Here is a 70563-nt window from a genome sequence, read left to right as displayed (position 1 = left end):
GTGCCCAAATTGAAAAATCCCTCAGGGGACTTGACTTGGTGTGGAATTTCATGCTTAAAAATGGTATTTCTTGCTATTTCTAAAAATCAAGCTTTTTGCTCCCAGAAGAGGAAAACTCCTGACCCAGCGGTCAGAAAAAAGTGTGCTTGGGAGGCCAAATTTTTTTTGTGCCCAAATTGAAAAATCCTTCAGGGGACTTGACTCGGGGAGGAATTTCATGGTTAAGTATGGTATTTCTTGCTGTTTCTAAAAATCAAGCTTTTTGAACCCAGAGGAGGAAAACTCCTGACCCCGCGGTCAGAAAAAAGTGTGCTTGGGAGGCCAAATTTTTTTTGTGCCCAAATTGAAAAATCCTTCAGGGGACTTGACTCGGGGTGGAATTTCATGGTTAAGTATGGTATTTCTTGCTATTTCTAAAAATCAAGCTTTTTGAACCCAGAGGAGGAAAACTCCTGACCCCGCGGTCAGAAAAAAGTGTGCTTGGGAGGCCAAATTTTTTTTGTGCCCAAATTGAAAAATCCTTCAGGGGACTTGACTCGGGGTGGAATTTCATGCTTAAATATGGTATTACTTGCTGTTTCTAAAAATCAAGCTTTTTGCTCCCAGAAGAGGAAAACTCCTGACCCAGCGGTCAGAAAAAAGTGTGCTTGGGAGGCCAAATTTTTTTTGTGCCCAAATTGAAAAATCCTTCAGGGGACTTGACTCGGGGAGGAATTTCATGGTTAAGTATGGTATTTCTTGCTGTTTCTAAAAATCAAGCTTTTTGAACCCAGAGGAGGAAAACTCCTGACCCCGCGGTCAGAAAAAAGTGTGCTTGGGAGGCCAAATTTTTTTTGTGCCCAAATTGAAAAATCCTTCAGGGGACTTGACTCGGGGTGGAATTTCATGGTTAAGTATGGTATTTCTTGCTATTTCTAAAAATCAAGCTTTTTGAACCCAGAGGAGGAAAACTCCTGACCCCGCGGTCAAAAAAAGTGTGCTTGGGAGGCCAAATTTTTTTTGTGCCCAAATTGAAAAATCCTTCAGGGGACTTGACTCGGGGTGGAATTTCATGCTTAAAAATGGTATTTCTTGCTATTTCTAAAAATCAAGCTTTTTGCTCCCAGAGGAGGAAAACTCCTGACCCGGCGGTCAGAAAAAAGTGTGCTTGGGAGGCCAAATTTTTTTTGTGCCCAAATTGAAAAATCCTTCTGGGGACTTGACTCGGGGTGGAATTTCATGCTTAAAAATGGTATTTCTTGCTGTTTCTAAAAATCAAGCTTTTTGCTCCCAGAAGAGGAAAACTCCTGACCCCGGGGTCAGAAAAAAGTGTGCTTAGGAGGCCAAATTTTTTTTGTGCCCAAATTGAAAAATCCTTCAGGGGACTTGACTCGGGGAGGAATTTCATGGTTAAGTATGGTATTTCTTGCTGTTTCTAAAAATCAAGCTTTTTGAACCCAGAGGAGGAAAACTCCTGACCCCGCGGTCAGAAAAAAGTGTGCTTGGGAGGCCAAATTTTTTTTGTGCCCAAATTGAAAAATCCTTCAGGGGACTTGACTCGGGGTGGAATTTCATGCTTAAAAGTGGTATTTCTTGCTATTTCTAAAAATCAAGCTTTTTGCTCCTAGAAGAGGAAAACTCCTGACCCCACGGTCAGAAAAAAGTGTGCTTGGGAGGCCAAATTTTTTTTGTGCCCAAATTGAAAAATCCTTCAGGGGACTTGACTCGGGGTGGAATTTCATGCTTAAAAATGGTATTTCTTGCTATTTCTAAAAATCAAGCTTTTTGCTCCCAGAAGAGGAAAACTCCTGACCCAGCGGTCAGAAAAAAGTGTGCTTGGGAGGCCAAATTTTTTTTGTGCCCAAATTGAAAAATCCTTCAGGGGACTTGACTCGGGGTGGAATTTCATGCTTAAAAATGGTATTTCTTGCTATTTCTAAAAATCAAGCTTTTTGCTCCCAGAAGAGGAAAACTCCTGACCCAGCGGTCAGAAAAAAGTGTGCTTGGGAGGCCAAATTTTTTTTGTGCCCAAATTGAAAAATCCTTCAGGGGACTTGACTCGGGGTGGAATTTCATGCTTAAATATGGTATTTCTTGCTATTTCTAAAAATCAAGCTTTTTGCTCCCGGAGGAGGAAAACTCCTGACCCCGCGGTCAGAAAAAAGTGTGCTTGGGAGGCCAGATTTTTTTTGTGTCCAAATTGAAAAATCCCTCAGGGGACTTGACTCGGGGTGGAATTTCATGCTTAAATATGGTATTTCTTGCTGTTTCTAAAAATCAAGCTTTTTGCTCCCAGAGGAGGAAAACTCCTCACCCCGCGGTCAGAAAAAAGTGTGCTTAGGAGGCCAAATTTTTTTTGTGCCCAAATTGAAAAATCCTTTAGGGGACTTGACTCGGGGTGGAATTTCATGCTTAAAAATGGTATTTCTTGCTGTTTCTAAAAATCAAGCTTTTTGAACCCAGAGGAGGAAAACTCCTGACCCCGCGGTCAGAAAAAAGTGTGCTTGGGAGGCCAAATTTTTTTTGTGCCCAAATTGAAAAATCCTTCAGGGGACTTGACTCGGGGTGGAATTTCATGGTTAGATATGGTATTTCTTGCTATTTCTAAAAATCAAGCTTTTTGCTCCCAGAGGAGGAAAACTCCTGACCCCGCGGTCAGAAAAAAGTGTGCTTGGGAGGCCAAATTTTTTTTGTGTCCAAATTGAAAAATCCTTCATGTGACTTGACTCGGGGTGGAATTTCATGCTTAAAAATGGTATTTCTTGCTATTTCTAAAAATCAAGCTTTTTGCTCCCAGAACAGGAAAACTCCTGACCCAGCGGTCAGAAAAAAGTGTGCTTGGGAGGCCAAATTTTTTTTGTGCCCAAATTGAAAAATCCCTCAGGGGACTTGACTCGGGGTGGAATTTCATGCTTAAATATGGTATTTCTTGCTATTACTAAAAATCAAGCTTTTTGAACCCAGAGGAGGAAAACTCCTGACCCCGGGGTCAGAAAAAAGTGTGCTTCGGAGGCCAAATTTTTTTTGTGCCCAAATTGAAAAATCCTTCAGGGGACTTGACTCGGGGTGGAATTTCAAGCTTAAAAATGGTATTTCTTGCTGTTTCTAAAAATCAAGCTTTTTGCACCCAGAGGAGGAAAACTCCTGACCCCACGGTCAGAAAAAAGTGTGCTTGGGAGGCCAAATTTTTTTTGTGCCCAAATTGAAAAATCCTTCAGGGGACTTGACTCGGGGTGGAATTTCATGCTTAAAAATGGTATTTCTTGCTATTTCTAAAAATCAAGCTTTTTGCTCCCAGAAGAGGAAAACTCCTGACCCAGCGGTCAGAAAAAAGTGTGCTTGGGAGGCCAATTTTTTTTTGTGCCCAAATTGAAAAATCCTTCAGGGGACTTGACTCGGGGTGGAATTTCATGCTTAAAAATTGTATTACTTGCTGTTTCTAAAAATCAAACTTTTTGCACCCAGAGGAGGAAAACTCCTGACCCCGGGGTCAGAAAAAAGTGTGCTTGGGAGGCCAAATTTTTTTTGGTGCCCAAATTGAAAAATCCTTCAGGGGACTTGACTCGGGGTGGAATTTCATGCTTAAAAATGGTATTTCTTGCTATTTCTAAAAATCAAGCTTTTTGCTCCCAGAAGAGGAAAACTCCTGACCCAGCGGTCAGAAAAAAGTGTGCTTGGGAGGCCAAATTTTTTTTGTGCCCAAATTGAAAAATCCTTCAGGGGACTTGACTCGGGGTAGAATTTCATGCTTAAATATGGTATTTCTTGCTATTTCTAAAAATCAAGCTTTTTGCTCCCGGAGGAGGAAAACTCCTGACCCCGCGGTCAGAAAAAAGTGTGCTTGGGAGGCCAATTTTTTTTGGTGCCCAAATTGAAAAATCCTTCAGGGGACTTGACTCGGGGTGGAATTTCATGCTTAAAAATGGTATTTCTTGCTGTTTCTAAAAATCAAGCTTTTTGCTCCCAGAGGAGGAAAACTCCTCACCCCGCGGTCAGAAAAAAGTGTGCTTAGGAGGCCAAATTTTTTTTGTGCCCAAATTGAAAAATCCTTTAGGGGACTTGACTCGGGGTGGAATTTCATGCTTAAAAATGGTATTTCTTGCTGTTTCTAAAAATCAAGCTTTTTGAACCCAGAGGAGGAAAACTCCTGACCCCGCGGTCAGAAAAAAGTGTGCTTGGGAGGCCAAATTTTTTTTGTGCCCAAATTGAAAAATCCTTCAGGGGACTTGACTCGGGGTGGAATTTCATGGTTAGATATGGTATTTCTTGCTATTTCTAAAAATCAAGCTTTTTGCTTCCAGAGGAGGAAAACTCCTGACCCCGCGGTCAGAAAAAAGTGTGCTTGGGAGGCCAAATTTTTTTTGTGTCCAAATTGAAAAATCCTTCATGTGACTTGACTCGGGGTGGAATTTCATGCTTAAAAATGGTATTTCTTGCTATTTCTAAAAATCAAGCTTTTTGCTCCCAGAACAGGAAAACTCCTGACCCAGCGGTCAGAAAAAAGTGTGCTTGGGAGGCCAAATTTTTTTTGTGCCCAAATTGAAAAATCCCTCAGGGGACTTGACTCGGGGTGGAATTTCATGCTTAAATATGGTATTTCTTGCTATTTCTAAAAATCAAGCTTTTTGAACCCAGAGGAGGAAAACTCCTGACCCCGGGGTCAGAAAAAAGTGTGCTTCGGAGGCCAAATTTTTTTTGTGCCCAAATTGAAAAATCCTTCAGGGGACTTGACTCGGGGTGGAATTTCATGGTTAAGTATGGTATTTCTTGCTATTTCTAAAAATCAAGCTTTTTGAACCCAGAGGAGGAAAACTCCTGACCCCGCGGTCAAAAAAAGTGTGCTTGGGAGGCCAAATTTTTTTTGTGCCCAAATTGAAAAATCCTTCAGGGGACTTGACTCGGGGTGGAATTTCATGCTTAAAAATGGTATTTCTTGCTATTTCTAAAAATCAAGCTTTTTGCTCCCAGAGGAGGAAAACTCCTGACCCGGCGGTCAGAAAAAAGTGTGCTTGGGAGGCCAAATTTTTTTTGTGCCCAAATTGAAAAATCCTTCAGGGGACTTGACTCGGGGTGGAATTTCATGCTTAAAAATGGTATTTCTTGCTGTTTCTAAAAATCAAGCTTTTTGCTCCCAGAAGAGGAAAACTCCTGACCCCGGGGTCAGAAAAAAGTGTGCTTAGGAGGCCAAATTTTTTTTGTGCCCAAATTGAAAAATCCTTCAGGGGACTTGACTCGGGGAGGAATTTCATGGTTAAGTATGGTATTTCTTGCTGTTTCTAAAAATCAAGCTTTTTGAACCCAGAGGAGGAAAACTCCTGACCCCGCGGTCAGAAAAAAGTGTGCTTGGGAGGCCAAATTTTTTTTGTGCCCAAATTGAAAAATCCTTCAGGGGACTTGACTCGGGGTGGAATTTCATGCTTAAAAGTGGTATTTCTTGCTATTTCTAAAAATCAAGCTTTTTGCTCCTAGAAGAGGAAAACTCCTGACCCCACGGTCAGAAAAAAGTGTGCTTGGGAGGCCAAATTTTTTTTGTGCCCAAATTGAAAAATCCTTCAGGGGACTTGACTCGGGGTGGAATTTCATGCTTAAAAATGGTATTTCTTGCTATTTCTAAAAATCAAGCTTTTTGCTCCCAGAAGAGGAAAACTCCTGACCCAGCGGTCAGAAAAAAGTGTGCTTGGGAGGCCAAATTTTTTTTGTGCCCAAATTGAAAAATCCTTCAGGGGACTTGACTCGGGGTGGAATTTCATGCTTAAATATGGTATTTCTTGCTATTTCTAAAAATCAAGCTTTTTGCTCCCGGAGGAGGAAAACTCCTGACCCCGCGGTCAGAAAAAAGTGTGCTTGGGAGGCCAGATTTTTTTTGTGTCCAAATTGAAAAATCCCTCAGGGGACTTGACTCGGGGTGGAATTTCATGCTTAAATATGGTATTTCTTGCTGTTTCTAAAAATCAAGCTTTTTGCTCCCAGAGGAGGAAAACTCCTCACCCCGCGGTCAGAAAAAAGTGTGCTTAGGAGGCCAAATTTTTTTTGTGCCCAAATTGAAAAATCCTTTAGGGGACTTGACTCGGGGTGGAATTTCATGCTTAAAAATGGTATTTCTTGCTGTTTCTAAAAATCAAGCTTTTTGAACCCAGAGGAGGAAAACTCCTGACCCCGCGGTCAGAAAAAAGTGTGCTTGGGAGGCCAAATTTTTTTTGTGCCCAAATTGAAAAATCCTTCAGGGGACTTGACTCGGGGTGGAATTTCATGCTTAAAAATGGTATTTCTTGCTATTTCTAAAAATCAAGCTTTTTGCTCCCAGAAGAGGAAAACTCCTGACCCAGCGGTCAGAAAAAAGTGTGCTTGGGAGGCCAATTTTTTTTTGTGCCCAAATTGAAAAATCCTTCAGGGGACTTGACTCGGGGTGGAATTTCATGCTTAAAAATTGTATTACTTGCTGTTTCTAAAAATCAAGCTTTTTGAACCCAGAGGAGGAAAACTCCTGACCCCGGGGTCAGAAAAAAGTGTGCTTCGGAGGCCAAATTTTTTTTGTGCCCAAATTGAAAAATCCTTCAGGGGACTTGACTCGGGGTGGAATTTCAAGCTTAAAAATGGTATTTCTTGCTGTTTCTAAAAATCAAGCTTTTTGCTCCCAGAGGAGGAAAACTCCTGACCCCGCGGTCAGAAAAAAGTGTGCTTGGGAGGCCAAATTTTTTTTGTGCCCAAATTGAAAAATCCTTCAGGGGACTTGACTCGGGGTGGAATTTCATGCTTAAATATGGTATTTCTTGCTATTTCTAAATATCAAGCTTTTTGCTCCCAGAGGAGGAAAACTCCTGACCCCACGGTCAGAAAAAAGTGTGCTTGGGAGGGAAATTTTTTTTGTGCCCAAATTGAAAAATCCTTCAGGGGACTTGACTCGGGGTGGAATTTCATGCTTAAAAATGGTATTTCTTGCTGTTTCTAAAAATCAAGCTTTTTGAACCCAGAGGAGGAAAACTCCTGACCCCGCGGTCAGAAAAAAGTGTGCTTGGGAGGCCAAATTTTTTTTGTGCCCAAATTGAAAAATCCTTCAGGGGACTTGACTCGGGGTGGAATTTCATGGTTAGATATGGTATTTCTTGCTATTTCTAAAAATCAAGCTTTTTGCTTCCAGAGGAGGAAAACTCCTGACCCCGCGGTCAGAAAAAAGTGTGCTTGGGAGGCCAAATTTTTTTTGTGTCCAAATTGAAAAATCCTTCATGTGACTTGACTCGGGGTGGAATTTCATGCTTAAAAATGGTATTTCTTGCTATTTCTAAAAATCAAGCTTTTTGCTCCCAGAACAGGAAAACTCCTGACCCAGCGGTCAGAAAAAAGTGTGCTTGGGAGGCCAAATTTTTTTTGTGCCCAAATTGAAAAATCCCTCAGGGGACTTGACTCGGGGTGGAATTTCATGCTTAAATATGGTATTTCTTGCTATTTCTAAAAATCAAGCTTTTTGAACCCAGAGGAGGAAAACTCCTGACCCCGGGGTCAGAAAAAAGTGTGCTTCGGAGGCCAAATTTTTTTTGTGCCCAAATTGAAAAATCCTTCAGGGGACTTGACTCGGGGTGGAATTTCATGGTTAAGTATGGTATTTCTTGCTATTTCTAAAAATCAAGCTTTTTGAACCCAGAGGAGGAAAACTCCTGACCCCGCGGTCAAAAAAAGTGTGCTTGGGAGGCCAAATTTTTTTTGTGCCCAAATTGAAAAATCCTTCAGGGGACTTGACTCGGGGAGGAATTTCATGCTTAAAAATGGTATTTCTTGCTGTTTCTAAAAATCAAGCTTTTTGAACCCAGAGGAGGAAAACTCCTGACCCGGCGGTCAGAAAAAAGTGTGCTTGGGAGGCCAAATTTTTTTTGTGCCCAAATTGAAAAATCCTTCAGGGGACTTGACTCGGGGTGGAATTTCATGCTTAAAAATGGTATTTCTTGCTGTTTCTAAAAATCAAGCTTTTTGCTCCCAGAAGAGGAAAACTCCTGACCCCGGGGTCAGAAAAAAGTGTGCTTAGGAGGCCAAATTTTTTTTGTGCCCAAATTGAAAAATCCTTCAGGGGACTTGACTCGGGGTGGAATTTCATGCTTAAAAATGGTATTTCTTGCTATTTCTAAAAATCAAGCTTTTTGCTCCCAGAGGAGGAAAACTCCTGACCCGGCGGTCAGAAAAAAGTGTGCTTGGGAGGCCAAATTTTTTTTGTGCCCAAATTGAAAAAGCCTTCAGGGGACTTGACTCGGGGTGGAATTTCATGCTTAAAAATGGTATTTCTTGCTGTTTCTAAAAATCAAGCTTTTTGCTCCCAGAAGAGGAAAACTCCTGACCCCGGGGTCAGAAAAAAGTGTGCTTAGGAGGCCAAATTTTTTTTGTGCCCAAATTGAAAAATCCTTCAGGGGACTTGACTCGGGGAGGAATTTCATGGTTAAGTATGGTATTTCTTGCTGTTTCTAAAAATCAAGCTTTTTGAACCCAGAGGAGGAAAACTCCTGACCCAGCGGTCAGAAAAAAGTGTGCTTGGGAGGCCAAATTTTTTTTGTGCCCAAATTGAAAAATCCTTCAGGGGACTTGACTCGGGGTGGAATTTCATGCTTAAAAATGGTATTTCTTGCTATTTCTAAAAATCAAGCTTTTTGCTCCCGGAGGAGGAAAACTCCTGACCCCGCGGTCAGAAAAAAGTGTGCTTGGGAGGCCAGATTTTTTTTGTGTCCAAATTGAAAAATCCCTCAGGGGACTTGACTCGGGGTGGAATTTCATGCTTAAATATGGTATTTCTTGCTGTTTCTAAAAATCAAGCTTTTTGCTCCCAGAGGAGGAAAACTCCTCACCCCGCGGTCAGAAAAAAGTGTGCTTAGGAGGCCAAATTTTTTTTGTGCCCAAATTGAAAAATCCTTTAGGGGACTTGACTCGGGGTGGAATTTCATGCTTAAAAATGGTATTTCTTGCTGTTTCTAAAAATCAAGCTTTTTGAACCCAGAGGAGGAAAACTCCTGACCCCGCGGTCAGAAAAAAGTGTGCTTGGGAGGCCAAATTTTTTTTGTGCCCAAATTGAAAAATCCTTCAGGGGACTTGACTCGGGGTGGAATTTCATGGTTAGATATGGTATTTCTTGCTATTTCTAAAAATCAAGCTTTTTGCTCCCAGAGGAGGAAAACTCCTGACCCCGCGGTCAGAAAAAAGTGTGCTTGGGAGGCCAAATTTTTTTTGTGTCCAAATTGAAAAATCCTTCATGTGACTTGACTCGGGGTGGAATTTCATGCTTAAAAATGGTATTTCTTGCTATTTCTAAAAATCAAGCTTTTTGCTCCCAGAACAGGAAAACTCCTGACCCAGCGGTCAGAAAAAAGTGTGCTTGGGAGGCCAAATTTTTTTTGTGCCCAAATTGAAAAATCCCTCAGGGGACTTGACTCGGGGTGGAATTTCATGCTTAAATATGGTATTTCTTGCTGTTTCTAAAAATCAAGCTTTTTGAACCCAGAGGAGGAAAACTCCTGACCCCGCGGTCAGAAAAAAGTGTGCTTGGGAGGCCAAATTTTTTTTGTGCCCAAATTGAAAAATCCTTCAGGGGACTTGACTCGGGGTGGAATTTCATGGTTAGATATGGTATTTCTTGCTATTTCTAAAAATCAAGCTTTTTGCTCCCAGAGGAGGAAAACTCCTGACCCCGCGGTCAGAAAAAAGTGTGCTTGGGAGGCCAAATTTTTTTTGTGCCCAAATTGAAAAATCCTTCAGGGGACTTGACTCGGGGTGGAATTTCATGCTTAAAAATGGTATTTCTTGCTATTTCTAAAAATCAAGCTTTTTGCTCCCAGAGGAGGAAAACTCCTGACCCGGCGGTCAGAAAAAAGTGTGCTTGGGAGGCCAAATTTTTTTTGTGCCCAAATTGAAAAATCCTTCAGGGGACTTGACTCGGGGTGGAATTTCATGCTTAAAAATGGTATTTCTTGCTGTTTCTAAAAATCAAGCTTTTTGCTCCCAGAAGAGGAAAACTCCTGACCCAGCGGTCAGAAAAAAGTGTGCTTAGGAGGCCAAATTTTTTTTGTGCCCAAATTGAAAAATCCTTCAGGGGACTTGACTCGGGGAGGAATTTCATGCTTAAATATGGTATTTCTTGCTGTTTCTAAAAATCAAGCTTTTTGAACCCAGAGGAGGAAAACTCCTGACCCCGCGGTCAGAAAAAAGTGTGCTTGGGAGGCCAAATTTTTTTTGTGCCCAAATTGAAAAATCCTTCAGGGGACTTGACTCGGGGTGGAATTTCATGCTTAAAAATGGTATTTCTTGCTATTTCTAAAAATCAAGCTTTTTGCTCCCGGAGGAGGAAAACTCCTGACCCCGCGGTCAGAAAAAAGTGTGCTTGGGAGGCCAGATTTTTTTTGTGTCCAAATTGAAAAATCCCTCAGGGGACTTGACTCGGGGTGGAATTTCATGCTTAAATATGGTATTTCTTGCTGTTTCTAAAAATCAAGCTTTTTGCTCCCAGAGGAGGAAAACTCCTCACCCCGCGGTCAGAAAAAAGTGTGCTTAGGAGGCCAAATTTTTTTTGTGCCCAAATTGAAAAATCCTTCAGGGGACTTGACTCGGGGAGGAATTTCATGGTTAAGTATGGTATTTCTTGCTGTTTCTAAAAATCAAGCTTTTTGAACCCAGAGGAGGAAAACTCCTGACCCCGCGGTCAGAAAAAAGTGTGCTTGGGAGGCCAATTTTTTTTTGTGCCCAAATTGAAAAATCCTTCAGGGGACTTGACTCGGGGAGGAATTTCATGGTTAAGTATGGTATTTCTTGCTGTTTCTAAAAATCAAGCTTTTTGAACCCAGAGGAGGAAAACTCCTGACCCCGCGGTCAGAAAAAAGTGTGCTTGGGAGGCCAATTTTTTTTTGTGCCCAAATTGAAAAATCCTTCAGGGGACTTGACTCGGGGTGGAATTTCATGCTTAAAAATGGTATTTCTTGCTATTTCTAAAAATCAAGCTTTTTGCTCCTAGAAGAGGAAAACTCCTGACCCCGCGGTCAGAAAAAAGTGTGCTTGGGAGGCCAAATTTTTTTTGTGCCCAAATTGAAAAATCCTTCAGGGGACTTGACTCGGGGTGGAATTTCATGCTTAAAAATGGTATTTCTTGCTATTTCTAAAAATCAAGCTTTTTGCTCCCAGAAGAGGAAAACTCCTGACCCAGCGGTCAGAAAAAAGTGTGCTTGGGAGGCCAAATTTTTTTTGTGCCCAAATTGAAAAATCCTTCAGGGGACTTGACTCGGGGTGGAATTTCATGCTTAAATATGGTATTTCTTGCTATTTCTAAAAATCAAGCTTTTTGCTCCCGGAGGAGGAAAACTCCTGACCCCGCGGTCAGAAAAAAGTGTGCTTGGGAGGCCAGATTTTTTTTGTGTCCAAATTGAAAAATCCCTCAGGGGACTTGACTCGGGGTGGAATTTCATGCTTAAATATGGTATTTCTTGCTGTTTCTAAAAATCAAGCTTTTTGCTCCCAGAGGAGGAAAACTCCTCACCCCGCGGTCAGAAAAAAGTGTGCTTAGGAGGCCAAATTTTTTTTGTGCCCAAATTGAAAAATCCTTTAGGGGACTTGACTCGGGGTGGAATTTCATGCTTAAAAATGGTATTTCTTGCTGTTTCTAAAAATCAAGCTTTTTGAACCCAGAGGAGGAAAACTCCTGACCCCGCGGTCAGAAAAAAGTGTGCTTGGGAGGCCAAATTTTTTTTGTGCCCAAATTGAAAAATCCTTCAGGGGACTTGACTCGGGGTGGAATTTCATGCTTAAAAATAGTATTTCTTGCTATTTCTAAAAATCAAGCTTTTTGCTCCCAGAAGAGGAAAACTCCTGACCCAGCGGTCAGAAAAAAGTGTGCTTGGGAGGCCAAATTTTTTTTGTGCCCAAATTGAAAAATCCTTCAGGGGACTTGACTCGGGGTGGAATTTCATGCTTAAATATGGTATTTCTTGCTATTTCTAAAAATCAAGCTTTTTGCTCCCAGAGGAGGAAAACTCCTGACCCCGCGGTCAGAAAAAAGTGTGCTTGGGAGGCCAATTTTTTTTTGTGCCCAAATTGAAAAATCCTTCAGGGGACTTGACTCGGGGTGGAATTTCATGCTTAAAAATTGTATTACTTGCTGTTTCTAAAAATCAAACTTTTTGCACCCAGAGGAGGAAAACTCCTGACCCCGGGGTCAGAAAAAAGTGTGCTTGGGAGGCCAAATTTTTTTTGGTGCCCAAATTGAAAAATCCTTCAGGGGACTTGACTCGGGGTGGAATTTCATGCTTAAAAATGGTATTTCTTGCTATTTCTAAAAATCAAGCTTTTTGCTCCCAGAAGAGGAAAACTCCTGACCCAGCGGTCAGAAAAAAGTGTGCTTGGGAGGACAAATTTTTTTTGTGCCCAAATTGAAAAATCCTTCAGGGGACTTGACTCGGGGTAGAATTTCATGCTTAAATATGGTATTTCTTGCTATTTCTAAAAATCAAGCTTTTTGCTCCCGGAGGAGGAAAACTCCTGACCCCGCGGTCAGAAAAAAGTGTGCTTGGGAGGCCAATTTTTTTTGGTGCCCAAATTGAAAAATCCTTCAGGGGACTTGACTCGGGGTGGAATTTCATGCTTAAAAATGGTATTTCTTGCTGTTTCTAAAAATCAAGCTTTTTGCTCCCAGAGGAGGAAAACTCCTCACCCCGCGGTCAGAAAAAAGTGTGCTTAGGAGGCCAAATTTTTTTTGGTGCCCAAATTGAAAAATCCTTTAGGGGACTTGACTCGGGGTGGAATTTCATGCTTAAAAATGGTATTTCTTGCTGTTTCTAAAAATCAAGCTTTTTGAACCCAGAGGAGGAAAACTCCTGACCCCGCGGTCAGAAAAAAGTGTGCTTGGGAGGCCAATTTTTTTTGGTGCCCAAATTGAAAAATCCTTCAGGGGACTTGACTCGGGGTGGAATTTCATGCTTAAAAATGGTATTTCTTGCTGTTTCTAAAAATCAAGCTTTTTGCTCCCAGAGGAGGAAAACTCCTCACCCCGCGGTCAGAAAAAAGTGTGCTTAGGAGGCCAAATTTTTTTTGTGCCCAAATTGAAAAATCCTTTAGGGGACTTGACTCGGGGTGGAATTTCATGCTTAAAAATGGTATTTCTTGCTGTTTCTAAAAATCAAGCTTTTTGAACCCAGAGGAGGAAAACTCCTGACCCCGCGGTCAGAAAAAAGTGTGCTTGGGAGGCCAAATTTTTTTTGTGCCCAAATTGAAAAATCCTTCAGGGGACTTGACACGGGGTGGAATTTCATGGTTAGATATGGTATTTCTTGCTATTTCTAAAAATCAAGCTTTTTGCTCCCAGAGGAGGAAAACTCCTGACCCCGCGGTCAGAAAAAAGTGTGCTTGGGAGGCCAAATTTTTTTTGTGTCCAAATTGAAAAATCCTTCATGTGACTTGACTCGGGGTGGAATTTCATGCTTAAAAATGGTATTTCTTGCTATTTCTAAAAATCAAGCTTTTTGCTCCCAGAACAGGAAAACTCCTGACCCAGCGGTCAGAAAAAAGTGTGCTTGGGAGGCCAAATTTTTTTTGTGCCCAAATTGAAAAATCCCTCAGGGGACTTGACTCGGGGTGGAATTTCATGCTTAAAAATGGTATTTCTTGCTATTTCTAAAAATCAAGCTTTTTGCTCCCAGAAGAGGAAAACTCCTGACCCAGCGGTCAGAAAAAAGTGTGCTTGGGAGGCCAAATTTTTTTTGTGCCCAAATTGAAAAATCCTTCAGGGGACTTGACTCGGGGTGGAATTTCATGCTTAAATATGGTATTTCTTGCTATTTCTAAAAATCAAGCTTTTTGCTCCCAGAGGAGGAAAACTCCTGACCCCGCGGTCAGAAAAAAGTGTGCTTGGGAGGCCAATTTTTTTTTGTGCCCAAATTGAAAAATCCTTCAGGGGACTTGACTCGGGGTGGAATTTCATGCTTAAAAATTGTATTACTTGCTGTTTCTAAAAATCAAGCTTTTTGCACCCAGAGGAGGAAAACTCCTGACCCCGGGGTCAGAAAAAAGTGTGCTTGGGAGGCCAAATTTTTTTTGGTGCCCAAATTGAAAAATCCTTCAGGGGACTTGACTCGGGGTGGAATTTCATGCTTAAAAATGGTATTTCTTGCTGTTTCTAAAAATCAAGCTTTTTGCACCCAGAGGAGGAAAACTCCTGACCCCGGGGTCAGAAAAAAGTGTGCTTGGGAGGCCAAATTTTTTTTGTGCCCAAATTGAAAAATCCTTCAGGGGACTTGACTCGGGGTGGAATTTCATGCTTAAAAATGGTATTTCTTGCCATTTCTAAAAATCAAGCTTTTTGAACCCAGAGGAGGAAAACTCCTGACCCCGCGGTCAGAAAAAAGTGTGCTTGGGAGGCCAAATTTTTTTTGTGCCCAAATTGAAATATCCTTCAGGGGACTTGACTCGGGGTGGAATTTCATGGTTAAATATGGTATTTCTTGCTATTTCTAAAAATCAAGCTTTCTGCTCCCAGAGGAGGAAAACTCCTGACCCCGGGGTCAGAAAAAAGTGTGCTTGGGAGGCCAAATTTTTTTTGTGCCCAAATTGAATAATCCTTCAGGGGACTTGACTCGGGATGGAATTTCATGCTTAAAAATGGTATTTCTTGCTGTTTCTAAAAATCAAGCTTTTTGAACCCAGAGGAGGAAAACTCCTGACCCCGCGGTCAGAAAAAAGTGTGCTTGGGAGGCCAAATTTTTTTTGTGCCCAAATTGAAAAATCCTTCAGGGGACTTGACTCGGGGTGGAATTTCATGCTTAAAAATGGTATTTCTTGCTGTTTCTAAAAATCAAGCTTTTTGAACCCAGAGGAGGAAAACTCCTGACCCCGCGGTCAGAAAAAAGTGTGCTTGGGAGGCCAAATTTTTTTTGTGCCCAAATTGAAAAATCCTTCAGGGGACTTGACTCGGGGTGGAATTTCATGGTTAAGTATGGTATTTCTTGCTATTTCTAAAAATCAAGCTTTTTGAACCCAGAGGAGGAAAACTCCTGACCCCGCGGTCAGAAAAAAGTGTGCTTGGGAGGCCAAATTTTTTTTGTGCCCAAATTGAAAAATCCTTCAGGGGACTTGACTCACGGTGGAATTTCATGCTTAAAAATGGTATTTCTTGCTGTTTCTAAAAATCAAGCTTTTTGAACCCAGAGGAGGAAAACTCCTGACCCCGGGGTCAGAAAAAAGTGTGCTTGGGAGGCCAAATTTTTTTTGTGCCCAAATTGAAAAATCCTTCAGGGGACTTGACTCGGGATGGAATTTCATGCTTAAAAATGGTATTTCTTGCTGTTTCTAAAAATCAAGCTTTTTGAACCCAGAGGAGGAAAACTCCTGACCCCACGGTCAGAAAAAAGTGTGCTTGGGAGGCCAAATTTTTTTTGTGCCCAAATTGAAAAATCCTTCAGGGGACTTGACTCGGGGTGGAATTTCATGGTTAAGTATGGTATTTCTTGCTATTTCTAAAAATCAAGCTTTTTGAACCCAGAGGAGGAAAACTCCTGACCCCGCGGTCAGAAAAAAGTGTGCTTGGGAGGCCAAATTTTTTTTGTGCCCAAATTGAAAAATCCTTCAGGGGACTTGACTCGGGGTGGAATTTCATGGTTAAATATGGTATTTCTTGCTATTTCTAAAAATCAAGCTTTCTACTCCCAGAGGAGGAAAACTCCTGACCCCGCGGTCAGAAAAAAGTGTGCTTGGGAGGCCAAATTTTTTTTGTGCCCAAATTGAATAATCCTTCAGGGGACTTGACTCGGGATGGAATTTCATGCTTAAAAATGGTATTTCTTGCTGTTTCTAAAAATCAAGCTTTTTGAACCCAGAGGAGGAAAACTCCTGACCCCGCGGTCAGAAAAAAGTGTGCTTGGGAGGCCAAATTTTTTTTGTGCCCAAATTGAAAAATCCTTCAGGGGACTTGACTCGGGGTGGAATTTCATGCTTAAAAATGGTATTTCTTGCTGTTTCTAAAAATCAAGCTTTTTGAACCCAGAGGAGGAAAACTCCTGACCCCGGGGTCAGAAAAAAGTGTGCTTGGGAGGCCAAATTTTTTTTGGTGCCCAAATTGAAAAATCCTTCAGGGGACTTGACTCGGGGTGGAATTTCATGCTTAAAAATGGTATTTCTTGCTGTTTCTAAAAATCAAGCTTTTTGCACCCAGAGGAGGAAAACTCCTGACCCCGGGGTCAGAAAAAAGTGTGCTTGGGAGGCCAAATTTTTTTTGTGCCCAAATTGAAAAATCCTTCAGGGGACTTGACTCGGGGTGGAATTTCATGCTTAAAAATGGTATTTCTTGCCATTTCTAAAAATCAAGCTTTTTGAACCCAGAGGAGGAAAACTCCTGACCCCGCGGTCAGAAAAAAGTGTGCTTGGGAGGCCAAATTTTTTTTGTGCCCAAATTGAAAAATCCTTCAGGGGACTTGACTCGGGGTGGAATTTCATGGTTAAATATGGTATTTCTTGCTATTTCTAAAAATCAAGCTTTCTGCTCCCAGAGGAGGAAAACTCCTGACCCCGGGGTCAGAAAAAAGTGTGCTTGGGAGGCCAAATTTTTTTTGTGCCCAAATTGAATAATCCTTCAGGGGACTTGACTCGGGATGGAATTTCATGCTTAAAAATGGTATTTCTTGCTGTTTCTAAAAATCAAGCTTTTTGAACCCAGAGGAGGAAAACTCCTGACCCCGCGGTCAGAAAAAAGTGTGCTTGGGAGGCCAAATTTTTTTTGTGCCCAAATTGAAAAATCCTTCAGGGGACTTGACTCGGGGTGGAATTTCATGCTTAAAAATGGTATTTCTTGCTGTTTCTAAAAATCAAGCTTTTTGAACCCAGAGGAGGAAAACTCCTGACCCCGCGGTCAGAAAAAAGTGTGCTTGGGAGGCCAAATTTTTTTTGTGCCCAAATTGAAAAATCCTTCAGGGGACTTGACTCGGGGTGGAATTTCATGGTTAAGTATGGTATTTCTTGCTATTTCTAAAAATCAAGCTTTTTGAACCCAGAGGAGGAAAACTCCTGACCCCGCGGTCAGAAAAAAGTGTGCTTGGGAGGCCAAATTTTTTTTGTGCCCAAATTGAAAAATCCTTCAGGGGACTTGACTCACGGTGGAATTTCATGCTTAAAAATGGTATTTCTTGCTGTTTCTAAAAATCAAGCTTTTTGAACCCAGAGGAGGAAAACTCCTGACCCCGGGGTCAGAAAAAAGTGTGCTTGGGAGGCCAAATTTTTTTTGTGCCCAAATTGAAAAATCCTTCAGGGGACTTGACTCGGGATGGAATTTCATGCTTAAAAATGGTATTTCTTGCTGTTTCTAAAAATCAAGCTTTTTGAACCCAGAGGAGGAAAACTCCTGACCCCACGGTCAGAAAAAAGTGTGCTTGGGAGGCCAAATTTTTTTTGTGCCCAAATTGAAAAATCCTTCAGGGGACTTGACTCGGGGTGGAATTTCATGGTTAAGTATGGTATTTCTTGCTATTTCTAAAAATCAAGCTTTTTGAACCCAGAGGAGGAAAACTCCTGACCCCGCGGTCAGAAAAAAGTGTGCTTGGGAGGCCAAATTTTTTTTGTGCCCAAATTGAAAAATCCTTCAGGGGACTTGACTCGGGGTGGAATTTCATGGTTAAATATGGTATTTCTTGCTATTTCTAAAAATCAAGCTTTCTACTCCCAGAGGAGGAAAACTCCTGACCCCGCGGTCAGAAAAAAGTGTGCTTGGGAGGCCAAATTTTTTTTGTGCCCAAATTGAATAATCCTTCAGGGGACTTGACTCGGGATGGAATTTCATGCTTAAAAATGGTATTTCTTGCTGTTTCTAAAAATCAAGCTTTTTGAACCCAGAGGAGGAAAACTCCTGACCCCGCGGTCAGAAAAAAGTGTGCTTGGGAGGCCAAATTTTTTTTGTGCCCAAATTGAAAAATCCTTCAGGGGACTTGACTCGGGGTGGAATTTCATGCTTAAAAATGGTATTTCTTGCTGTTTCTAAAAATCAAGCTTTTTGAACCCAGAGGAGGAAAACTCCTGACCCCGCGGTCAGAAAAAAGTGTGCTTGGGAGGCCAAATTTTTTTTGTGCCCAAATTGAAAAATCCTTCAGGGGACTTGACTCGGGGTGGAATTTCATGGTTAAGTATGGTATTTCTTGCTATTTCTAAAAATCAAGCTTTTTGAACCCAGAGGAGGAAAACTCCTGACCCCGCGGTCAGAAAAAAGTGTGCTTGGGAGGCCAAATTTTTTTTGTGCCCAAATTGAAAAATCCTTCAGGGGACTTGACTCGGGGTGGAATTTCATGGTTAAGTATGGTATTTCTTGCTATTTCTAAAAATCAAGCTTTTTGAACCCAGAGGAGGAAAACTCCAGACCCCGCGGTCAGAAAAAAGTGTGCTTGGGAGGCCAAATTTTTTTTGTGCCCAAATTGAAAAATCCTTCAGGGGACTTGACTCGGGGTGGAATTTCATGGTTAAATATGGTATTTCTTGCTATTTCTAAAAATCAAGCTTTCTGCTCCCAGAGGAGGAAAACTCCTGACCCCGCGGTCAGAAAAAAGTGTGCTTGGGAGGCCAAATTTTTTTTGTGCCCAAATTGAAAAATCCTTCAGGGGACTTGACTCGGGGTGGAATTTCATGGTTAAATATGGTATTTCTTGCTATTTGTAAAAATCAAGCTTTCTGCTCCTAGAGGAGGAAAACTCCTGACCCCGCGGTCAGAAAAAAGTGTGCTTGGGAGGCCAAATTTTTTTTGTGCCCAAATTGAAAAATCCTTCAGGGGACTTGACTCAGGGTGGAATTTCATGCTTAAAAATGGTATTTCTTGCTGTTTCTAAAAATCAAGCTTTTTGAACCCAGAGGAGGAAAACTCCTGACCCCGCGGTCAGAAAAAAGTGTGCTTGGGAGGCCAAATTTTTTTTGTGCCCAAATTGAATAATCCTTCAGGGGACTTGACTCGGGATGGAATTTCATGCTTAAAAATGGTATTTCTTGCTGTTTCTAAAAATCAAGCTTTTTGAACCCAGAGGAGGAAAACTCCTGACCCCGCGGTCAGAAAAAAGTGTGCTTGGGAGGCCAAATTTTTTTTGTGCCCAAATTGAAAAATCCTTCAGGGGACTTGACTCGGGGTGGAATTTCATGGTTAAGTATGGTATTTCTTGCTATTTCTAAAAATCAAGCTTTTTGAACCCAGAGGAGGAAAACTCCTGACCCCGCGGTCAGAAAAAAGTGTGCTTGGGAGGCCAAATTTTTTTTGTGCCCAAATTGAAAAATCCTTCAGGGGACTTGACTCGGGGTGGAATTTCATGGTTAAATATGGTATTTCTTGCTATTTCTAAAAATCAAGCTTTCTACTCCCAGAGGAGGAAAACTCCTGACCCCGCGGTCAGAAAAAAGTGTGCTTGGGAGGCCAAATTTTTTTTGTGCCCAAATTGAATAATCCTTCAGGGGACTTGACTCGGGATGGAATTTCATGCTTAAAAATGGTATTTCTTGCTGTTTCTAAAAATCAAGCTTTTTGAACCCAGAGGAGGAAAACTCCTGACCCCGCGGTCAGAAAAAAGTGTGCTTGGGAGGCCAAATTTTTTTTGTGCCCAAATTGAAAAATCCTTCAGGGGACTTGACTCGGGGTGGAATTTCATGCTTAAAAATGGTATTTCTTGCTGTTTCTAAAAATCAAGCTTTTTGAACCCAGAGGAGGAAAACTCCTGACCCCGCGGTCAGAAAAAAGTGTGCTTGGGAGGCCAAATTTTTTTTGTGCCCAAATTGAATAATCCTTCAGGGGACTTGACTCGGGATGGAATTTCATGCTTAAAAATTGTATTACTTGCTGTTTCTAAAAATCAAGCTTTTTGCACCCAGAGGAGGAAAACTCCTGACCCCGGGGTCAGAAAAAAGTGTGCTTGGGAGGCCAAATTTTTTTTGTGCCCAAATTGAATAATCCTTCAGGGGACTTGACTCGGGATGGAATTTCATGCTTAAAAATGGTATTTCTTGCTGTTTCTAAAAATCAAGCTTTTTGAACCCAGAGGAGGAAAACTCCTGACCCCGCGGTCAGAAAAAAGTGTGCTTGGGAGGCCAAATTTTTTTTGTGCCCAAATTTAAAAATCCTTCAGGGGACTTGACTCGGGGTGGAATTTCATGCTTAAAAATGGTATTTCTTGCTGTTTCTAAAAATCAAGCTTTTTGAACCCAGAGGAGGAAAACTCCTGACCCCGCGGTCAGAAAAAAGTGTGCTTGGGAGGCCAAATTTTTTTTGTGCCCAAATTGAAAAATCCTTCAGGGGACTTGACTCGGGGTGGAATTTCATGGTTAAGTATGGTATTTCTTGCTATTTCTAAAAATCAAGCTTTTTGAACCCAGAGGAGGAAAACTCCTGACCCCGCGGTCAGAAAAAAGTGTGCTTGGGAGGCCAAATTTTTTTTGTGCCCAAATTGAAAAATCCTTCAGGGGACTTGACTCGGGGTGGAATTTCATGGTTAAATATGGTATTTCTTGCTATTTCTAAAAATCAAGCTTTCTGCTCCCAGAGGAGGAAAACTCCTGACCCCGCGGTCAGAAAAAAGTGTGCTTGGGAGGCCAAATTTTTTTTGTGCCCAAATTGAAAAATCCTTCAGGGGACTTGACTCAGGGTGGAATTTCATGCTTAAAAATGGTATTTCTTGCTGTTTCTAAAAATCAAGCTTTTTGCTCCCAGAAGAGGAAAACTCCTGACCCCGCGGTCAGAAAAAAGTGTGCTTGGGAGGCCAAATTTTTTTTGTGCCCAAATTGAAAAATCCTTCAGGGGACTTGACTCGGGGTGGAATTTCATGGTTAAGTATGGTATTTCTTGCTATTTCTAAAAATCAAGCTTTTTGAACCCAGAGGAGGAAAACTCCTGACCCCGCGGTCAGAAAAAAGTGTGCTTGGGAGGCCAATTTTTTTTTGTGCCCAAATTGAAAAATCCTTCAGGGGACTTGACTCGGGGTGGAATTTCATGCTTAAAAATTGTATTACTTGCTGTTTCTAAAAATCAAGCTTTTTGCACCCAGAGGAGGAAAACTCCTGACCCCGGGGTCAGAAAAAAGTGTGCTTGGGAGGCCAAATTTTTTTTGGTGCCCAAATTGAAAAATCCTTCAGGGGACTTGACTCGGGGTGGAATTTCATGCTTAAAAATGGTATTTCTTGCTGTTTCTAAAAATCAAGCTTTTTGCACCCAGAGGAGGAAAACTCCTGACCCCGGGGTCAGAAAAAAGTGTGCTTGGGAGGCCAAATTTTTTTTGTGCCCAAATTGAAAAATCCTTCAGGGGACTTGACTCGGGGTGGAATTTCATGCTTAAAAATGGTATTTCTTGCCATTTCTAAAAATCAAGCTTTTTGAACCCAGAGGAGGAAAACTCCTGACCCCGCGGTCAGAAAAAAGTGTGCTTGGGAGGCCAAATTTTTTTTGTGCCCAAATTGAAAAATCCTTCAGGGGACTTGACTCGGGGTGGAATTTCATGGTTAAATATGGTATTTCTTGCTATTTCTAAAAATCAAGCTTTCTGCTCCCAGAGGAGGAAAACTCCTGACCCCGCGGTCAGAAAAAAGTGTGCTTGGGAGGCCAAATTTTTTTTGTGCCCAAATTGAATAATCCTTCAGGGGACTTGACTCGGGATGGAATTTCATGCTTAAAAATGGTATTTCTTGCTGTTTCTAAAAATCAAGCTTTTTGAACCCAGAGGAGGAAAACTCCTGACCCCGCGGTCAGAAAAAAGTGTGCTTGGGAGGCCAAATTTTTTTTGTGCCCAAATTGAAAAATCCTTCAGGGGACTTGACTCGGGGTGGAATTTCATGCTTAAAAATGGTATTTCTTGCTGTTTCTAAAAATCAAGCTTTTTGAACCCAGAGGAGGAAAACTCCTGACCCCGCGGTCAGAAAAAAGTGTGCTTGGGAGGCCAAATTTTTTTTGTGCCCAAATTGAAAAATCCTTCAGGGGACTTGACTCGGGGTGGAATTTCATGGTTAAGTATGGTATTTCTTGCTATTTCTAAAAATCAAGCTTTTTGAACCCAGAGGAGGAAAACTCCTGACCCCGCGGTCAGAAAAAAGTGTGCTTGGGAGGCCAAATTTTTTTTGTGCCCAAATTGAAAAATCCTTCAGGGGACTTGACTCACGGTGGAATTTCATGCTTAAAAATGGTATTTCTTGCTGTTTCTAAAAATCAAGCTTTTTGAACCCAGAGGAGGAAAACTCCTGACCCCGGGGTCAGAAAAAAGTGTGCTTGGGAGGCCAAATTTTTTTTGTGCCCAAATTGAAAAATCCTTCAGGGGACTTGACTCGGGATGGAATTTCATGCTTAAAAATGGTATTTCTTGCTGTTTCTAAAAATCAAGCTTTTTGAACCCAGAGGAGGAAAACTCCTGACCCCGCGGTCAGAAAAAAGTGTGCTTGGGAGGCCAAATTTTTTTTGTGCCCAAATTGAATAATCCTTCAGGGGACTTGACTCGGGATGGAATTTCATGCTTAAAAATGGTATTTCTTGCTGTTTCTAAAAATCAAGCTTTTTGAACCCAGAGGAGGAAAACTCCTGACCCCGCGGTCAGAAAAAAGTGTGCTTGGGAGGCCAAATTTTTTTTGTGCCCAAATTGAAAAATCCTTCAGGGGACTTGACTCGGGGTGGAATTTCATGCTTAAAAATGGTATTTCTTGCTGTTTCTAAAAATCAAGCTTTTTGAACCCAGAGGAGGAAAACTCCTGACCCCGCGGTCAGAAAAAAGTGTGCTTGGGAGGCCAAATTTTTTTTGTGCCCAAATTGAAAAATCCTTCAGGGGACTTGACTCGGGGTGGAATTTCATGCTTAAATATGGTATTTCTTGCTATTTCTAAAAATCAAGCTTTTTGCTCCCAGAGGAGGAAAACTCCTGACCCCGCGGTCAGAAAAAAGTGTGCTTGGGAGGCCAAATTTTTTTTGTGCCCAAATTGAAAAATCCTTCAGGGGACTTGACTCGGGGTGGAATTTCATGCTTAAAAATGGTATTTCTTGCTATTTCTAAAAATCAAGCTTTTTGCTCCCAGAAGAGGAAAACTCCTGACCCCGGGGGTCAGAAAAAAGTGTGCTTGGGAGGCCAAATTTTTTTTGGTGCCCAAATTGAAAAATCCTTCAGGGGACTTGACTCGGGGTGGAATTTCATGCTTAAAAATGGTATTTCTTGCCATTTCTAAAAATCAAGCTTTTTGAACCCAGAGGAGGAAAACTCCTGACCCCGCGGTCAGAAAAAAGTGTGCTTGGGAGGCCAAATTTTTTTTGTGCCCAAATTGAAAAATCCTTCAGGGGACTTGACTCGGGGTGGAATTTCATGGTTAAATATGGTATTTCTTGCTATTTCTAAAAATCAAGCTTTCTGCTCCCAGAGGAGGAAAACTCCTGACCCCGCGGTCAGAAAAAAGTGTGCTTGGGAGGCCAAATTTTTTTTGTGCCCAAATTGAATAATCCTTCAGGGGACTTGACTCGGGATGGAATTTCATGCTTAAAAATGGTATTTCTTGCTGTTTCTAAAAATCAAGCTTTTTGAACCCAGAGGAGGAAAACTCCTGACCCCGCGGTCAGAAAAAAGTGTGCTTGGGAGGCCAAATTTTTTTTGTGCCCAAATTGAAAAATCCTTCAGGGGACTTGACTCGGGGTGGAATTTCATGCTTAAAAATGGTATTTCTTGCTGTTTCTAAAAATCAAGCTTTTTGAACCCAGAGGAGGAAAACTCCTGACCCCGCGGTCAGAAAAAAGTGTGCTTGGGAGGCCAAATTTTTTTTGTGCCCAAATTGAAAAATCCTTCAGGGGACTTGACTCGGGGTGGAATTTCATGGTTAAGTATGGTATTTCTTGCTATTTCTAAAAATCAAGCTTTTTGAACCCAGAGGAGGAAAACTCCTGACCCCGCGGTCAGAAAAAAGTGTGCTTGGGAGGCCAAATTTTTTTTGTGCCCAAATTGAAAAATCCTTCAGGAGACTTGACTCGGGGTGGAATTTCATGGTTAAATATGGTATTTCTTGCTATTTCTAAAAATCAAGCTTTCTGCTCCCAGAGGAGGAAAACTCCTGACCCCGCGGTCAGAAAAAAGTGTGCTTGGGAGGCCAAATTTTTTTTGTGCCCAAATTGAAAAATCCTTCAGGGGACTTGACTCAGGGTGGAATTTCATGCTTAAAAATGGTATTTCTTGCTGTTTCTAAAAATCAAGCTTTTTGAACCCAGAGGAGGAAAACTCCTGACCCCGGGGTCAGAAAAAAGTGTGCTTGGGAGGCCAAATTTTTTTTGTGCCCAAATTGAAAAATCCTTCAGGGGACTTGACTCGGGATGGAATTTCATGCTTAAAAATGGTATTTCTTGCTGTTTCTAAAAATCAAGCTTTTTGAACCCAGAGGAGGAAAACTCCTGACCCCGCGGTCAGAAAAAAGTGTGCTTGGGAGGCCAAATTTTTTTTGTGCCCAAATTGAAAAATCCTTCAGGGGACTTGACTCGGGGTGGAATTTCATGCTTAAAAATGGTATTTCTTGCTATTTCTAAAAATCAAGCTCTTTGCTCCCAGAAGAGGAAAACTCCTGACCCAGCGGTCAGAAAAAAGTGTGCTTGGGAGGCCAAATTTTTTTTGTGCCCAAATTGAAAAATCCTTCAGGGGACTTGACTCGGGATGGAATTTCATGGTTAAATATGGTATTTCTTGCTATTTCTAAAAATCAAGCTTTCTGCTCCCAGAGGAGGAAAACTCCTGACCCCGCGGTCAGAAAAAAGTGTGCTTGGGAGGCCAAATTTTTTTTGTGCCCAAATTGAAAAATCCTTCAGGGGACTTGACTCGGGGTGGAATTTCATGGTTAAATATGGTATTTCTTGCTATTTCTAAAAATCAAGCTTTCTGCTCCTAGAGGAGGAAAACTCCTGACCCCGCGGTCAGAAAAAAGTGTGCTTGGGAGGCCAAATTTTTTTTGTGCCCAAATTGAATAATCCTTCAGGGGACTTGACTCGGGATGGAATTTCATGCTTAAAAATGGTATTTCTTGCTGTTTCTAAAAATCAAGCTTTTTGAACCCAGAGGAGGAAAACTCCTGACCCCGCGGTCAGAAAAAAGTGTGCTTGGGAGGCCAAATTTTTTTTGTGCCCAAATTGAAAAATCCTTCAGGGGACTTGACTCGGGGTGGAATTTCATGCTTAAAAATGGTATTTCTTGCTGTTTCTAAAAATCAAGCTTTTTGAACCCAGAGGAGGAAAACTCCTGACCCCGCGGTCAGAAAAAAGTGTGCTTGGGAGGCCAAATTTTTTTGTGCCCAAATTGAAAAATCCTTCAGGGGACTTGACTCGGGGTGGAATTTCATGGTTAAGTATGGTATTTCTTGCTATTTCTAAAAATCAAGCTTTTTGAACCCAGAGGAGGAAAACTCCTGACCCCGCGGTCAGAAAAAAGTGTGCTTGGGAGGCCAAATTTTTTTTGTGCCCAAATTGAAAAATCCTTCAGGAGACTTGACTCGGGGTGGAATTTCATGGTTAAATATGGTATTTCTTGCTATTTCTAAAAATCAAGCTTTCTGCTCCCAGAGGAGGAAAACTCCTGACCCCGCGGTCAGAAAAAAGTGTGCTTGGGAGGCCAAATTTTTTTTGTGCCCAAATTGAAAAATCCTTCAGGGGACTTGACTCAGGGTGGAATTTCATGCTTAAAAATGGTATTTCTTGCTGTTTCTAAAAATCAAGCTTTTTGAACCCAGAGGAGGAAAACTCCTGACCCCGGGGTCAGAAAAAAGTGTGCTTGGGAGGCCAAATTTTTTTTGTGCCCAAATTGAAAAATCCTTCAGGGGACTTGACTCGGGGTGGAATTTCATGCTTAAAAATGGTATTTCTTGCTATTTCTAAAAATCAAGCTCTTTGCTCCCAGAAGAGGAAAACTCCTGACCCAGCGGTCAGAAAAAAGTGTGCTTGGGAGGCCAAATTTTTTTTGTGCCCAAATTGAAAAATCCTTCAGGGGACTTGACTCGGGATGGAATTTCATGGTTAAATATGGTATTTCTTGCTATTTCTAAAAATCAAGCTTTCTGCTCCCAGAGGAGGAAAACTCCTGACCCCGCGGTCAGAAAAAAGTGTGCTTGGGAGGCCAAATTTTTTTTGTGCCCAAATTGAATAATCCTTCAGGGGACTTGACTCGGGATGGAATTTCATGCTTAAAAATGGTATTTCTTGCTGTTTCTAAAAATCAAGCTTTTTGAACCCAGAGGAGGAAAACTCCTGACCCCGCGGTCAGAAAAAAGTGTGCTTGGGAGGCCAAATTTTTTTTGTGCCCAAAATGAAAAATCCTTCAGGGGACTTGACTCGGGGTGGAATTTCATGCTTAAAAATGGTATTTCTTGCTGTTTCTAAAAATCAAGCTTTTTGAACCCAGAGGAGGAAAACTCCTGACCCCGCGGTCAGAAAAAAGTGTGCTTGGGAGGCCAAATTTTTTTTGTGCCCAAATTGAAAAATCCTTCAGGGGACTTGACTCGGGGTGGAATTTCATGCTTAAAAATGGTATTTCTTGCTGTTTCTAAAAATCAAGCTTTTTGAACCCAGAGGAGGAAAACTCCTGACCCCGCGGTCAGAAAAAAGTGTGCTTGGGAGGCCAAATTTTTTTTGTGCCCAAATTGAAAAATCCTTCAGGGGACTTGACTCGGGGTGGAATTTCATGCTTAAATATGGTATTTCTTGCTATTTCTAAAAATCAAGCTTTTTGCTCCCAGAGGAGGAAAACTCCTGACCCCGCGGTCAGAAAAAAGTGTGCTTGGGAGGCCAAATTTTTTTTGTGCCCAAATTGAAAAATCCTTCAGGGGACTTGACTCGGGGTGGAATTTCATGCTTAAAAATGGTATTTCTTGCTATTTCTAAAAATCAAGCTTTTTGCTCCCAGAAGAGGAAAACTCCTGACCCCGGGGGTCAGAAAAAAGTGTGCTTGGGAGGCCAAATTTTTTTTGGTGCCCAAATTGAAAAATCCTTCAGGGGACTTGACTCGGGGTGGAATTTCATGCTTAAAAATGGTATTTCTTGCCATTTCTAAAAATCAAGCTTTTTGAACCCAGAGGAGGAAAACTCCTGACCCCGCGGTCAGAAAAAAGTGTGCTTGGGAGGCCAAATTTTTTTTTGTGCCCAAATTGAATAATCCTTCAGGGGACTTGACTCGGGATGGAATTTCATGCTTAAAAATGGTATTTCTTGCTGTTTCTAAAAATCAAGCTTTTTGAACCCAGAGGAGGAAAACTCCTGACCCCGCGGTCAGAAAAAAGTGTGCTTGGGAGGCCAAATTTTTTTTGTGCCCAAATTGAAAAATCCTTCAGGGGACTTGACTCGGGGTGGAATTTCATGCTTAAAAATGGTATTTCTTGCTGTTTCTAAAAATCAAGCTTTTTGAACCCAGAGGAGGAAAACTCCTGACCCCGCGGTCAGAAAAAAGTGTGCTTGGGAGGCCAAATTTTTTTTGTGCCCAAATTGAAAAATCCTTCAGGGGACTTGACTCGGGGTGGAATTTCATGGTTAAGTATGGTATTTCTTGCTATTTCTAAAAATCAAGCTTTTTGAACCCAGAGGAGGAAAACTCCTGACCCCGCGGTCAGAAAAAAGTGTGCTTGGGAGGCCAAATTTTTTTTGTGCCCAAATTGAAAAATCCTTCAGGAGACTTGACTCGGGGTGGAATTTCATGGTTAAATATGGTATTTCTTGCTATTTCTAAAAATCAAGCTTTCTGCTCCCAGAGGAGGAAAACTCCTGACCCCGCGGTCAGAAAAAAGTGTGCTTGGGAGGCCAAATTTTTTTTGTGCCCAAATTGAAAAATCCTTCAGGGGACTTGACTCAGGGTGGAATTTCATGCTTAAAAATGGTATTTCTTGCTGTTTCTAAAAATCAAGCTTTTTGAACCCAGAGGAGGAAAACTTCTGACCCCGGGGTCAGAAAAAAGTGTGCTTGGGAGGCCAAATTTTTTTTGTGCCCAAATTGAAAAATCCTTCAGGGGACTTGACTCGGGATGGAATTTCATGCTTAAAAATGGTATTTCTTGCTGTTTCTAAAAATCAAGCTTTTTGAACCCAGAGGAGGAAAACTCCTGACCCCGCGGTCAGAAAAAAGTGTGCTTGGGAGGCCAAATTTTTTTTGTGCCCAAATTGAAAAATCCTTCAGGGGACTTGACTCGGGGTGGAATTTCATGCTTAAAAATGGTATTTCTTGCTATTTCTAAAAATCAAGCTCTTTGCTCCCAGAAGAGGAAAACTCCTGACCCAGCGGTCAGAAAAAAGTGTGCTTGGGAGGCCAAATTTTTTTTGTGCCCAAATTGAAAAATCCTTCAGGGGACTTGACTCGGGATGGAATTTCATGGTTAAATATGGTATTTCTTGCTATTTCTAAAAATCAAGCTTTCTGCTCCCAGAGGAGGAAAACTCCTGACCCCGCGGTCAGAAAAAAGTGTGCTTGGGAGGCCAAATTTTTTTTGTGCCCAAATTGAAAAATCCTTCAGGGGACTTGACTCGGGGTGGAATTTCATGGTTAAATATGGTATTTCTTGCTATTTCTAAAAATCAAGCTTTCTGCTCCTAGAGGAGGAAAACTCCTGACCCCGCGGTCAGAAAAAAGTGTGCTTGGGAGGCCAAATTTTTTTTGTGCCCAAATTGAATAATCCTTCAGGGGACTTGACTCGGGATGGAATTTCATGCTTAAAAATGGTATTTCTTGCTGTTTCTAAAAATCAAGCTTTTTGAACCCAGAGGAGGAAAACTCCTGACCCCGCGGTCAGAAAAAAGTGTGCTTGGGAGGCCAAATTTTTTTTGTGCCCAAATTGAAAAATCCTTCAGGGGACTTGACTCGGGGTGGAATTTCATGCTTAAAAATGGTATTTCTTGCTGTTTCTAAAAATCAAGCTTTTTGAACCCAGAGGAGGAAAACTCCTGACCCCGCGGTCAGAAAAAAGTGTGCTTGGGAGGCCAAATTTTTTTGTGCCCAAATTGAAAAATCCTTCAGGGGACTTGACTCGGGGTGGAATTTCATGGTTAAGTATGGTATTTCTTGCTATTTCTAAAAATCAAGCTTTTTGAACCCAGAGGAGGAAAACTCCTGACCCCGTGGTCAGAAAAAAGTGTGCTTGGGAGGCCAAATTTTTTTTGTGCCCAAATTGAAAAATCCTTCAGGAGACTTGACTCGGGGTGGAATTTCATGGTTAAATATGGTATTTCTTGCTATTTCTAAAAATCAAGCTTTCTGCTCCCAGAGGAGGAAAACTCCTGACCCCGCGGTCAGAAAAAAGTGTGCTTGGGAGGCCAAATTTTTTTTGTGCCCAAATTGAAAAATCCTTCAGGGGACTTGACTCAGGGTGGAATTTCATGCTTAAAAATGGTATTTCTTGCTGTTTCTAAAAATCAAGCTTTTTGAACCCAGAGGAGGAAAACTCCTGACCCCGGGGTCAGAAAAAAGTGTGCTTGGGAGGCCAAATTTTTTTTGTGCCCAAATTGAAAAATCCTTCAGGGGACTTGACTCGGGGTGGAATTTCATGCTTAAAAATGGTATTTCTTGCTATTTCTAAAAATCAAGCTCTTTGCTCCCAGAAGAGGAAAACTCCTGACCCAGCGGTCAGAAAAAAGTGTGCTTGGGAGGCCAAATTTTTTTTGTGCCCAAATTGAAAAATCCTTCAGGGGACTTGACTCGGGATGGAATTTCATGGTTAAATATGGTATTTCTTGCTATTTCTAAAAATCAAGCTTTCTGCTCCCAGAGGAGGAAAACTCCTGACCCCGCGGTCAGAAAAAAGTGTGCTTGGGAGGCCAAATTTTTTTTGTGCCCAAATTGAATAATCCTTCAGGGGACTTGACTCGGGATGGAATTTCATGCTTAAAAATGGTATTTCTTGCTGTTTCTAAAAATCAAGCTTTTTGAACCCAGAGGAGGAAAACTCCTGACCCCGCGGTCAGAAAAAAGTGTGCTTGGGAGGCCAAATTTTTTTTGTGCCCAAAATGAAAAATCCTTCAGGGGACTTGACTCGGGGTGGAATTTCATGCTTAAAAATGGTATTTCTTGCTGTTTCTAAAAATCAAGCTTTTTGAACCCAGAGGAGGAAAACTCCTGACCCCGCGGTCAGAAAAAAGTGTGCTTGGGAGGCCAAATTTTTTTTGTGCCCAAATTGAATAATCCTTCAGGGGACTTGACTCGGGATGGAATTTCATGCTTAAAAATGGTATTTCTTGCTGTTTCTAAAAATCAAGCTTTTTGAACCCAGAGGAGGAAAACTCCTGACCCCGCGGTCAGAAAAAAGTGTGCTTGGGAGGCCAAATTTTTTTTGTGCCCAAAATGAAAAATCCTTCAGGGGACTTGACTCGGGGTGGAATTTCATGCTTAAAAATGGTATTTCTTGCTGTTTCTAAAAATCAAGCTTTTTGAACCCAGAGGAGGAAAACTCCTGACCCCGCGGTCAGAAAAAAGTGTGCTTGGGAGGCCAAATTTTTTTTGTGCCCAAATTGAAAAATCCTTCAGGGGACTTGACTCGGGGTGGAATTTCATGGTTAAGTATGGTATTTCTTGCTATTTCTAAAAATCAAGCTTTTTGAACCCAGAGGAGGAAAACTCCTGACCCCGCGGTCAGAAAAAAGTGTGCTTGGGAGGCCAAATTTTTTTTGTGCCCAAATTGAAAAATCCTTCAGGAGACTTGACTCGGGGTGGAATTTCATGGTTAAATATGGTATTTCTTGCTATTTCTAAAAATCAAGCTTTCTGCTCCCAGAGGAGGAAAACTCCTGACCCCGCGGTCAGAAAAAAGTGTGCTTGGGAGGCCAAATTTTTTTTGTGCCCAAATTGAAAAATCCTTCAGGGGACTTGACTCAGGGTGGAATTTCATGCTTAAAAATGGTATTTCTTGCTGTTTCTAAAAATCAAGCTTTTTGAACCCAGAGGAGGAAAACTCCTGACCCCGGGGTCAGAAAAAAGTGTGCTTGGGAGGCCAAATTTTTTTTGTGCCCAAATTGAAAAATCCTTCAGGGGACTTGACTCGGGATGGAATTTCATGCTTAAAAATGGTATTTCTTGCTGTTTCTAAAAATCAAGCTTTTTGAACCCAGAGGAGGAAAACTCCTGACCCCACGGTCAGAAAAAAGTGTGCTTGGGAGGCCAAATTTTTTTTGTGCCCAAATTGAAAAATCCTTCAGGGGACTTGACTCGGGGAGGAATTTCATGCTTAAAAATGGTATTTCTTGCTATTTCTAAAAATCAAGCTTTTTGAACCCAGAGGAGGAAAACTCCTGACCCCGCGGTCAGAAAAAAGTGTGCTTGGGAGGCCAAATTTTTTTTGTGCCCAAATTGAAAAATCCTTCAGGGGACTTGACTCGGGGTGGAATTTCATGCTTAAAAATGGTATTTCTTGCTATTTCTAAAAATCAAGCTCTTTGCTCCCAGAAGAGGAAAACTCCTGACCCAGCGGTCAGAAAAAAGTGTGCTTGGGAGGCCAAATTTTTTTTGTGCCCAAATTGAAAAATCCTTCAGGGGACTTGACTCGGGATGGAATTTCATGCTTAAAAATGGTATTTCTTGCTGTTTCTAAAAATCAAGCTTTTTGAACCCAGAGGAGGAAAACTCCTGACCCCGCGGTCAGAAAAAAGTGTGCTTGGGAGGCCAAATTTTTTTTGTGCCCAAATTGAAAAATCCTTCAGGGGACTTGACTCAGGGTGGAATTTCATGCTTAAAAATGGTATTTCTTGCTGTTTCTAAAAATCAAGCTTTTTGAACCCAGAGGAGGAAAACTCCTGACCCCGGGGTCAGAAAAAAGTGTGCTTGGGAGGCCAAATTTTTTTTGTGCCCAAATTGAAAAATCCTTTAGGGGACTTGACTCAGGGTGGAATTTCATGCTTAAAAATGGTATTTCTTGCTATTTCTAAAAATCAAGCTTTTTGAACCCAGAGGAGGAAAACTCCTGACCCCGCGGTCAGAAAAAAGTGTGCTTGGGAGGCCAAATTTTTTTTGTGCCCAAATTGAAAAATCCTTCAGGGGACTTGACTCAGGGTGGAATTTCATGCTTAAAAATGGTATTTCTTGCTGTTTCTAAAAATCAAGCTTTTTGAACCCAGAGGAGGAAAACTCCTGACCCCGGGGTCAGAAAAAAGTGTGCTTGGGAGGCCAAATTTTTTTTGTGCCCAAATTGAAAAATCCTTCAGGGGACTTGACTCGGGATGGAATTTCATGCTTAAAAATGGTATTTCTTGCTGTTTCTAAAAATCAAGCTTTTTGAACCCAGAGGAGGAAAACTCCTGACCCCGCGGTCAGAAAAAAGTGTGCTTGGGAGGCCAAATTTTTTTTGTGCCCAAATTGAAAAATCCTTCAGGGGACTTGACTCGGGGTGGAATTTCATGCTTAAAAATGGTATTTCTTGCTGTTTCTAAAAATCAAGCTTTTTGAACCCAGAGGAGGAAAACTCCTGACCCCGCGGTCAGAAAAAAGTGTGCTTGGGAGGCCAAATTTTTTTTGTGCCCAAATTGAAAAATCCTTCAGGGGACTTGACTCGGGATGGAATTTCATGCTTAAAAATGGTATTTCTTGCTGTTTCTAAAAATCAAGCTTTTTGAACCCAGAGGAGGAAAACTCCTGACCCCGCGGTCAGAAAAAAGTGTGCTTGGGAGGCCAAATTTTTTTTGTGCCCAAATTGAAAAATCCTTCAGGGGACTTGACTCGGGGTGGAATTTCATGGTTAAGTATGGTATTTCTTGCTATTTCTAAAAATCAAGCTTTTTGAACCCAGAGGAGGAAAACTCCTGACCCCGCGGTCAGAAAAAAGTTTGCTTGGGAGGCCAAATTTTTTTTGTGCCCAAATTGAAAAATCCTTCAGGGGACTTGACTCGGGATGGAATTTCATGCTTAAAAATGGTATTTCTTGCTGTTTCTAAAAATCAAGCTTTTTGAACCCAGAGGAGGAAAACTCCTGACCCCGCGGTCAGAAAAATGTGTGCTTGGGAGGCCAAATTTTTTTTGTGCCCAAATTGAAAAATCCTTCAGGGGACTTGACTCGGGGTGGAATTTCATGGTTAAGTATGGTATTTCTTGCTATTTCTAAAAATCAAGCTTTTTGAACCCAGAGGAGGAAAACTCCTGACCCCGCGGTCAGAAAAAAGTGTGCTTGGGAGGCCAAATTTTTTTTGTGCCCAAATTGAAAAATCCTTCAGGGGACTTGACTCAGGGTGGAATTTCATGCTTAAAAATGGTATTTCTTGCTGTTTCTAAAAATCACGCTTTTTGAACCCAGAGGAGGAAAACTCCTGACCCCGCGGTCCGAAAAAAGTGTGCTTGGGAGGCCAAATTTTTTTTGTGCCCAAATTGAAAAATCCTTCAGGGGACTTGACTCGGGGTGGAATTTCATGCTTAAAAATGGTATTTCTTGCTGTTTCTAAAAATCAAGCTTTTTGAACCCAGAGGAGGAAAACTCCTGACCCCGCGGTCAGAAAAAAGTGTGCTTGGGAGGCCAAATTTTTTTTGTGCCCAAATTGAAAAATCCTTCAGGGGACTTGACTCGGGCTGGAATTTCATGGTTAAGTATGGTATTTATTGCTATTTCTAAAAATCAAGCTTTTTGAACCCAGAGGAGGAAAACTCCTGACCCCACGGTCAGAAAAAAGTGTGCTTGGGAGGCCAAATTTTTTTTGTGCCCAAATTGAAAAATCCTTCAGGGGACTTGACTCGGGGTGGAATTTCATGGTTAAATATGGTATTTCTTGCTATTTCTAAAAATCAAGCTTTCTGCTCCCAGAGGAGGAAAACTCCTGACCCCGCGGTCAGAAAAAAGTGTGCTTGGGAGGCCAAATTTTTTTTGTGCCGAAATTGAATAATCCTTCAGGGGACTTGACTCGGGGTGGAATTTCATGCTTAAAAATGGTATTTCTTGCTGTTTCTAAAAATCAAGCTTTTTGAACCCAGAGGAGGAAAACTCCTGACCCCGGGGTCAGAAAAAAGTGTGCTTGGGAGGCCAAATTTTTTTTGTGCCCAAATTGAAAAATCCTTCAGGGGACTTGACTCGGGGTGGAATTTCATGCTTAAAAATGGTATTTCTTGCTGTTTCTAAAAATCAAGCTTTTTGAACCCAGAGGAGGAAAACTCCTGACCCCGCGGTCAGAAAAAAGTGTGCTTGGGAGGCCAAATTATTTTTGTGCCCAAATTGAAAAATCCTTCAGGGGACTTGACGCGGGGTGGAATTTCATGCTTAAAAATGGTATTTCTTGCTATTTCTAAAAATCAAGCTTTTTGCTCCCAGAAGAGGAAAACTCCTGACCCAGCGGTCAGAAAAAAGTGTGCTTGGGAGGCCAAATTTTTTTTGTGCCCAAATTGAAAAATCCTTCAGGGGACTTGACTCGGGATGGAATTTCATGCTTAAAAATGGTATTTCTTGCTATTTCTAAAAATCAAGGTTTTTTGAACCCAGAGGAGGAAAACTCCTGACCCCGCGGTCAGAAAAATGTGTGCTTGGGAGGCCAAATTTTTTTTGTGCCCAAATTGAAAAATCCTTCAGGGGACTTGACTCGGGGTGGAATTTCATGCTTAAAAATGGTATTTCTTGCTGTTTCTAAAAATCAAGCTTTTTGAACCCAGAGGAGGAAAACTCCTGACCCCGTGGTCAGAAAAAAGTGTGCTTGGGAGGCCAAATTTTTTTTGTGCCCAAATTGAAAAATCCTTCAGGGGACTTGACTCGGGGTGGAATTTCATGCTTAAAAATGGTATTTCTTGCTATTTCTAAAAATCAAGCTTTTTGCTCCCAGAAGAGGAAAACTCCTGACCCAGCGGTCAGAAAAAAGTGTGCTTGGGAGGCCAAATTTTTTTTGTGCCCAAATTGAAAAATCCTTCAGGGGACTTGACTCGGGATAGAATTTCATGCTTAAAAATGGTATTTCTTGCTATTTCTAAAAATCAAGGTTTTTTGAACCCAGAGGAGGAAAACTCCTGACCCCGCGGTCAGAAAAATGTGTGCTTGGGAGGCCAAATTTTTTTTGTGCCCAAATTGAAAAATCCTTCAGGGGACTTGACTCGGGGTGGAATTTCATGCTTAAAAATGGTATTTCTTGCTGTTTCTAAAAATCAAGCTTTTTGAACCCAGAGGAGGAAAACTCCTGACCCCGTGGTCAGAAAAAAGTGTGCTTGGGAGGCCAAATTTTTTTTGTGCCCAAATTGAAAAATCCTTCAGGGGACTTGACTCGGGGTGGAATTTCATGGTTAAGTATGGTATTTCTTGCTATTTCTAAAAATCAAGCTTTTTGAACCCAGAGGAGGAAAACTCCTGACCCCGCGTTCAGAAAAAAGTGTGCTTGGGAGGCCAAATTTTTTTTGTGCCCAAATTGAAAAATCCTTCAGGGGACTTGACTCGGGGTGGAATTTCATGGTTAAATATGGTATTTCTTGCTATTTCTAAAAATCAAGCTTTCTGCTCCCAGAGGAGGAAAACTCCTGACCCCAGGTCAGAAAAAAGTGTGCTTGGGAGGCCAAATTTTTTTTGTGCCCAAATTGAAAAATCCTTCAGGGGACTTGACTCGGGGTGGAATTTCATGGTTAAATATGGTATTTCTTGCTATTTCTAAAAATCAAGCTTTCTGCTCCCAGAGGAGGAAAACTCCTGACCCCAGGTCAGAAAAAAGTGTGCTTGGGAGGCCAAATTTTTTTTGTGCCCAAATTGAATAATCCTTCATGTGACTTGACTCGGGGTGGAATTTCATGCTTAAAAATCGTATTTCTTGCTATTTCTAAAAATCAAGCTTTTTGCTCCCAGAGGAGCAAAACTCCTGACCCCGGGGTCAGATAAAAGTGTGCTTAGGAGGCCAGATTTTTTTTGTGTCCAAATTGAAAAATGCTTCATGTGACTTGACTCGGGGTGGAATTTCATGCTTAAATATGGTATTTCTTGCTGTTTCTAAAAATCAAGCTTTTTGCTCCCAGAGGAGGAAAACTCCTGACCCCGCGGTCAGAAAAAAGTGTGCTTGGGAGGCCAAATTTTTTTTGTGCCCAAATTGAAAAATCCTTCAGGGGACTTGACTCGGGGTGGAATTTCATGCTTAAAAATGGTATTTCTTGCTATTTCTAAAAATCAAGCTTTTTGCTCCCAGAAGAGGAAAACTCCTGACCCAGCGGTCAGAAAAAAGTGTGCTTGGGAGGCCAAATTTTTTTTGTGTCCAAATTGAAAAATCCTTCATGTGACTTGACTCGGGGTGGAATTTCATGCTTAAAAATGGTATTTCTTGCTGTTTCTAAAAATCAAGCTTTTTGAACCCAGAGGAGGAAAACTCCTGACCCCGCGGTCAGAAAAAAGTGTGCTTGGGAGGCCAAATTTTTTTTGTGCCCAAATTGAAAAATACTTCAGGGGACTTGACTCGGGGTGGAATTTTATGGTTAAGTATGGTATTTCTTGCTATTTCTAAAAATCAAGCTTTCTGCTCCCAGAGGAGGAAAACTCCTGACCCCGCGGTCAGAAAAAAGTGTGCTTGGGAGGCCAAATTTTTTTTGTGCCCAAATTGAATAATCCTTCAGGGGACTTGACTCGGGGTGGAATTTCATGCTTAAAAATGGTATTTCTTGCTGTTTCTAAAAATCAAGCTTTTTGAACCCAGAGGACGAAAACTCCTGACCCCGGGGTCAGAAAAAAGTGTGCTTAGGAGGCCAAATTTTTTTTGTGTCCAAATTGAAAAATCCTTCATGTGACTTGACTCGGGGTGGAATTTCATGCTTAAAAATGGTATTTCTTGCTGTTTCTAAAAATCAAGCTTTTTGAACCCAGAGGAGGAAAACTCCTGACCCCGCGGTCAGAAAAAAGTGTGCTTGGGAGGCCAAATTTTTTTTGTGCCCAAATTGAAAAATCCTTCAGGGGACTTGACTCGGGGTGGAATTTTATGGTTAAGTATGGTATTTCTTGCTATTTCTAAAAATCAAGCTTTTTGAACCCAGAGGAGGAAAACTCCTAACCCCGCGGTCAGAAAAAAGTGTGCTTGGGAGGCCAAATTTTTTTTGTGCCCAAATTGAAAAATCCTTCAGGGGACTTGACTCGGGGTGGAATTTCATGGTTAAATATGGTATTTCTTGCTATTTCTAAAAATCAAGCTTTCTGCTCCCAGAGGAGGAAAACTCCTGACCCCGCGGTCAGAAAAAAGTGTGCTTGGGAGGCCAAATTTTTTTTGTGCCCAAATTGAATAATCCTTCAGGGGACTTGACTCGGGGTGGAATTTCATGCTTAAAAATGGTATTTCTTGCTGTTTCTAAAAATCAAGCTTTTTGAACCCAGAGGACGAAAACTCCTGACCCCGGGGTCAGAAAAAAGTGTGCTTAGGAGGCCAAATTTTTTTTGTGTCCAAATTGAAAAATCCTTCATGTGACTTGACTCGGGGTGGAATTTCATGCTTAAAAATGGTATTTCTTGCTGTTTCTAAAAATCAAGCTTTTTGAACCCAGAGGAGGAAAACTCCTGACCCCGCGGTCAGAAAAAAGTGTGCTTGGGAGGCCAAATTATTTTTGTGCCCAAATTGAAAAATCCTTCAGGGGACTTGACTCGGGGTGGAATTTCATGCTTAAAAATGGTATTTCTTGCTATTTCTAAAAATCAAGCTTTTTGCTCCCAGAAGAGGAAAACTCCTGACCCAGCGGTCAGAAAAATGTGTGCTTGGGAGGCCAAATTTTTTTTGTGCCCAAATTGAAAAATCCTTCAGGGGACTTGACTCGGGGTGGAATTTCATGCTTAAAAATGGTATTTCTTGCTATTTCTAAAAATCAAGCTTTTTGCTCCCAGAAGAGGAAAACTCCTGACCCAGCGGTCAGAAAAAAGTGTGCTTGGGAGGCCAAATTTTTTTTGTGCCCAAATTGAAAAATCCTTCAGGGGACTTGACTCGGGGTGGAATTTCATGCTTAAAAATGGTATTTCTTGCTGTTTCTAATGTCAGGGGAAAAAACACCCTGTTAGAGACCGATGGACCGTGGCTGATTCCCTTCTGCATATCTTTTGAGATATTGAGAAAAATAAGTCTTTAAAAGTATTCTAATTAATAAACAAACTTTAATAATAAAATAAAACAGAAAATAACTAATTGGTTACATTTTGATAATGAAAGCTACGTTAGCCAAAGTTGGCTGCCGAACAAAGAAGAGAGGAATTTTGGAATGTGTAACGCGTGCGCAATAAATCACTTTCAGATAAGAACCTTTTTTTTGTTTTATGACCTGCGCAATAAAGCTTTCTTAGTTTAACTCTTGAGTGTCAATTCAGGCAGTTCAGGCCTAGCAAACTTTTTAACATCGTGACACCCCTTCTTTTGCTAGTCTGGGCTGACGTCATCAAATCATCAATTAAGGCACATCTTCTTTCGCAGATATTCGTGTTGATTTGCGGCAAGTGGTTTGTTAAGCATGTCTGCGATCTGATCATGTGTAGAAACATATTGCAATTTAACAAAACCTTGCTTAACTAATTGCTTTGTGTTTTGATAACGAATGTCAATGTGTCTGGACCTAGAACCTGTGAAATGTGACTCAGAAATATAAACAACAGATACATTATCTTCCATCACGGTGATTGGTCGAATCGGACGTGTCCAGATATCTGTGATCAAAGCATCAAACCACGTTAGAGAATTACAAGCATCTGAAACACAAGCATATTCAGCTTCAGTAGATGAACATGAAACAAAACTCTGTTTTCTCACTTGCCAGTAAACAGGACAACCATTTAGGAACATCATGTAACCAGAAGTGCTTTTGCGTGACTTCTTGTCGCTCGCCCAGTCAGAATCGGCAAAACAAATCAACTTTGGTTGATCAGTGTGTGTTGGTTCTAGCAATAACTTCATGTGTTTAGTGTGTTTTAGGTATTTCAACAACTTCTTAATGCATGACCAATGAAATTGTGTTGCCTTACCTACGTGTCGTGATAAAAGATTAACACTAAGTGCGATGTCAGGTCTGGTCCAACTACTAATGTATAATAGTGAACCAATGACTGAACGATAAAGTGTTTGATCCTCGAACTCAGGACTTGGTTCATGTGTTAAGTTGTGAAAATCTGTTTGCATGGGTGTCTTTGTTGTGCTAGCATCTTTCATGTTGCAATGATGTAGAATGTGGTCAATTTTCTCTTCTTGTGAAAGACTAAACCCCTTCTGTGTCTTTTCAATTTGAACACCTAAATAAGTGCTAATGTGTCCTAAAGATTTTAGTGTGAAGTATCTCTGCAAACTTTTGGCAAAAATCTCACTCATTTTCTTATTTGGACCAATATAAACAATATCATCAACATAAACAAGAATTATCTCATATGCATTGTTAGATCTTTTTGTGAACACGCATTCATCAGTTTCGGACTTAATAAAGCCCATTGAATTTAGTTTGTCAGTAAGACATAAATACCACATTAAACCTGACTGTTTCAGACCATAAAGACTTTTGTTCAGGAACCAGGTGTCCCCTTCTTGCTTTCGGAATCCTGGAGGGCTTCTCACGTAGATCTCTTCATCTAGGTCTGCATGTAGATAAGCTGTGTCCACATCAAATTGGAAAACTTCTAAACCAAGAATAGTTGCAGTGGTTAAAGCAATTTTTACACTTTCAGTTCTGACTGTTGGTGAGTAAGTGTTTGTGTAGTCCTCAGGATAACGTTGAGCGAAACCCTGAGCTACCAGTCTGGCTTTGTATAAAGACTCACCATTCGGTTTCTTCTTGATTCTGTAGACCCATCGGGTGCCAATGACTTTCTTATTTGCTGGAGGTTTTGCAGGTGTGAATACATTAAGTTTCTTCAAACTGTCCATTTCATCCTGCATTGCATCATACCATTTGTCTTGTTCTGAATCAGGGAGCTGTTTGATTTGTGTGAATGTCTCTGGAGGAAGAGTAACATTGCAAATCAAAGGTAATGGTGATTTTGTCAGTTGCCATGAATGACGTTGTGGAGGGATTCCTTTTGTGGCCCTCTTGGAGCGTCTAGGAACAACAGACCAGTCTTCTTCTTCTTCATCATCATCATCCTCGTCCTCACGTTCGTCGCTAGCATCAGCATCCGCGGCTTGAGAAGACGGAACATCAGGTTGTGAAGAACTGGTAGAAGGAATATCTGCCTGCGAATTATCATCAGGCTGCGTGGCATCTGGAACACCATCTCTAGGAAAATAAACTTCAGGATCATTGGAATGAATCCTGGACCAGTCAATGTCTTCCTCAAAATTAGCAGATTGTGAAATGACAATCACATGTTTAGTATCAATGAATTTGTACCATTTTGAATTATCATCAATACCCATAAATCTTAGTCTCTTTGGTCCTTGAGTTATAGGAGTGTTCACCATAGCATATGAACCAAAAATATGGAGGTTCTTGAGATTAGGCTTGTAGCCATACAGCATGTAGAAAGGAGTTTGATTGATTACACTGCTCCAAGTACGGTTGACAATGTAATTTGCATATTTGATTGCTTCACCCCAGTATGCGTTACTGAGATTGGCATCTTCTAGAAGACAACGCATCATGGTTTGTAGAACCCCTTGTCTTCTTTCTACGACTCCGTTATGAGCCGGTGTATATGGAGCAGATGTCTGATGAAGAATTCCATTCTTACGCATCCAGTCCTGGAAACGCTGAGACATGAATTCTGCACCACGGTCACTCTGGATTCTAGCGATGCGAACTTGGTATTGTGTAGAAACAAACGCTGCAAAGTCTTTAAAGATCTGAAAGGTCTCAGATTTCTCTCTCATAGGATATACAAATCCATATCTAGAATGATTATCTACAATTGTTAAAAAATACTTTCTGCCACCAAGTGTTGGTGGGAAAGGACCCACTATGTCAGTGTGTACCAAATCAAAAATGCGTGTTGACCGGCGTGTAGCGTGTTTGGGAATTGCAGCCGCCTTGGATTTAGCCTTTTTGCAAACCGCACAATCCAAAAACACCTTACACCCCTTTAGATCCAAACCTTTTGCGAACTCCGGCATCTTTCTAAGAACACGGAAACTGGCATGCCCCAATCTTCTGTGCCACTTGTGAATACACCTGGAATGCAAAGGTTTACCAGTTAGTGAATTCTCAACATTAACAGTTTCATGAGGATCCTCAGGCTTACTCTGAGCAATCTGTTTTTGTTTTCTTTGTTTGTTGGCTTTAGGAGCCTTTGGCACAGTAACGCTTTCTCTCTCTGGGACAACTCTCTCTGGGTTTGCGTTGTGCCTTTTTGGAGTTTGCATACTTGCCTGTGCTTGCCCTTTAGGCTTTGGCTTTAAGTAATAAACACCACCAATCAGCATGGTTTCAGCAACAATATCACCATCTTTAACTAAGTAACTTGCTTTTTCGAGGTGGTGAACCTGGAACTTTAACTCTCTAGACAAGTGACTTTGACTAAGCAAATTACTGGTTGCTGAAGGTATGTAATAAACATCAGGGATGTGTGTATCGAGCTCTTCAATGTAAACAGTTCCTTTTCCCATAACCTTGCAAGTGTGGTTGGTGAAGGAATACAGTTCTCGATACTCGGGCTCTGGTTCGCCCATCTCTGTGAAAAGTTCCCTTCTGTGGGTAACGTGCACAGCTGCTCCACTGTCTAAAGTCCACAAAAGACGTCTGTCGAACTTTGGATCAGGTTGTGGAACGTTGGTTATGGCCAGTGTTGCAAGCGGAGCTTGTGGATCACGCCTTGGACCACGACGACCTTGTCTTCCGCCTCTACCTCTGCCTCTGGAATCTGTTCCTCTGGGCTGGTACGTGGCGGGAGCTGGAACTCGTTGGGGACAATCCCGGGTGTCATGTCCCACACGGTTGCAGGTGTAGCATTTTGGCATCCTTGGAGCGTAGCCTCTTCCTCGGAAGGGACGTCTGGCTGGAGCCTTTGGTGCTGGAGGCCGTTGCAGATGTGGGGTAGCTAACCTGATAGCTTCGTCTTCCACTAAAAGTCTGCAAACGTGGTTAACTGTGCGTTGAGCAATAGGCACGTAGTTAATCTTTGCAACAGCATCTTTCCATTCATAATTCAATGAGTTAATGATGATGCTAATCATTTGGATATCATCGATTACATGGCCATTTTGTCTCAATTCACTTCTCATTCTTTTCAGTTTGGTCAAATGTCCACCAATTCGTTCACCAGGTTTCAACTTCGAACCATGGAACTCAGACATGAGCAAACATGAGGATTCAATTGAAACGGGCCTGTAGCAATCTTCCAAAATAGCCCATATTTCTTGGGCAGTTGCATCAGGTGGAAAGATACCTTGGATCTCAATTTCCATTGACATGAGTAAAGTCGTGATAGCTCTGTTTTCGAGATCTCTTATCGCAGGTGTCCAGGGCTGACGGGGAGGATTAAAAACCATGGAATATGTGCCTTCTCTTCGAAGCAAGAGCGCAATTTCACTGACCCAGGCTTTATAATTCTCTCCTGACTCCTTTAATTTGGACTCACCAGTCAAGGGGGTGACTGTGAATACCTGCTGAGGAACAATTTGTTGCTCTGGTTGCAAAGCTGGTTGTTGAACCAGGGGATGCTGGGGTTGCATCATTGGCCTTTGCGTAGCAACATCAAATTGGCTTCCTCGAATTTGCCTTTGGCTTTGCCTTTTTCCATCTAGGGAGAATTCCACACCGCCAGGAGGTGTTGAAGACTTAACCTTTGGAGACAAAGTTTTGGCTTCTAAAGGACTCATAGACATATCTCTGAAAATCTGGTCCAATTGCTTAATCTTTTGCTGTAATAATTTTTCTCCGCCAGCAGATGGCAGTGCAGCTTCACTTTTTGGCTGCCTCTCCTTTCTATACGTATGCTGAAGTTCAATGGGCTCAAAGGGACCACGTGACCTCGGTGACGTGTACATGTCTCTTTGTTCTAATTGACCAATGAACTCTGTGGGGTGTGTCTTAGGCTGTTGTTTTGAAGAAGACAAGATGGCGTCCTCAGACATTTTGGGAGTGGGGGAGCTTCTTCTACTTCGCCTTATCTCCTCAAAACACACTCTCGCCTCCCTAACATATCTTTCTAAACGTTCTATTTGATATAGATAGCTTTGCATTTCTTGCTCATCATCTGGGGAGATGTTATAAAATCTGCTTTCTGCGTGGGAGGATATTTTCTGTGCCGGCAGTTGCCATTCATCAATCGTTTGATAATCTGCGAGGGTCTGGGAATGGAGTGGCTCTGGCAGAGTGGGAAGTTTTGGCTTGGCCCCCAAAAATTCATAATCTCCTGGAGATATTTTAGAAGGAGGAACCACTGACCTCGTTTCGTGGATGTCGCGTCCTGTAGCTCCTTCTCCCATATTTGGCTCGGCACCTGAAGGAATTTGTTGTTCCTGAAGCACGTTTTGATCTTGCTTCTCTGTGTCCGAGGGAGCCTCCTTGTCAGAGGAAGCTGATCCATCTGTGCTCGCCCCATCTTTCTTTTTCTTTTTTTTCTTTTTCTCCGACATTGCTAATTAGGCTTAGTCGGTTATCTTTAGATAGCATGAAGGGAAAATACAGCCATAAATTGTAACCATCTCAGCTGGTATCATCAAAAGCCAAAAACTCTGCTACCAAGTTGTCAGCCAAACCTCTGCTACCAAGTTGTCAGGGGAAAAAACACCCTGTTAGAGACCGATGGACCGTGGCTGATTCCCTTCTGCATATCTTTTGAGATATTGAGAAAAATAAGTCTTTAAAAGTATTCTAATTAATAAACAAACTTTAATAATAAAATAAAACAGAAAATAACTAATTGGTTACATTTTGATAATGAAAGCTACGTTAGCCAAAGTTGGCTGCCGAACAAAGAAGAGAGGAATTTTGGAATGTGTAACGCGTGCGCAATAAATCACTTTCAGATAAGAACCTTTTTTTTGTTTTATGACCTGCGCAATAAAGCTTTCTTAGTTTAACTCTTGAGTGTCAATTCAGGCAGTTCAGGCCTAGCAAACTTTTTAACATCGTGACATCTAAAAATCAAGCTTTTTGAACCCAGAGGAGGAAAACTCCTGACCCCGTGGTCAGAAAAAAGTGTGCTTGGGAGGCCAAATTTTTTTTGTGCCCAAATTGAAAAATCCTTCAGGGGACTTGACTCGGGGTGGAATTTCATGGTTAAGTATGGTATTTCTTGCTATTTCTAAAAATCAAGCTTTTTGAACCCAGAGGAGGAAAACTCCTGACCCCGTGTTCAGAAAAAAGTGTGCTTGGGAGGCCAAATTTTTTTTGTGCCCAAATTGAAAAATCCTTCAGGGGACTTGACTCGGGGTGGAATTTCATGGTTAAATATGGTATTTCTTGCTATTTCTAAAAATCAAGCTTTCTGCTCCCAGAGGAGGAAAACTCCTGACCCCAGGTCAGAAAAAAGTGTGCTTGGGAGGCCAAATTTTTTTTGTGCCCAAATTGAAAAATCCTTCAGGGGACTTGACTCGGGGTGGAATTTCATGGTTAAATATGGTATTTCTTGCTATTTCTAAAAATCAAGCTTTCTGCTCCCAGAGGAGGAAAACTCCTGACCCCAGGTCAGAAAAAAGTGTGCTTGGGAGGCCAAATTTTTTTTGTGCCCAAATTGAATAATCCTTCAGGGGACTTGACTCGGGGTGGAATTTCATGCTTAAAAATCGTATTTCTTGCTATTTCTAAAAATCAAGCTTTTTGCTCCCAGAGGAGCAAAACTCCTGACCCCGGGGTCAGATAAAAGTGTGCTTAGGAGGCCAGATTTTTTTTGTGTCCAAATTGAAAAATCCTTCATGTGACTTGACTCGGGGTGGAATTTCATGCTTAAATATGGTATTTCTTGCTGTTTCTAAAAATCAAGCTTTTTGCTCCCAGAGGAGGAAAACTCCTGACCCCGCGGTCATAAAAAAGTGTGCTTGGGAGGCCAAATTTTTTTTGTGCCCAAATTGAAAAATCCTTCAGGGGACTTGACTCGGGGTGGAATTTCATGCTTAAAAATGGTATTTCTTGCTATTTCTAAAAATCAAGCTTTTTGCTCCCAGAAGAGGAAAACTCCTGACCCAGCGGTCAGAAAAAAGTGTGCTTGGGAGGCCAAATTTTTTTTGTGCCCAAATTGAAAAATCCTTCAGGGGACTTGACTCGGGGTGGAATTTCATGCTTAAAAATGGTATTTCTTGCTGTTTCTAAAAATCAAGCTTTTTGAACCCAGAGGAGGAAAACTCCTGACCCCAGAAAAAAGTGTGCTTAGGAGGCCAAATTTTTTTTGTGTCCAAATTGAAAAATCCTTCATGTGACTTGACTCGGGGTGGAATTTCATGCTTAAAAATGGTATTTCTTGCTGTTTCTAAAAATCAAGCTTTTTGAACCCAGAGGAGGAAAACTCCTGACCCCGCGGTCAGAAAAAAGTGTGCTTGGGAGGCCAAATTTTTTTTGTGCCCAAATTGAAAAATCCTTCAGGGGACTTGACTCGGGGTGGAATTTCATGCTTAAAAATGGTATTTCTTGTTATTTCTAAAAATCAAGCTTTTTGCTCCCAGAAGAGGAAAACTCCTGACCCAGCGGTCAGAAAAAAGTGTGCTTGGGAGGCCAAATTTTTTTTGTGCCCAAATTGAAAAATCCTTCAGGGGACTTGACTCGGGATGGAATTTCATGCTTAAAAATGGTATTTCTTGCTGTTTCTAAAAATCAAGCTTTTTGAACCCAGAGGAGGAAAACTCCTGACCCCGGGGTCAGAAAAAAGTGTGCTTGGGAGGCCAAATTTTTTTTGTGCCCAAATTGAAAAATCCTTTAGGGGACTTGACTCGGGGTGGAATTTCATGGTTAAATATGGTATTTCTTGCTATTTCTAAAAATCAAGCTTTCTGCTCCCAGAGGAGGAAAACTCCTGACCCCGCGGTCAGAAAAAAGTGTGCTTGGGAGGCCAAATTTTTTTTGTGCCCAAATTGAATAATCCTTCAGGGGACTTGACTCGGGGTGGAATTTCATGGTTAAGTATGGTATTTCTTGCTATTTCTAAAAATCAAGCTTTTTGAACCCAGAGGAGGAAAACTCCTGACCCCGCGGTCAGAAAAAAGTGTGCTTGGGAGGCCAAATTTTTTTTGTGCCCAAATTGAAAAATCCTTCAGGGGACTTGACTCGGGGTGGAATTTCATGGTTAAATATGGTATTTCTTGCTATTTCTAAAAATCAAGCTTTCTGCTCACAGAGGAGGAAAACTCCTGACCCCAGGTCAGAAAAAAGTGTGCTTGGGAGGCCAAATTTTTTTTGTGCCCAAATTGAAAAATCCTTCAGGGGACTTGACTCGGGGTGGAATTTCATGGTTAAATATGGTATTTCTTGCTATTTCTAAAAATCAAGCTTTCTGCTCCCAGAGGAGGAAAACTCCTGACCCCAGGTCAGAAAAAAGTGTGCTTGGGAGGCCAAATTTTTTTTGTGCCCAAATTGAAAAATCCTTCAGGGGACTTGACTCGGGGTGGAATTTCATGCTTAAAAATGGTATTTCTTGCTGTTTCTAAAAATCAAGCTTTTTGAACCCAGAGGAGGAAAACTCCTGACCCCGCGGTCAGAAAAAAGTGTGCTTAGGAGGCCAAATTTTTTTTGTGTCCAAATTGAAAAATCCTTCATGTGACTTGACTCAGGGTGGAATTTCATGCTTAAAAATGGTATTTCTTGCTGTTTCTAAAAATCAAGCTTTTTGAACCCAGAGGAGGAAAACTCCTGACCCCGCGGTCAGAAAAAAGTGTGCTTAGGAGGCCAAATTTTTTTTGTGTCCAAATTGAAAAATCCTTCATGTGACTTGACTCGGGGTGGAATTTCATGCTTAAAAATGGTATTTCTTGCTGTTTCTAAAAATCAAGCTTTTTGAACCCAGAGGAGGAAAACTCCTGACCCCGCGGTCAGAAAAAAGTGTCCTTGGGAGGCCAAATTTTTTTTGTGCCCAAATTGAAAAATCCTTCAGGGGACGTGACTCGGGGTGGAATTTCATGCTTAAAAATGGTATTTCTTGTTATTTCTAAAAATCAAGCTTTTTGCTCCCAGAAGAGGAAAACTCCTGACCCAGCGGTCAGAAAAAAGTGTGCTTGGGAGGCCAAATTTTTTTTGTGCCCAAATTGAAAAATCCTTCAGGGGACTTGACTCGGGGTGGAATTTCATGCTTAAAAATGGTATTTCTTGCTGTTTCTAAAAATCAAGCTTTTTGAACCCAGAGGAGGAAAACTCCTGACCCCGCGGTCAGAAAAAAGTGTGCTTGGGAGGCCAAATTTTTTTTGTGCCCAAATGGAAAAATCCTTCAGGGGACTTGACTCGGGGTGGAATTTCATGCTTAAAAATGGTATTTCTTGCTGTTTCTAAAAATCAAGCTTTTTGAACCCAGAGGAGGAAAACTCCTGACCCCGCGGTCAGAAAAAAGTGTGCTTGGGAGGCCAAATTTTTTTTGTGCCCAAATTGAAAAATCCTTCAGGGGACTTGACTCGGGGTGGAATTTCATGCTTAAAAATGGTATTTCTTGCTATTTCTAAAAATCAAGCTTTTTGCTCCCAGAAGAGGAAAACTCCTGACCCAGCGGTCAGAAAAAAGTGTGCTTGGGAGGCCAAATTTTTTTTGTGCCCAAATTGAAAAATCCTTCAGGGGACTTGACTCGGGATGGAATTTCATGCTTAAAAATGGTATTTCTTGTTATTTCTAAAAATCAAGCTTTTTGCTCCCAGAAGAGGAAAACTCCTGACCCAGCGGTCAGAAAAAAGTGTGCTTGGGAGGCCAATTTTTTTTTGTGCCCAAATTGAAAAATCCTTTAGGGGACTTGACTCGGGATGGAATTTCATGGTTAAATATGGTATTTCTTGCTATTTCTAAAAATCAAGCTTTCTGCTCCCAGAGGAGGAAAACTCCTGACCCCGCGGTCAGAAAAAAGTGTGCTTGGGAGGCCAAATTTTTTTTGTGCCCAAATTGAATAATCCTTCAGGGGACTTGACTCGGGGTGGAATTTCATGGTTAAGTATGGTATTTCTTGCTATTTCTAAAAATCAAGCTTTTTGAACCCAGAGGAGGAAAACTCCTGACCCCGCGGTCAGAAAAAAGTGTGCTTGGGAGGCCAAATTTTTTTTGTGCCCAAATTGAAAAATCCTTCAGGGGACTTGACTCGGGGTGGAATTTCATGGTTAAATATGGTATTTCTTGCTATTTCTAAAAATCAAGCTTTCTGCTCCCAGAGGAGGAAAACTCCTGACCCCAGGTCAGAAAAAAGTGTGCTTGGGAGGCCAAATTTTTTTTGTGCCCAAATTGAAAAATCCTTCAGGGGACTTGACTCGGGGTGGAATTTCATGGTTAAATATGGTATTTCTTGCTATTTCTAAAAATCAAGCTTTCTGCTCCCAGAGGAGGAAAACTCCTGACCCCAGGTCAGAAAAAAGTGTGCTTGGGAGGCCAAATTTTTTTTGTGCCCAAATTGAAAAATCCTTCAGGGGACTTGACTCGGGGTGGAATTTCATGGTTAAATATGGTATTTCTTGCTATTTCTAAAAATCAAGCTTTCTGCTCCCAGAGGAGGAAAACTCCTGACCCCAGGTCAGAAAAAAGTGTGCTTGGGAGGCCAAATTTTTTTTGTGCCCAAATTGAAAAATCCTTCAGGGGACTTGACTCGGGGTGGAATTTCATGCTTAAAAATGGTATTTCTTGCTGTTTCTAAAAATCAAGCTTTTTGAACCCAGAGGAGGAAAACTCCTGACCCCGCGGTCAGAAAAAAGTGTGCTTAGGAGGCCAAATTTTTTTTGTGTCCAAATTGAAAAATCCTTAATGTGACTTGACTCGGGGTGGAATTTCATGCTTAAAAATGGTATTTCTTGCTGTTTCTAAAAATCAAGCTTTTTGAACCCAGAGGAGGAAAACTCCTGACCCCGCGGTCAGAAAAAAGTGTGCTTAGGAGGCCAAATTTTTTTTGTGTCCAAATTGAAAAATCCTTCATGTGACTTGACTCGGGGTGGAATTTCATGCTTAAAAATGGTATTTCTTGCTGTTTCTAAAAATCAAGCTTTTTGAACCCAGAAGAGGAAAACTCCTGACCCCGCGGTCAGAAAAAAGTGTCCTTGGGAGGCCAAATTTTTTTTGTGCCCAAATTGAAAAATCCTTCAGGGGACTTGACTCGGGGTGGAATTTCATGCTTAAAAATGGTATTTCTTGTTATTTCTAAAAATCAAGCTTTTTGCTCCCAGAAGAGGAAAACTCCTGACCCCGCGGTCAGAAAAAAGTGTGCTTGGGAGGCCAAATTTTTTTTGTGCCCAAATTGAAAAATCCTTCAGGGGACTTGACTCGGGGTGGAATTTCATGCTTAAAAATGGTATTTCTTGCTGTTTCTAAAAATCAAGCTTTTTGAACCCAGAGGAGGAAAACTCCTGACCCCGCGGTCAGAAAAAAGTGTGCTTGGGAGGCCAAATTTTTTTTTGTGCCCAAATGGAAAAATCCTTCAGGGGACTTGACTCGGGGTGGAATTTCATGCTTAAAAATGGTATTTCTTGCTGTTTCTAAAAATCAAGCTTTTTGAACCCAGAGGAGGAAAACTCCTGACCCCGCGGTCAGAAAAAAGTGTCCTTGGGAGGCCAAATTTTTTTTGTGCCCAAATTGAAAAATCCTTCAGGGGACTTGACTCGGGGTGGAATTTCATGGTTAAATATGGTATTTCTAGCTGTTTCTAAAAATCAAGCTTTTTGAACCCAGAGGAGGAAAACTCCTGACCCCGCGGTCAGAAAAAAGTATGCTTGGGAGGCCAAATTTTTTTTGTGCCCAAATTGAAAAATCCTTCAGGGGACTTGACTCGGGGTGGAATTTCATGCTTAAAAATGGTATTTCTTGCTGTTTCTAAAAATCAAGCTTTTTGAACCCAGAGGAGGAAAACTCCTGACCCCGCGGTCAGAAAAAAGTGTGCTTGGGAGGCCAAATTTTTTTTGTGCCCAAATTGAAAAATCCTTCAGGGGACTTGACTCGGGGTGGAATTTCATGGTTAAATATGGTATTTCTTGCTATTTCTAAAAATCAAGCTTTTTGCTCCCAGAGGAGGAAAACTCCTGACCCCGCGGTCAGAAAAAAGTGTGCTTGGGAGGCCAAATTTTTTTTGTGCCCAAATTGAAAAATCCTTCAGGGGACTTGACTCGGGGTGGAATTTCATGGTTAAATATGGTATTTCTTGCTATTTCTAAAAATCAAGCTTTCTGCTCCCAGAGGAGGAAAACTCCTGACCCCAGGTCAGAAAAAAGTGTGCTTGGGAGGCCAAATTTTTTTTGTGCCCAAATTGAAAAATCCTTCAGGGGACTTGACTCGGGGTGGAATTTCATGGTTAAATATGGTATTTCTTGCTATTTCTAAAAATCAAGCTTTCTGCTCCCAGAGGAGGAAAACTCCTGACCCCAGGTCAGAAAAAAGTGTGCTTGGGAGGCCAAATTTTTTTTGTGCCCAAATTGAAAAATCCTTCAGGGGACTTGACTCGGGGTGGAATTTCATGCTTAAAAATGGTATTTCTTGCTGTTTCTAAAAATCAAGCTTTTTGAACCCAGAGGAGGAAAACTCCTGACCCCGCGGTCAGAAAAAAGTGTGCTTAGGAGGCCAAATTTTTTTTGTGTCCAAATTGAAAAATCCTTAATGTGACTTGACTCGGGGTGGAATTTCATGCTTAAAAATGGTATTTCTTGCTGTTTCTAAAAATCAAGCTTTTTGAACCCAGAGGAGGAAAACTCCTGACCCCGCGGTCAGAAAAAAGTGTGCTTAGGAGGCCAAAATTTTTTTGTGTCCAAATTGAAAAATCCTTCATGTGACTTGACTCGGGGTGGAATTTCATGCTTAAAAATGGTATTTCTTGCTGTTTCTAAAAATCAAGCTTTTTGAACCCAGAGGAGGAAAACTCCTGACCCCGCGGTCAGAAAAAAGTGTCCTTGGGAGGCCAAATTTTTTTTGTGCCCAAATTGAAAAATCCTTCAGGGGACTTGACTCGGGGTGGAATTTCATGCTTAAAAATGGTATTTCTTGTTATTTCTAAAAATCAAGCTTTTTGCTCCCAGAAGAGGAAAACTCCTGACCCAGCGGTCAGAAAAAAGTGTGCTTGGGAGGCCAAATTTTTTTTGTGCCCAAATTGAAAAATCCTTCAGGGGACTTGACTCGGGGTGGAATTTCATGGTTAAATATGGTATTTCTAGCTGTTTCTAAAAATCAAGCTTTTTGAACCCAGAGGAGGAAAACTCCTGACCCCGCGGTCAGAAAAAAGTATGCTTGGGAGGCCAAATTTTTTTTGTGCCCAAATTGAAAAATCCTTCAGGGGACTTGACTCGGGGTGGAATTTCATGCTTAAAAATGGTATTTCTTGCTGTTTCTAAAAATCAAGCTTTTTGAACCCAGAGGAGGAAAACTCCTGACCCCGCGGTCAGAAAAAAGTGTGCTTGGGAGGCCAAATTTTTTTTGTGCCCAAATTGAAAAATCCTTCAGGGGACTTGACTCGGGGTGGAATTTCATGGTTAAATATGGTATTTCTTGCTATTTCTAAAAATCAAGCTTTTTGCTCCCAGAGGAGGAAAACTCCTGACCCCGCGGTCAGAAAAAAGTGTGCTTGGGAGGCCAAATTTTTTTTGTGCCCAAATTGAAAAATCCTTCAGGGGACTTGACTCGGGGTGGAATTTCATGCTTAAAAATGGTATTTCTTGCTGTTTCTAAAAATCAAGCTTTTTGAACCCAGAGGAGGAAAACTCCTGACCCCGCGGTCAGAAAAAAGTGTGCTTGGGAGGCCAAATTTTTTTTGTGCCCAAATTGAAAAATCCTTCAGGGGACTTGACTCGGGGTGGAATTTCATGGTTAAATATGGTATTTCTTGCTATTTCTAAAAATCAAGCTTTTTGCTCCCAGAGGAGGAAAACTCCTGACCCCGCGGTCAGAAAAAAGTGTGCTTGGGAGGCCAAATTTTTTTTGTGCCCAAATTGAAAAATCCTTCAGGGGACTTGACTCGGGGTGGAATTTCATGGTTAAATATGGTATTTCTTGCTATTTCTAAAAATCAAGCTTTCTGCTCCCAGAAGAGGAAAACTCCTGACCCCAGGTCAGAAAAAAGTGTGCTTGGGAGGCCAAATTTTTTTTGTGCCCAAATTGAAAAATCCTTCAGGGGACTTGACTCGGGGTGGAATTTCATGGTTAAATATGGTATTTCTTGCTATTTCTAAAAATCAAGCTTTCTGCTCCCAGAGGAGGAAAACTCCTGACCCCAGGTCAGAAAAAAGTGTGCTTGGGAGGCCAAATTTTTTTTGTGCCCAAATTGAAAAATCCTTCAGGGGACTTGACTCGGGGTGGAATTTCATGCTTAAAAATGGTATTTCTTGCTGTTTCTAAAAATCAAGCTTTTTGAACCCAGAGGAGGAAAACTCCTGACCCCGCGGTCAGAAAAAAGTGTGCTTAGGAGGCCAAATTTTTTTTGTGTCCAAATTGAAAAATCCTTAATGTGACTTGACTCGGGGTGGAATTTCATGCTTAAAAATGGTATTTCTTGCTGTTTCTAAAAATCAAGCTTTTTGAACCCAGAGGAGGAAAACTCCTGACCCCGCGGTCAGAAAAAAGTGTGCTTAGGAGGCCAAAATTTTTTTGTGTCCAAATTGAAAAATCCTTCATGTGACTTGACTCGGGGTGGAATTTCATGCTTAAAAATGGTATTTCTTGCTGTTTCTAAAAATCAAGCTTTTTGAACCCAGAGGAGGAAAACTCCTGACCCCGCGGTCAGAAAAAAGTGTCCTTGGGAGGCCAAATTTTTTTTGTGCCCAAATTGAAAAATCCTTCAGGGGACTTGACTCGGGGTGGAATTTCATGCTTAAAAATGGTATTTCTTGTTATTTCTAAAAATCAAGCTTTTTGCTCCCAGAAGAGGAAAACTCCTGACCCAGCGGTCAGAAAAAAGTGTGCTTGGGAGGCCAAATTTTTTTTGTGCCCAAATTGAAAAATCCTTCAGGGGACTTGACTCGGGGTGGAATTTCATGGTTAAATATGGTATTTCTAGCTGTTTCTAAAAATCAAGCTTTTTGAACCCAGAGGAGGAAAACTCCTGACCCCGCGGTCAGAAAAAAGTATGCTTGGGAGGCCAAATTTTTTTTGTGCCCAAATTGAAAAATCCTTCAGGGGACTTGACTCGGGGTGGAATTTCATGCTTAAAAATGGTATTTCTTGCTGTTTCTAAAAATCAAGCTTTTTGAACCCAGAGGAGGAAAACTCCTGACCCCACGGTCAGAAAAAAGTGTGCTTGGGAGGCCAAATTTTTTTTGTGCCCAAATTGAAAAATCCTTCAGGGGACTTGACTCGGGGTGGAATTTCATGGTTAAATATGGTATTTCTTGCTATTTCTAAAAATCAAGCTTTTTGCTCCCAGAGGAGGAAAACTCCTGACCCCGCGGTCAGAAAAAAGTGTGCTTGGGAGGCCAAATTTTTTTTGTGCCCAAATTGAAAAATCCTTCAGGGGACTTGACTCGGGGTGGAATTTCATGCTTAAATATGGTATTTCTTGCTGTTTCTAAAAATCAAGCTTTTTGAACCCAGAGGAGGAAAACTCCTGACCCCGCGGTCAGAAAAAAGTGTGCTTGGGAGGCCAAATTTTTTTTGTGCCCAAATTGAAAAATCCTTCAGGGGCCTTGACTCGGGGTGGAATTTCATGCTTAAAAATGGTATTTCTTGATGTTTCTAAAAATCAAGCTTTTTGAACCCAGAGGAGGAAAACTCCTGACCCCGCGGTCAGAAAAAAGTGTGCTTGGGAGGCCAAATTTTTTTTGTGCCCAAATGGAAAAATCCTTCAGGGGACTTGACTCGGGGTGGAATTTCATGCTTAAAAATGGTATTTCTTGCTGTTTCTAAAAATCAAGCTTTTTGAACCCAGAGGAGGAAAACTCCTGACCCCGCGGTCAGAAAAAAGTGTGCTTGGGAGGCCAAATTTTTTTTGTGCCCAAATTGAAAAATCCTTCAGGGGACTTGACTCGGGGTGGAATTTCATGGTTAAATATGGTATTTCTAGCTGTTTCTAAAAATCAAGCTTTTTGAACCCAGAGGAGGAAAACTCCTGACCCCGCGGTCAGAAAAAAGTATGCTTGGGAGGCCAAATTTTTTTTGTGCCCAAATTGAAAAATCCTTCAGGGGACTTGACTCGGGGTGGAATTTCATGCTTAAAAATGGTATTTCTTGCTGTTTCTAAAAATCAAGCTTTTTGAACCCAGAGGAGGAAAACTCCTGACCCCGCGGTCAGAAAAAAGTGTGCTTGGGAGGCCAAATTTTTTTTGTGCCCAAATTGAAAAATCCTTCAGGGGACTTGACTCGGGGTGGAATTTCATGGTTAAATATGGTATTTCTTGCTATTTCTAAAAATCAAGCTTTTTGCTCCCAGAGGAGGAAAACTCCTGACCCCGCGGTCAGAAAAAAGTGTGCTTGGGAGGCCAAATTTTTTTTGTGCCCAAATTGAAAAATCCTTCAGGGGACTTGACTCGGGGTGGAATTTCATGGTTAAATATGGTATTTCTTGCTATTTCTAAAAATCAAGCTTTCTGCTCCCAGAGGAGGAAAACTCCTGACCCCAGGTCAGAAAAAAGTGTGCTTGGGAGGCCAAATTTTTTTTGTGCCCAAATTGAAAAATCCTTCAGGGGACTTGACTCGGGGTGGAATTTCATGGTTAAATATGGTATTTCTTGCTATTTCTAAAAATCAAGCTTTCTGCTCCCAGAGGAGGAAAACTCCTGACCCCAGGTCAGAAAAAAGTGTGCTTGGGAGGCCAAATTTTTTTTGTGCCCAAATTGAAAAATCCTTCAGGGGACTTGACTCGGGGTGGAATTTCATGCTTAAAAATGGTATTTCTTGTTATTTCTAAAAATCAAGCTTTTTGCTCCCAGAAGAGGAAAACTCCTGACCCAGCGGTCAGAAAAAAGTGTGCTTGGGAGGCCAAATTTTTTTTGTGCCCAAATTGAAAAATCCTTCAGGGGACTTGACTCGGGGTGGAATTTCATGGTTAAATATGGTATTTCTAGCTGTTTCTAAAAATCAAGCTTTTTGAACCCAGAGGAGGAAAACTCCTGACCCCGCGGTCAGAAAAAAGTATGCTTGGGAGGCCAAATTTTTTTTGTGCCCAAATTGAAAAATCCTTCAGGGGACTTGACTCGGGGTGGAATTTCATGCTTAAAAATGGTATTTCTTGCTGTTTCTAAAAATCAAGCTTTTTGAACCCAGAGGAGGAAAACTCCTGACCCCGCGGTCAGAAAAAAGTGTGCTTGGGAGGCCAAATTTTTTTTGTGCCCAAATTGAAAAATCCTTCAGGGGACTTGACTCGGGGTGGAATTTCATGGTTAAATATGGTATTTCTTGCTATTTCTAAAAATCAAGCTTTTTGCTCCCAGAGGAGGAAAACTCCTGACCCCGCGGTCAGAAAAAAGTGTGCTTGGGAGGCCAAATTTTTTTTGTGCCCAAATTGAAAAATCCTTCAGGGGACTTGACTCGGGGTGGAATTTCATGCTTAAATATGGTATTTCTTGCTGTTTCTAAAAATCAAGCTTTTTGAACCCAGAGGAGGAAAACTCCTGACCCCGCGGTCAGAAAAAAGTGTGCTTGGGAGGCCAAATTTTTTTTGTGCCCAAATTGAAAAATCCTTCAGGGGACTTGACTCGGGGTGGAATTTCATGCTTAAAAATGGTATTTCTTGCTGTTTCTAAAAATCAAGCTTTTTGAACCCAGAGGAGGAAAACTCCTGACCCCGCGGTCAGAAAAAAGTGTGCTTGGGAGGCCAAATTTTTTTTGTGCCCAAATTGAAAAATCCTTCAGGGGCCTTGACTCGGGGTGGAATTTCATGCTTAAAAATGGTATTTCTTGATGTTTCTAAAAATCAAGCTTTTTGAACCCAGAGGAGGAAAACTCCTGACCCCGCGGTCAGAAAAAAGTGTGCTTGGGAGGCCAAATTTTTTTTGTGCCCAAATGGAAAAATCCTTCAGGGGACTTGACTCGGGGTGGAATTTCATGCTTAAAAATGGTATTTCTTGCTGTTTCTAAAAATCAAGCTTTTTGAACCCAGAGGAGGAAAACTCCTGACCCCGCGGTCAGAAAAAAGTGTGCTTGGGAGGCCAAATTTTTTTTGTGCCCATATTGAAAAATCCTTCAGGGGACTTGACTCGGGGTGGAATTTCATGGTTAAATATGGTATTTCTTGCTGTTTCTAAAAATCAAGCTTTTTGAACCCAGAGGAGGAAAACTCCTGACCCCGCGGTCAGAAAAAAGTATGCTTGGGAGGCCAAATTTTTTTTGTGCCCAAATTGAAAAATCCTTAAGGGGACTTGACTCGGGGTGGAATTTCATGCTTAAATATGGTATTTCTTGCTATTTCTAAAAATCAAGCTTTTTGCTCCCAGAGGAGGAAAACTCCTGACCCCGCGGTCAGAAAAAAGTGTTCTTGGGAGGCCAAATTTTTTTTGTGCCCAAATTGAAAAATCCTTCAGGGGACTTGACTCGGGGTGGAATTTCATGGTTAAGTATGGTATTTCTTGCTATTTCTAAAAATCAAGCTTTTTGCTCCCAGAGGAGGAAAACTGCTGATTCCGCGGTCAGAAAAAAGTGTCCTTGGGAGGCCAAATTTTTTTTGTGCCCAAATTGAAAAATCCTTCAGGGGACTTGACTCGGGGTGGAATTTCATGCTTAAAAATGGTATTACTTGCTATTTCTAAAAATCAAGCCTTTTGCTGCCAGAGGAGGAAAACTCCTGACCCCGTGGTCAGAAAAAAGTGTGCTTGGGAGGCCAAATTTTTTTTGTGCCCAAATTGAAAAATCCTTCAGGGGACTTGACTCGGGGTGGAATTTCATGCTTAAAAATGGTATTTCTAGCTGTTTCTAAAAATCAAGCTTTTTGAACCCAGAGGAGGAAAACTCCTGACCCCGCGGTCAGAAAAAAGTGTGCTTGGGAGGCCAAATTTTTTTTGTGCCCAAATTGAAAAATCTTTCAGGGGACTTGACTCGGGGTGGAATTTCATGCTTAAAAATGGTATTTCTTGCTGTTTCTAAAAATCAAGCTTTTTGAACCCAGAGGAGGAAAACTCCTGACCCCGCGGTCAGAAAAAAGTGTGCTTGGGAGGCCAAATTTTTTTTGTGCCCAAATTGAAAAATCCTTCAGGGGACTTGACTCGGGGTGGAATTTCATGGTTAAATATGGTATTTCTAGCTGTTTCTAAAAATCAAGCTTTTTGAACCCAGAGGAGGAAAACTCCTGACCCCGCGGTCAGAAAAAAGTGTGCTTGGGAGGCCAAATTTTTTTTGTCCCCAAATTGAAAAATCCTTCAGGGGACTTGACTCGGGGTGGAATTTCATGCTTAAAAATGGTATTACTTGCTATTTCTAAAAATCAAGCTTTTTGAACCTAGAGGAGGAAAACTCCTGACCCCGCGGTCAGAAAAAAGTGTGCTTGGGAGGCCAAATTTTTTTTGTGCCCAAATTGATAAATCCTTCAGGGGCCTTGACTCGGGGTGGAATTTCATGCTTAAAAATGGTATTTCTTGATGTTTCTAAAAATCAAGCTTTTTGAACCCAGAGGAGGAAAACTCCTGACCCCGCGGTCAGAAAAAAGTGTGCTTGGGAGGCCAAATTTTTTTTGTGCCCAAATGGAAAAATCCTTCAGGGGACTTGACTCGGGGTGGAATTTCATGCTTAAAAATGGTATTTCTTGCTGTTTCTAAAAATCAAGCTTTTTGAACCCAGAGGAGGAAAACTCCTGACCCCGCGGTCAGAAAAAAGTGTGCTTGGGAGGCCAAATTTTTTTTGTGCCCAAATTGAAAAATCCTTCAGGGGACTTGACTCGGGGTGGAATTTCATGGTTAAATATGGTATTTCTAGCTGTTTCTAAAAATCAAGCTTTTTGAACCCAGAGGAGGAAAACTCCTGACCCCACGGTCAGAAAAAAGTATGCTTGGGAGGCCAAATTTTTTTTGTGCCCAAATTGAAAAATCCTTCAGGGGACTTGACTCGGGGTGGAATTTCATGCTTAAAAATGGTATTTCTTGCTGTTTCTAAAAATCAAGCTTTTTGAACCCAGAGGAGGAAAACTCCTGACCCCGCGGTCAGAAAAAAGTGTGCTTGGGAGGCCAAATTTTTTTTGTGCCCAAATTGAAAAATCCTTCAGGGGACTTGACTCGGGGTGGAATTTCATGGTTAAATATGGTATTTCTTGCTATTTCTAAAAATCAAGCTTTTTGCTCCCAGAGGAGGAAAACTCCTGACCCCGCGGTCAGAAAAAAGTGTGCTTGGGAGGCCAAATTTTTTTTGTGCCCAAATTGAAAAATCCTTCAGGGGACTTGACTCGGGGTGGAATTTCATGCTTAAATATGGTATTTCTTGCTGTTTCTAAAAATCAAGCTTTTTGAACCCAGAGGAGGAAAACTCCTGACCCCGCGGTCAGAAAAAAGTGTGCTTGGGAGGCCAAATTTTTTTTGTCCCCAAATTGAAAAATCCTTCAGGGGACTTGACTCGGGGTGGAATTTCATGCTTAAAAATGGTATTACTTGCTATTTCTAAAAATCAAGCTTTTTGAACCCAGAGGAGGAAAACTCCTGACCCCGCGGTCAGAAAAAAGTGTGCTTGGGAGGCCAAATTTTTTTTGTGCCCAAATTGAAAAATCCTTCAGGGGACTTGACTCGGGGTGGAATTTCATGCTTAAAAATGGTATTACTTGCTATTTCTAAAAATCAAGCTTTCTGCTCCCAGAGGAGGAAAACTCCTGACCCCAGGTCAGAAAAAAGTGTGCTTGGGAGGCCAAATGTTTTTTGTGCCCAAATTGAAAAATCCTTCAGGGGACTTGACTCGGGGTGGAATTTCATGCTTAAAAATGGTATTTCTTGCTGTTTCTAAAAATCAAGGTTTTTGAACCCAGAGGAGGAAAACTCCTGACCCCGCGGTCAGAAAAAAGTGTGCTTGGGAGGCCAAATTATTTTTGTGCCCAAATTGAAAAATCCTTCAGGGGACTTGACTCGGGGTGGAATTTCATGCTTAAAAATGGTATTTCTTGCTATTTCTAAAAATCAAGCTTTTTGCTCCCAGAAGAGGAAAACTCCTGACCCAGCGGTCAAAAAAAAGTGTGCTTGGGAGGCCAAATTTTTTTTGTGCCCAAATTGAAAAATCTTTCAGGGGACTTGACTCGGGATAGAATTTCATGCTTAAAAATGGTATTTCTTGCTATTTCTAAAAATCAAGGTTTTTTGAACCCAGAGGAGGAAAACTCCTGACCCCGCGGTCAGAAAAATGTGTGCTTGGGAGGCCAAATTTTTTTTGTGCCCAAATTGAAAAATCCTTCAGGGGACTTGACTCGGGGTGGAATTTCATGCTTAAAAATGGTATTACTTGCTATTTCTAAAAATCAAGCTTTTTGAACCCAGAGGAGGAAAACTCCTGACCCCGCGGTCAGAAAAAAGTGTGCTTGGGAGGCCAAATTTTTTTTGTGCCCAAATTGAAAAATCCTTCAGGGGCCTTGACTCGGGGTGGAATTTCATGCTTAAAAATGGTATTTCTTGATGTTTCTAAAAATCAAGCTTTTTGAACCCAGAGGAGGAAAACTCCTGACCCCGCGGTCAGAAAAAAGTGTGCTTGGGAGGCCAAATTTTTTTTGTGCCCAAATTGAAAAATCCTTCAGGGGACTTGACTCGGGGTGGAATTTCATGCTTAAAAATGGTATTACTTGCTATTTCTAAAAATCAAGCTTTCTGCTCCCAGAGGAGGAAAACTCCTGACCCCAGGTCAGAAAAAAGTGTGCTTGGGAGGCCAAATGTTTTTTGTGCCCAAATTGAAAAATCCTTCAGGGGACTTGACTCGGGGTGGAATTTCATGCTTAAAAATGGTATTTCTTGCTGTTTCTAAAAATCAAGGTTTTTGAACCCAGAGGAGGAAAACTCCTGACCCCGCGGTCAGAAAAAAGTGTGCTTGGGAGGCCAAATTATTTTTGTGCCCAAATTGAAAAATCCTTCAGGGGACTTGACTCGGGGTGGAATTTCATGCTTAAAAATGGTATTTCTTGCTATTTCTAAAAATCAAGCTTTTTGCTCCCAGAAGAGGAAAACTCCTGACCCAGCGGTCAAAAAAAAGTGTGCTTGGGAGGCCAAATTTTTTTTGTGCCCAAATTGAAAAATCTTTCAGGGGACTTGACTCGGGATAGAATTTCATGCTTAAAAATGGTATTTCTTGCTATTTCTAAAAATCAAGGTTTTTTGAACCCAGAGGAGGAAAACTCCTGACCCCGCGGTCAGAAAAATGTGTGCTTGGGAGGCCAAATTTTTTTTGTGCCCAAATTGAAAAATCCTTCAGGGGACTTGACTCGGGGTGGAATTTCATGCTTAAAAATGGTATTTCTTGCTGTTTCTAAAAATCAAGCTTTTTGAACCCAGAGGAGGAAAACTCCTGACCCCGTGGTCAGAAAAAAGTGTGCTTGGGAGGCCAAATTTTTTTTGTGCCCAAATTGAAAAATCCTTCAGGGGACTTGACTCGGGGTGGAATTTCATGGTTAACTATGGAATTTCTTGCTATTTCTAAAAATCAAGCTTTTTGAACCCAGAGGAGGAAAACTCCTGACCCCGCGTTCAGAAAAAAGTGTGCTTGGGAGGCCAAATTTTTTTTGTGCCCAAATTGAAAAATCCTTCAGGGGACTTGACTCGGGGTGGAATTTCATGGTTAAATATGGTATTTCTTGCTATTTCTAAAAATCAAGCTTTCTGCTCCCAGAAGAGGAAAACTCCTTAACCCAGGGCAGAAAAAAGTGTGCTTGGGAGGCCAAATTTTTTTTGTGCCCAAATTGAAAAATCCTTCAGGGGACTTGACTCGGGGTGGAATTTCATGGTTAAATATGGTATTTCTTGCTATTTCTAAAAATCAAGCTTTCTGCTCCCAGAGGAGGAAAACTCCTGACCCCAGGTCAGAAAAAAGTGTGCTTGGGAGGCCAAATTTTTTTTGTGCCCAAATTGAATAATCCTTCAGGGGACTTGACTCGGGGTGGAATTTCATGCTTAAAAATCGTATTTCTTGCTATTTCTAAAAATCAAGCTTTTTGCTCCCAGAGGAGCAAAACTCCTGACCCCGGGGTCAGATAAAAGTGTGCTTAGGAGGCCAGATTTTTTTTGTGTCCAAATTGAAAAATCCTTCATGTGACTTGACTCGGGGTGGAATTTCATGCTTAAAAATGGTATTTCTTGCTATTTCTAAAAATCAAGCTTTTTGCTCCCAGAAGAGGAAAACTCCTGACCCAGCGGTCAGAAAAAAGTGTGCTTGGGAGGCCAAATTTTTTTTGTGCCCAAATTGAAAAATCCTTCAGGGGACTTGACTCGGGGTGGAATTTCATGCTTAAAAATGGTATTTCTTGCTGTTTCTAAAAATCAAGCTTTTTGAACCCAGAGGAGGAAAACTCCTGACCCCGCGGTCAGAAAAAAGTGTGCTTAGGAGGCCAAATTTTTTTTGTGTCCAAATTGAAAAATCCTTAAGGGGACTTGACTCGGGGTGGAATTTCATGCTTAAAAATGGTATTTCTTGCTGTTTCTAAAAATCAAGCTTTTTGAACCCAGAGGAGGAAAACTCCTGACCCCGCGGTCAGAAAAAAGTGTGCTTGGGAGGCCAAATTTTTTTTGTGCCCAAATTGAAAAATCCTTCAGGGGACTTGACTCGGGGTGGAATTTTATGGTTAAGTATGGTATTTCTTGCTATTTCTAAAAATCAAGCTTTTTGAACCCAGAGGAGGAAAACTCCTGACCCCGCGGTCAGAAAAAAGTGTGCTTGGGAGGCCAAATTTTTTTTGTGCCCAAATTGAAAAATCCTTCAGGGGACTTGACTCGGGGTGGAATTTCATGGTTAAATATGGTATTTCTTGCTATTTCTAAAAATCAAGCTTTCTGCTCCCAGAGGAGGAAAACTCCTGACCCCGCGGTCAGAAAAAAGTGTGCTTGGGAGGCCAAATTTTTTTTGTGCCCAAATTGAATAATCCTTCAGGGGACTTGACTCGGGGTGGAATTTCATGCTTAAAAATGGTATTTCTTGCTGTTTCTAAAAATCAAGCTTTTTGAACCCAGAGGACGAAAACTCCTGACCCCGGGGTCAGAAAAAAGTGTGCTTAGGAGGCCAAATTTTTTTTGTGTCCAAATTGAAAAATCCTTCAGGGGACTTGACTCGGGGTGGAATTTCATGCTTAAAAATGGTATTTCTTGCTGTTTCTAAAAATCAAGCTTTTTGAACCCAGAGGAGGAAAACTCCTGACCCCGCGGTCAGAAAAAAGTGTGCTTGGGAGGCCAAATTATTTTTGTGCCCAAATTGAAAAATCCTTCAGGGGACTTGACTCGGGGTGGAATTTCATGCTTAAAAATGGTATTTCTTGCTATTTCTAAAAATCAAGCTTTTTGCTCCCAGAAGAGGAAAACTCCTGACCCAGCGGTCAGAAAAATGTGTGCTTGGGAGGCCAAATTTTTTTTGTGCCCAAATTGAAAAATCCTTCAGGGGACTTGACTCGGGGTGGAATTTCATGCTTAAAAATGGTATTTCTTGCTGTTTCTAAAAATCAAACTTTTTGAACCCAGAGGAGGAAAACTCCTGACCCCGTGGTCAGAAAAAAGTGTGCTTGGGAGGCCTAATTTTTTTTGTGCCCAAATTGAAAAATCCTTCAGGGGACTTGACTCGGGGTGGAATTTCATGGTTAAGTATGGTATTTCTTGCTATTTCTAAAAATCAAGCTTTCTGCTCCCAGAGGAGGAAAACTCCTGACCCCAGGTCAGAAAAAAGTGTGCTTGGGAGGCCAAATTTTTTTTGTGTCCAAATTGAATAATCCTTCAGGGGACTTGACTCGGGGTGGAATTTCATGCTTAAAAATCGTATTTCTTGCTATTTCTAAAAATCAAGCTTTTTGAACCCAGAGGAGGAAAACTCCTGACCCCAGGTCAGAAAAAAGTGTGCTTGGGAGGCCAAATTTTTTTTGTGCCCAAATTGAAAAATCCTTCAGGGGACTTGACTCGGGGTGGAATTTCATGCTTAAAAATGGTATTTCTTGCTGTTTCTAAAAATCAAGCTTTTTGAACCCAGAGGAGGAAAACTCCTGACCCCGCGGTCAGAAAAAAGTGTGCTTAGGAGGCCAAATTTTTTTTGTGTCCAAATTGAAAAATCCTTCATGTGACTTGACTCGGGGTGGAATTTCATGCTTAAAAATGGTATTTCTTGCTGTTTCTAAAAATCAAGCTTTTTGAACCCAGAGGAGGAAAACTCCTGACCCCGCGGTCAGAAAAAAGTGTGCTTGGGAGGCCAAATTTTTTTTGTGCCCAAATTGAAAAATCCTTCAGGGGACTTGACTCGGGGTGGAATTTCATGCTTAAAAATGGTATTTCTTGTTATTTCTAAAAATCAAGCTTTTTGCTCCCAGAAGAGGAAAACTCCTGACCCAGCGGTCAGAAAAAAGTGTGCTTGGGAGGCCAAATTTTTTTTGTGCCCAAATTGAAAAATCCTTCAGGGGACTTGACTCGGGATGGAATTTCATGCTTAAAAATGGTATTTCTTGCTGTTTCTAAAAATCAAGCTTTTTGAACCCAGAGGAGGAAAACTCCTGACCCCGGGGTCAGAAAAAAGTGTGCTTAGGAGGCCAAATTTTTTTTGTGTCCAAATTGAAAAATCCTTCAGGGGACTTGACTCGGGGTGGAATTTCATGCTTAAATATGGTATTTCTTGCTGTTTCTAAAAATCAAGCTTTTTGAACCCAGAGGAGGAAAACTCCTGACCCCGCGGTCAGAAAAAAGTGTGCTTAGGAGGCCAAATTTTTTTTGTGTCCAAATTGAAAAATCCTTAAGGGGACTTGACTCGGGGTGGAATTTCATGCTTAAAAATGGTATTTCTTGCTGTTTCTAAAAATCAAGCTTTTTGAACCCAGAGGAGGAAAACTCCTGACCCCGCGGTCAGAAAAAAGTGTGCTTGGGAGGCCAAATTTTATTTTGTGCCCAAATTGAAAAATCCTTCAGGGGACTTGACTCGGGGTGGAATTTTATGGTTAAGTATGGTATTTCTTGCTATTTCTAAAAATCAAGCTTTTTGAACCCAGAGGAGGAAAACTCCTGACCCCGCGGTCAGAAAAAAGTGTGCTTGGGAGGCCAAATTTTTTTTGTGCCCAAATTGAAAAATCCTTCAGGGGACTTGACTCGGGGTGGAATTTCATGGTTAAATATGGTATTTCTTGCTATTTCTAAAAATCAAGCTTTCTGCTCCCAGAGGAGGAAAACTCCTGACCCCGCGGTCAGAAAAAAGTGTGCTTGGGAGGCCAAATTTTTTTTGTGCCCAAATTGAATAATCCTTCAGGGGACTTGACTCGGGGTGGAATTTCATGCTTAAAAATGGTATTTCTTGCTGTTTCTAAAAATCAAGCTTTTTGAACCCAGAGGACGAAAACTCCTGACCCCGGGGTCAGAAAAAAGTGTGCTTAGGAGGCCAAATTTTTTTTGTGTCCAAATTGAAAAATCCTTCATGTGACTTGACTCGGGGTGGAATTTCATGCTTAAAAATGGTATTTCTTGCTGTTTCTAAAAATCAAGCTTTTTGAACCCAGAGGAGGAAAACTCCTGACCCCGCGGTCAGAAAAAAGTGTGCTTGGGAGGCCAAATTATTTTTGTGCCCAAATTGAAAAATCCTTCAGGGGACTTGACTCGGGGTGGAATTTCATGCTTAAAAATGGTATTTCTTGCTATTTCTAAAAATCAAGCTTTTTGCTCCCAGAAGAGGAAAACTCCTGACCCAGCGGTCAGAAAAATGTGTGCTTGGGAGGCCAAATTTTTTTTGTACCCAAATTGAAAAATCCTTCAGGGGACTTGACTCGGGGTGGAATTTCATGCTTAAAAATGGTATTTCTTGCTATTTCTAAAAATCAAGCTTTTTGCTCCCAGAAGAGGAAAACTCCTGACCCAGCGGTCAGAAAAATGTGTGCTTGGGAGGCCAAATTTTTTTTGTGCCCAAATTGAAAAATCCTTCAGGGGACTTGACTCGGGGTGGAATTTCATGCTTAAAAATGGTATTTCTTGCTGTTTCTAAAAATCAAACTTTTTGAACCCAGAGGAGGAAAACTCCTGACCCCGTGGTCAGAAAAAAGTGTGCTTGGGAGGCCTAATTTTTTTTGTGCCCAAATTGAAAAATCCTTCAGGGGACTTGACTCGGGGTGGAATTTCATGGTTAAGTATGGTATTTCTTGCTATTTCTAAAAATCAAGCTTTCTGCTCCCAGAGGAGGAAAACTCCTGACCCCAGGTCAGAAAAAAGTGTGCTTGGGAGGCCAAATTTTTTTTGTGTCCAAATTGAATAATCCTTCAGGGGACTTGACTCGGGGTGGAATTTCATGCTTAAAAATCGTATTTCTTGCTATTTCTAAAAATCAAGCTTTTTGAACCCAGAGGAGGAAAACTCCTGACCCCAGGTCAGAAAAAAGTGTGCTTGGGAGGCCAAATTTTTTTTGTGCCCAAATTGAAAAATCCTTCAGGGGACTTGACTCGGGGTGGAATTTCATGCTTAAAAATGGTATTTCTTGCTGTTTCTAAAAATCAAGCTTTTTGAACCCAGAGGAGGAAAACTCCTGACCCCGCGGTCAGAAAAAAGTGTGCTTAGGAGGCCAAATTTTTTTTGTGTCCAAATTGAAAAATCCTTCATGTGACTTGACTCGGGGTGGAATTTCATGCTTAAAAATGGTATTTCTTGCTGTTTCTAAAAATCAAGCTTTTTGAACCCAGAGGAGGAAAACTCCTGACCCAGCGGTCAGAAAAATGTGTGCTTGGGAGGCCAAATTTTTTTTGTGCCCAAATTGAAAAATCCTTCAGGGGACTTGACTCGGGGTGGAATTTCATGCTTAAAAATGGTATTTCTTGCTGTTTCTAAAAATCAAGCTTTTTGAACCCAGAGGAGGAAAACTCCTGACCCCGTGGTCAGAAAAAAGTGTGCTTGGGAGGCCTAATTTTTTTTGTGCCCAAATTGAAAAATCCTTCAGGGGACTTGACTCGGGGTGGAATTTCATGGTTAAGTATGGTATTTCTTGCTATTTCTAAAAATCAAGCTTTCTGCTCCCAGAGGAGGAAAACTCCTGACCCCAGGTCAGAAAAAAGTGTGCTTGGGAGGCCAAATTTTTTTTGTGTCCAAATTGAATAATCCTTCAGGGGACTTGACTCGGGGTGGAATTTCATGCTTAAAAATCGTATTTCTTGCTATTTCTAAAAATCAAGCTTTTTGAACCCAGAGGAGGAAAACTCCTGACCCCAGGTCAGAAAAAAGTGTGCTTGGGAGGCCAAATTTTTTTTGTGCCCAAATTGAAAAATCCTTCAGGGGACTTGACTCGGGGTGGAATTTCATGCTTAAAAATGGTATTTCTTGCTGTTTCTAAAAATCAAGCTTTTTGAACCCAGAGGAGGAAAACTCCTGACCCCGCGGTCAGAAAAAAGTGTGCTTAGGAGGCCAAATTTTTTTTGTGTCCAAATTGAAAAATCCTTCATGTGACTTGACTCGGGGTGGAATTTCATGCTTAAAAATGGTATTTCTTGCTGTTTCTAAAAATCAAGCTTTTTGAACCCAGAGGAGGAAAACTCCTGACCCAGCGGTCAGAAAAATGTGTGCTTGGGAGGCCAAATTTTTTTTGTCCCCAAATTGAAAAATCCTTCAGGGGACTTGACTCGGGGTGGAATTTCATGCTTAAAAATGGTATTTCTTGCTGTTTCTAAAAATCAAGCTTTTTGAACCCAGAGGAGGAAAACTCCTGACCCCGCGGTCAGAAAAAAGTGTGCTTGGGAGGCCTAATTTTTTTTGTGCCCAAATTGAAAAATCCTTCAGGGGACTTGACTCGGGGTGGAATTTCATGGTTAAGTATGGTATTTCTTGCTATTTCTAAAAATCAAGCTTTCTGCTCCCAGAGGAGGAAAACTCCTGACCCCAGGTCAGAAAAAAGTGTGCTTGGGAGGCCAAATTTTTTTTGTGTCCAAATTGAATAATCCTTCAGGGGACTTGACTCGGGGGGGAATTTCATGCTTAAAAATCGTATTTCTTGCTATTTCTAAAAATCAAGCTTTTTGAACCCAGAGGAGGAAAACTCCTGACCCCAGGTCAGAAAAAAGTGTGCTTGGGAAGCCAAATTTTTTTTGTGCCCAAATTGAAAAATCCTTCAGGGGACTTGACTCGGGGTGGAATTTCATGCTTAAAAATGGTATTTCTTGCTGTTTCTAAAAATCAAGCTTTTTGAACCCAGAGGAGGAAAACTCCTGACCCCGGGGTCAGAAAAAAGTGTGCTTAGGAGGCCAAATTTTTTTTGTGTCCAAATTGAAAAATCCTTCATGTGACTTGACTCGGGGTGGAATTTCATGCTTAAAAATGGTATTTCTTGCTGTTTCTAAAAATCAAGCTTTTTGAACCCAGAGGAGGAAAACTCCTGACCCCGCGGTCAGAAAAAAGTGTGCTTGGGAGGCCAAATTATTTTTGTGCCCAAATTGAAAAATCCTTCAGGGGACTTGACTCGGGGTGGAATTTCATGCTTAAAAATGGTATTTCTTGCTATTTCTAAAAATCAAGCTTTTTGCTCCCAGAAGAGGAAAACTCCTGACCCAGCGGTCAGAAAAATGTGTGCTTGGGAGGCCAAATTTTTTTTGTACCCAAATTGAAAAATCCTTCAGGAGACTTGACTCGGGGTGGAATTTCATGGTTAAGTATGGTATTTCTTGCTATTTCTAAAAATCAAGCTTTCTGCTCCCAGAGGAGGAAAACTCCTGACCCCAGGTCAGAAAAAAGTGTGCTTGGGAGGCCAAATTTTTTTTGTGTCCAAATTGAATAATCCTTCAGGGGACTTGACTCGGGGTGGAATTTCATGCTTAAAAATCGTATTTCTTGCTATTTCTAAAAATCAAGCTTTTTGAACCCAGAGGAGGAAAACTCCTGACCCCAGGTCAGAAAAAAGTGTGCTTGGGAAGCCAAATTTTTTTTGTGCCCAAATTGAAAAATCCTTCAGGGGACTTGACTCGGGGTGGAATTTCATGCTTAAAAATGGTATTTCTTGCTGTTTCTAAAAATCAAGCTTTTTGAACCCAGAGGAGGAAAACTCCTGACCCCGGGGTCAGAAAAAAGTGTGCTTAGGAGGCCAAATTTTTTTTGTGTCCAAATTGAAAAATCCTTCATGTGACTTGACTCGGGGTGGAATTTCATGCTTAAAAATGGTATTTCTTGCTGTTTCTAAAAATCAAGCTTTTTGAACCCAGAGGAGGAAAACTCCTGACCCCGCGGTCAGAAAAAAGTGTGCTTGGGAGGCCAAATTATTTTTGTGCCCAAATTGAAAAATCCTTCAGGGGACTTGACTCGGGGTGGAATTTCATGCTTAAAAATGGTATTTCTTGCTATTTCTAAAAATCAAGCTTTTTGCTCCCAGAAGAGGAAAACTCCTGACCCAGCGGTCAGAAAAATGTGTGCTTGGGAGGCCAAATTTTTTTTGTACCCAAATTGAAAAATCCTTCAGGGGACTTGACTCGGGGTGGAATTTCATGCTTAAAAATGGTATTTCTTGCTATTTCTAAAAATCAAGCTTTTTGCTCCCAGAAGAGGAAAACTCCTGACCCAGCGGTCAGAAAAATGTGTGCTTGGGAGGCCAAATTTTTTTTGTGCCCAAATTGAAAAATCCTTCAGGGGACTTGACTCGGGGTGGAATTTCATGCTTAAAAATGGTATTTCTTGCTGTTTCTAAAAATCAAACTTTTTGAACCCAGAGGAGGAAAACTCCTGACCCCGTGGTCAGAAAAAAGTGTGCTTGGGAGGCCTAATTTTTTTTGTGCCCAAATTGAAAAATCCTTCAGGGGACTTGACTCGGGGTGGAATTTCATGGTTAAGTATGGTATTTCTTGCTATTTCTAAAAATCAAGCTTTCTGCTCCCAGAGGAGGAAAACTCCTGACCCCAGGTCAGAAAAAAGTGTGCTTGGGAGGCCAAATTTTTTTTCTGTCCAAATTGAATAATCCTTCAGGGGACTTGACTCGGGGTGGAATTTCATGCTTAAAAATCGTATTTCTTGCTATTTCTAAAAATCAAGCTTTTTGAACCCAGAGGAGGAAAACTCCTGACCCCAGGTCAGAAAAAAGTGTGCTTGGGAGGCCAAATTTTTTTTGTGCCCAAATTGAAAAATCCTTCAGGGGACTTGACTCGGGGTGGAATTTCATGCTTAAAAATGGTATTTCTTGCTGTTTCTAAAAATCAAGCTTTTTGAACCCAGAGGAGGAAAACTCCTGACCCCGCGGTCAGAAAAAAGTGTGCTTAGGAGGCCAAATTTTTTTTGTGTCCAAATTGAAAAATCCTTCATGTGACTTGACTCGGGGTGGAATTTCATGCTTAAAAATGGTATTTCTTGCTGTTTCTAAAAATCAAGCTTTTTGAACCCAGAGGAGGAAAACTCCTGACCCAGCGGTCAGAAAAATGTGTGCTTGGGAGGCCAAATTTTTTTTGTGCCCAAATTGAAAAATCCTTCAGGGGACTTGACTCGGGGTGGAATTTCATGCTTAAAAATGGTATTTCTTGCTGTTTCTAAAAATCAAGCTTTTTGAACCCAGAGGAGGAAAACTCCTGACCCCGTGGTCAGAAAAAAGTGTGCTTGGGAGGCCTAATTTTTTTTGTGCCCAAATTGAAAAATCCTTCAGGGGACTTGACTCGGGGTGGAATTTCATGGTTAAGTATGGTATTTCTTGCTATTTCTAAAAATCAAGCTTTCTGCTCCCAGAGGAGGAAAACTCCTGACCCCAGGTCAGAAAAAAGTGTGCTTGGGAGGCCAAATTTTTTTTGTGTCCAAATTGAATAATCCTTCAGGGGACTTGACTCGGGGTGGAATTTCATGCTTAAAAATCGTATTTCTTGCTATTTCTAAAAATCAAGCTTTTTGAACCCAGAGGAGGAAAACTCCTGACCCCAGGTCAGAAAAAAGTGTGCTTGGGAGGCCAAATTTTTTTTGTGCCCAAATTGAAAAATCCTTCAGGGGACTTGACTCGGGGTGGAATTTCATGCTTAAAAATGGTATTTCTTGCTGTTTCTAAAAATCAAGCTTTTTGAACCCAGAGGAGGAAAACTCCTGACCCCGCGGTCAGAAAAAAGTGTGCTTAGGAGGCCAAATTTTTTTTGTGTCCAAATTGAAAAATCCTTCATGTGACTTGACTCGGGGTGGAATTTCATGCTTAAAAATGGTATTTCTTGCTGTTTCTAAAAATCAAGCTTTTTGAACCCAGAGGAGGAAAACTCCTGACCCAGCGGTCAGAAAAATGTGTGCTTGGGAGGCCAAATTTTTTTTGTCCCCAAATTGAAAAATCCTTCAGGGGACTTGACTCGGGGTGGAATTTCATGCTTAAAAATGGTATTTCTTGCTGTTTCTAAAAATCAAGCTTTTTGAACCCAGAGGAGGAAAACTCCTGACCCCGCGGTCAGAAAAAAGTGTGCTTGGGAGGCCTAATTTTTTTTGTGCCCAAATTGAAAAATCCTTCAGGGGACTTGACTCGGGGTGGAATTTCATGGTTAAGTATGGTATTTCTTGCTATTTCTAAAAATCAAGCTTTCTGCTCCCAGAGGAGGAAAACTCCTGACCCCAGGTCAGAAAAAAGTGTGCTTGGGAGGCCAAATTTTTTTTGTGTCCAAATTGAATAATCCTTCAGGGGACTTGACTCGGGGTGGAATTTCATGCTTAAAAATCGTATTTCTTGCTATTTCTAAAAATCAAGCTTTTTGAACCCAGAGGAGG

This window comes from Natrix helvetica (genome assembly GCF_964273705.1).
Source record: "Natrix helvetica genome assembly, chromosome: 2".
In the NCBI taxonomy this organism is placed as follows: domain Eukaryota; kingdom Metazoa; phylum Chordata; class Lepidosauria; order Squamata; family Natricidae; genus Natrix; species Natrix helvetica.
This window is presented reverse-complemented; position numbering follows the sequence as displayed.